Consider the following 72,089-nt stretch of genomic DNA (forward strand, 5'->3'; position numbering starts at 1 on the left):
CCACTGGTACTGTACCCCAGTGTTATACAGTGACAGACCCGTCCCCACCGGTACTGTACCCCTGTGTTATACAGTGACAGACCCGTCCCCACTGGTACTGTACCCCTGTGTTATACAGTGACAGACCCATCCCCATCGGTACTGTACCCCAGTGTTATACAGTGACAGACCCGTCCCCACCGGTACTGTACCCCTGTGTTATACAGTGACAGACCCATCCCCACTGGTACTGTACCCCAGTGACAGACCCATCCCCACCGGTACTGTACCCCAGTGTTATACAGTGACAGACCCGTCCCCGCCGGTACTGTACCCCAGTATTATAGAGAGAGAGACCTATCCTCACCGGTACTGTACCCCAGTGTTATACAGAGACAGACACGTCCCCACCAGTACTGTACCCCAGTGTTATACAGTGACAGACACGTCCCCACAGGTACTGTACCCCAGTGTTATACAGTGACAGACCTGTCCCCACCGGTACTGTACCCCAGTGTTATATAGAGACAGACCCGTCCCCACCGGTACTGTACCCCAGTGTTATACAGTGACGGACCCGTCCCCACCGGTACTGTACCCCAGTGTTATACAGTGACAGACCCGTCCCCACCGGTACTGTACCCCAGTGTTATATAGAGACAGACCCATCCCCACCGGTACTGTACCCCAGTGTTATACAGTGACAGACCCGTCCCCACCGGTACTGTACCCCAGTGTTATATAGAGACGGACCCGTCCCCACCGGTACTGTACCCCAGTGTTATACAGTGACGGACCCATCCCCACTGGTACTGTACCCCAGTGTTATACAGTGACGGACCCATCCCCACTGGTACTGTACCCCAGTGTTATACAGAGACAGACCCGTCCCCACCGGTACTGTACCCCAGTGTTATACAGTGACAGACCCGTCCCCACCGGTACTGTACCACAGTGTTATACAGAGACAGACCTGTCCCCACCGGTACTGTACCCCAGTGTTATACAGTGACAGACCCGTCCCCACCGGTACTGTACCTCAGTGTTATACAGAGACAGACCCGTCCCCACCGGTACTGTACCTCAGTGTTATACAGAGACAGACCCGTCCCCACTGGTACTGTACCCCAGTGTTATACAGAGACAGACCCGTCCCCACCGGTACTGTACACCTGTGTTATACAGTGACAGACATGTCCCCACCGGTACTGTACCCCGGTGTTATACAGTGACAGACCCGTCCCCATCGGTACTGTACCCCAGTGTTATACAGAGACAGACCTGTCCCCACCGGTACTGTACCCCTGTGTTATACAGTGACAGACACGTCCCCACCGGTACTGTACCCCGGTGTTATACAGTGACAGACACGTCCCCATCGGTACTGTACCCCAGTGTTATACAGTGACAGAATTGATCCTATCCAGTACTGTACCCCAGTGTTATACAGAGACAGACCCGTCCCCACCGGTACTGTACCCCTGTGTTATACAGTGACAGACACGTCCCCACCGGTACTGTACCCCGGTGTTATACAGTGACAGACCCGTCCCCATCGGTACTGTACCCCAGTGTTATACAGAGACAGACCCGTCCCCACCGGTACTGTACCCCAGTGTTATACAGTGACAGACCCGTCCCCACCGGTACTGTACCCCAGTGTTATATAGAGACAGACCCGTCCCCACCGGTACTGTACCCCAGTGTTATACAGTGACAGACCCGTCCCCACCGGTACTGTACCCCAGTGTTATATAGAGACAGACCCGTCCCCACACGTACTGTACCCCAGTGTTATACAGTGAAGGACCCATCCCCACCGGTACTGTACCCCAGTGTTATACAGTGACAGACCCATCCCCACCGATACTGTACCCCTGTGTTATACAGTGACAGACCCGTCCCCACCGGTACTGTACCCCGGTGTTATACAGTGACGGACCCATCCCCACTGGTACTGTACCCCAGTGTTATACAGTGACAGACCCGTCCCCACCGGTACTGTACCCCGGTGTTATACAGTGACGGACCCGTCCCCTCTGGTACTGTACCCCTGTGTTATACAGTGACAGACACGTCCCCACCGGTACTGTACCCCTGTGTTATACAGTGACAGACCTGTCCCCACCGGTACTGTACCCCAGTGTTATATAGAGACAGACCCGTCCCCACCAGTACTGTACCCCAGTGTTATACAGTGACAGACCCGTCCCCACCGGTACTGTACCCCAGTGTTATACAGTGACAGACCCGTCCCCACCGGTACTATACCCTAGTGTTATATAGAGACAGACCCGTCCCCACCGGTACTGTACCCCAGTGTTATACAGTGACGGACCCGTCCCCACCGGTACTGTACCCCAGTGTTATACAGTGACGGACCCATCCCCACCGGTACTGTACCCCAGTGTTATACAGTGACAGACCCGTCCCCACCGGTACTGTACCCCAGTGTTATACAGAGAGAGACCTATCCTCACCGGTACTGTACCCCAGTGTTATACAGAGACAGACCTGTCCCCACCGGTACTGTACCCCTGTGTTATACAGAGATAGACCCGTCCCCACCGGTACTGTACCCCAGTGTTATACAGTGACAGACCCGTCCCCACCGGTACTGTACCCCAGTGTTATACAGTGACAGACCCGTCCCCACCGGTACTGTACCCCAGTGTTATACAGTGACAGACCCGTCCCCACTGGTACTGTACCCCTGTGTTATACAGAGACAGACCCGTCCCCACCGGTACTGTACCCCAGTGTTATACAGTGACAGACCCGTCCCCACTGGTACTGTACCCCTGTGTTATACAGAGACAGACCCATCCCCACCGGTACTGTACCCCAGTGTTATATAGAGACAGACCCGTCCCCACTGGTACTGTACCCCTGTGTTATACAGAGACAGACCCATCCCCACCGGTACTGTACCCCAGTGTTATACAGTAACGGACCCGTCCCCACCGGTACTGTACCCCGGTGTTATACAGAGACAGACCCATCCCCACCGGTACTGTACCCCAGTGTTATACAGTGACAGACCCGTCCCCACCAGTACTGTACCCCGGTGTTATACAGTGACAGAATTGATCCTATTCAGTACTGTACCCCAGTGTTATACAGAGACAGACCCGTCCCCACCGGTACCGTACCCCAGTGTTATACAGAGACAGACCCGTCCCCACCGGTACTGTACCCCTGTGTTATACAGTGACAGACACGTCCCCACCGGTACTGTACCCCGGTGTTATACAGTGACAGACCCGTCCCCATCGGTACTGTACCCCAGTGTTATACAGAGACAGACCCGTCCCCACCGGTACTGTACCCCTGTGTTATACAGTGACAGACACGTCCCCACCGGTACTGTACCCCGGTGTTATACAGTGACAGACACGTCCCCATCGGTACTGTACCCCAGTGTTATACAGTGACGGACCCATCACCACTGGTACTGTACCCCAGTGTTATACAGTGACAGACCCGTCCCCACCGGTACTGTACCCCAGTGTTATATAGAGACAGACCCGTCCCCACCGGTACTGTACCCCAGTGTTATACAGTGACAGACCCGTCCCCACCGGTACTGTACCCCAGTGTTATATAGAGACGGACCCGTCCCCACCGGTACTGTACCCCAGTGTTATACAGTGACGGACCCATCCCCACTGGTACTGTACCCCAGTGTTATACAGTGACGGACCCATCCCCACCGGTACTGTACCCCAGTGTTATACAGAGACAGACCCGTCCCCACCGGTACTGTACCCCAGTGTTATACAGTGACAGACCCGTCCCCACCGGTACTGTACCTCAGTGTTATACAGAGACAGACCCGTCCCCACCGGTACTGTACCTCAGTGTTATACAGAGACAGACCCGTCCCCACTGGTACTGTACCCCAGTGTTATACAGAGACAGACCCGTCCCCACCGGTACTGTACACCTGTGTTATACAGTGACAGACATGTCCCCACCGGTACTGTACCCCGGTGTTATACAGTGACAGACCCGTCCCCATCGGTACTGTACCCCAGTGTTATACAGAGACAGACCTGTCCCCACCGGTACTGTACCCCTGTGTTATACAGTGACAGACACGTCCCCACCGGTACTGTACCCCGGTGTTATACAGTGACAGACACGTCCCCATCGGTACTGTACCCCAGTGTTATACAGTGACAGAATTGATCCTATCCAGTACTGTACCCCAGTGTTATACAGAGACAGACCCGTCCCCACCGGTACTGTACCCCTGTGTTATACAGTGACAGACACGTCCCCACCGGTACTGTACCCCGGTGTTATACAGTGACAGACCCGTCCCCATCGGTACTGTACCCCAGTGTTATACAGAGACAGACCCGTCCCCACCGGTACTGTACCCCAGTGTTATACAGTGACAGACCCGTCCCCACCGGTACTGTACCCCAGTGTTATATAGAGACAGACCCGTCCCCACCGGTACTGTACCCCAGTGTTATACAGTGACAGACCCGTCCCCACCGGTACTGTACCCCAGTGTTATATAGAGACAGACCCGTCCCCACACGTACTGTACCCCAGTGTTATACAGTGAAGGACCCATCCCCACCGGTACTGTACCCCAGTGTTATACAGTGACAGACCCATCCCCACCGATACTGTACCCCTGTGTTATACAGTGACAGACCCGTCCCCACCGGTACTGTACCCCGGTGTTATACAGTGACGGACCCATCCCCACTGGTACTGTACCCCAGTGTTATACAGTGACAGACCCGTCCCCACCGGTACTGTACCCCGGTGTTATACAGTGACGGACCCGTCCCCTCTGGTACTGTACCCCTGTGTTATACAGTGACAGACACGTCCCCACCGGTACTGTACCCCTGTGTTATACAGTGACAGACCTGTCCCCACCGGTACTGTACCCCAGTGTTATATAGAGACAGACCCGTCCCCACCAGTACTGTACCCCAGTGTTATACAGTGACAGACCCGTCCCCACCGGTACTGTACCCCAGTGTTATACAGTGACAGACCCGTCCCCACCGGTACTATACCCTAGTGTTATATAGAGACAGACCCGTCCCCACCGGTACTGTACCCCAGTGTTATACAGTGACGGACCCGTCCCCACCGGTACTGTACCCCAGTGTTATACAGTGACGGACCCATCCCCACCGGTACTGTACCCCAGTGTTATACAGTGACAGACCCGTCCCCACCGGTACTGTACCCCAGTGTTATACAGAGAGAGACCTATCCTCACCGGTACTGTACCCCAGTGTTATACAGAGACAGACCTGTCCCCACCGGTACTGTACCCCTGTGTTATACAGAGATAGACCCGTCCCCACCGGTACTGTACCCCAGTGTTATACAGTGACAGACCCGTCCCCACCGGTACTGTACCCCAGTGTTATACAGTGACAGACCCGTCCCCACCGGTACTGTACCCCAGTGTTATACAGTGACAGACCCGTCCCCACTGGTACTGTACCCCTGTGTTATACAGAGACAGACCCGTCCCCACCGGTACTGTACCCCAGTGTTATACAGTGACAGACCCGTCCCCACTGGTACTGTACCCCTGTGTTATACAGAGACAGACCCATCCCCACCGGTACTGTACCCCAGTGTTATATAGAGACAGACCCGTCCCCACTGGTACTGTACCCCTGTGTTATACAGAGACAGACCCATCCCCACCGGTACTGTACCCCAGTGTTATACAGTAACGGACCCGTCCCCACCGGTACTGTACCCCGGTGTTATACAGAGACAGACCCATCCCCACCGGTACTGTACCCCAGTGTTATACAGTGACAGACCCGTCCCCACCAGTACTGTACCCCGGTGTTATACAGTGACAGAATTGATCCTATTCAGTACTGTACCCCAGTGTTATACAGAGACAGACCCGTCCCCACCGGTACCGTACCCCAGTGTTATACAGAGACAGACCCGTCCCCACCGGTACTGTACCCCTGTGTTATACAGTGACAGACACGTCCCCACCGGTACTGTACCCCGGTGTTATACAGTGACAGACCCGTCCCCATCGGTACTGTACCCCAGTGTTATACAGAGACAGACCCGTCCCCACCGGTACTGTACCCCTGTGTTATACAGTGACAGACACGTCCCCACCGGTACTGTACCCCGGTGTTATACAGTGACAGACACGTCCCCATCGGTACTGTACCCCAGTGTTATACAGTGACGGACCCATCACCACTGGTACTGTACCCCAGTGTTATACAGTGACAGACCCGTCCCCACCGGTACTGTACCCCAGTGTTATATAGAGACAGACCCGTCCCCACCGGTACTGTACCCCAGTGTTATACAGTGACAGACCCGTCCCCACCGGTACTGTACCCCAGTGTTATATAGAGACGGACCCGTCCCCACCGGTACTGTACCCCAGTGTTATACAGTGACGGACCCATCCCCACTGGTACTGTACCCCAGTGTTATACAGTGACGGACCCATCCCCACCGGTACTGTACCCCAGTGTTATACAGAGACAGACCCGTCCCCACCGGTACTGTACCCCAGTGTTATACAGTGACAGACCCGTCCCCACCGGTACTGTACCACAGTGTTATACAGAGACAGACCTGTCCCCACCGGTACTGTACCCCAGTGTTATACAGTGACAGACCCGTCCCCACCGGTACTGTACCTCAGTGTTATACAGAGACAGACCTGTCCCCACCGGTACTGTACCTCAGTGTTATACAGAGACAGACCCGTCCCCACTGGTACTGTACCCCAGTGTTATACAGAGACAGACCCGTCCCCACCGGTACTGTACACCTGTGTTATACAGTGACAGACATGTCCCCACCGGTACTGTACCCCGGTGTTATACAGTGACAGACCCGTCCCCATCGGTACTGTACCCCAGTGTTATACAGAGACAGACCTGTCCCCACCGGTACTGTACCCCTGTGTTATACAGTGACAGACACGTCCCCACCGGTACTGTACCCCGGTGTTATACAGTGACAGACACGTCCCCATCGGTACTGTACCCCAGTGTTATACAGTGACAGAATTGATCCTATCCAGTACTGTACCCCAGTGTTATACAGAGACAGACCCGTCCCCACCGGTACTGTACCCCTGTGTTATACAGTGACAGACACGTCCCCACCGGTACTGTACCCCGGTGTTATACAGTGACAGACCCGTCCCCATCGGTACTGTACCCCAGTGTTATACAGAGACAGACCCGTCCCCACCGGTACTGTACCCCAGTGTTATACAGTGACAGACCCGTCCCCACCGGTACTGTACCCCAGTGTTATATAGAGACAGACCCGTCCCCACCGGTACTGTACCCCAGTGTTATACAGTGACAGACCCGTCCCCACCGGTACTGTACCCCAGTGTTATATAGAGACAGACCCGTCCCCACCGGTACTGTACCCCAGTGTTATACAGTGACAGACCCATCCCCACTGGTACTGTACCCCTGTGTTATATAGTGACAGACCCGTCCCCACCGGTACTGTACCCCTGTGTTATACAGTGACAGACACGTCCCCACCGGTACTGTACCCCGGTGTTATACAGTGAAGGACCCATCCCCACCGGTACTGTACCCCAGTGTTATACAGTGACAGACCCATCCCCACCGGTACTGTACCCCTGTGTTATACAGTGACAGACATGTCCCCACCGGTACTGTACCCCAGTGTTATACAGTGACAGACCTGTCCCCACCGGTACTGTACCCCAGTGTTATATAGAGACAGACCCGTCCCCACCAGTACTGTACCCCAGTGTTATACAGTGACAGACCCGTCCCCACCGGTACTGTACCCCAGTGTTATATAGAGACAGACCCGTCCCCACCGGTACTGTAACCCAGTGTTATACAGTGACAGACCCGTCCCCACCGGTACTATACCCTAGTGTTATATAGAGACAGACCCGTCCCCACCGGTACTGTACCCCAGTGTTATACAGTGACGGACCCGTCCCCACCGGTACTGTACCCCAGTGTTATACAGTGACGGACCCATCCTCACCGGTACTGTACCCCAGTGTTATACAGTGACAGACCCGTCCCCACCGGTACTGTACCCCAGTGTTATACAGAGAGAGACCTATCCTCACCGGTACTGTACCCCAGTGTTATACAGAGACAGACCTGTCCCCACCGGTACTGTACCCCTGTGTTATACAGAGATAGACCTGTCCCCACCGGTACTGTACCCCAGTGTTATACAGTGACAGACCCGTCCCCACCGGTACTGTACCCCAGTGTTATACAGTGACAGACCCGTCCCCACCGGTACTGTACCCCAGTGTTATACAGTGACAGACCCGTCCCCACTGGTACTGTACCCCTGTGTTATACAGAGACAGACCCGTCCCCACCGGTACTGTACCCCAGTGTTATACAGTGACAGACCCGTCCCCACTGGTACTGTACCCCTGTGTTATACAGAGACAGACCCATCCCCACCGGTACTGTACCCCAGTGTTATATAGAGACAGACCCGTCCCCACTGGTACTGTACCCCTGTGTTATACAGAGACAGACCCATCCCCACCGGTACTGTACCCCAGTGTTATACAGTAACGGACCCGTCCCCACCGGTACTGTACCCCGGTGTTATACAGAGACAGACCCATCCCCACCAGTACTGTACCCCAGTGTTATACAGTGACAGACCCGTCCCCACCAGTACTGTACCCCGGTGTTATACAGTGACAGAATTGATCCTATTCAGTACTGTACCCCAGTGTTATACAGTGACAGACCCGTCCCCACCGGTACTGTACCCCTGTGTTATACAGTGACAGACACGTCCCCACCGGTACTGTACCCCGGTGTTATACAGTGACAGACCCGTCCCCATCGGTACTGTATCCCAGTGTTATACAGAGACAGACCCGTCCCCACCGGTACTGTACCCCTGTGTTATACAGTGACAGACACGTCCCCACCGGTACTGTACCCCGGTGTTATACAGTGACAGACACGTCCCCATCGGTACTGTACCCCAGTGTTATACAGTGACAGAATTGATCCTATCCAGTACTGTACCCCAGTGTTATACAGAGACAGACCCGTCCCCACCGGTACTGTACCCCGGTGTTATACAGAGACAGACCCGTCCCCACCGGTACTGTACCCCGGTGTTATACAGTGACAGACCCATCCCCACCGGTACTGTACCCCTGTGTTATACAGTGACAGACCCATCCCCACCAGTACTGTACCCCGGTGTTATACAGTGACAGACCCGTCCCCACCGGTACTGTACCCCGGTGTTATACAGTGACAGACCCGTCCCCACCGGTACTGTACCCCAGTGTTATACAGTGACAGACCCGTCCCCACCGGTACTGTACCCCAGTGTTATATAGAGACAGACCCGTCCCCACCGGTACTGTACCCCAGTGTTATACAGTGACAGAATTGATCCTATCCGGTACTGTACCTCCTTAATCTCATTGATAGACCTCTGGGTATAAAGGTGGCCTTTTCAATAAATCTTTCAATTATTCTGTGTACATTTTACCGATCTATATATACACTGACCAACGTACTTTTCTACCGCACCCTTGTACATTCCTGCTTCTTCAGATGCATTCCCTTCTATCCTTTACTGGATCTGAGAGGATGCCTTAACAATTACTGACACTGAAACCTATTCATCATAGAACACAGAACAGGCCCTTCGGCCCACAATGTTGTGCCAACCTTTTGACCTACTCCAAGATCAACCTAACCCTTCCCTCCCACATAGCCCTCCATTTCTCTATCATCCACTTGCCTATCTAAAAGGCCTTTAAATGTGCCTAATGTATTTGCCTCTACCAGCACCCCTGGCATCACATTCCATGTACTCACCACTCTTTCTGTAAAAAACTTTCCTCTGACATCCCCCCTGTACTTTCCTCCAATCACCTTAAAGTTATGCCCCCTTGTATTAGCCATGTCTGCTCTGGAAGAATGTTCCTAGCTGTCCACCCTATCTATACATTATATTAACTTGTACACCTTTATGAAATCACCTCCAATGACATAAGCCCCAGCTCACTCAGCCTATCCTCATAAAACATGCTCTCTAATCCAGGCAGCATCCTGGTGAATCTCCTCTGCACCCTCTCTAATCCAGGCAGCATCCTGGTGAATCTCCTCTGCACCCTCTCTAATCCAGGCAGCATCCTGGTGAATCTCCTCTGCACCCTCTCTAATCCAGGCAGCATCCTGGTGAATCTCCTCTGCACCCTCTCTAATCCAGGCAGCATCCTGGTGAATCTCCTCTGCACCCTCTCTAATCCAGGCAGCATCCTGGTGAATCTCCTCTGCACCCTCTCTAATCCAGGCAGCATCCTGGTGAATCTCTTTTGCCCATTCACTCAATTGTCAGAAATCTCTTTGTAATTTAACGCTCCCATCTTCTTCTCTTCTTGCAATCACTTGAGTCGTGTAAGATCTTTTCCTGAGGGGTTCTCCTGGCGGGAACCTGCAGATGGCCACAGAGGCGTTTAAATTGACTCCCATCTAAAACTATTACACTGACACCTATCTTTGTGTAATCAGCAAATCTGGTGACATGGGTCAGTTCCACATTTAGGGAACTCTACGTGATGTAATGCAGTGAATGCGTCCTCAGTACCGACAGGAGAAGTATCTCACACACTTTTTCAGTTCCCTTTTCATTTTCACTCACATTTTTGTTGAGTGATTCAGACTTTTGTGCTGAATAATTGCTGAATTGCTTCTTTAGTCCTTAGTCAGCCTGTATTAATGCTGTTCAATGGCATTATGCGTGGTACCATTGTGTCATATCTATCTCACTGTGCTGACAGGAAACAAAGAGTAGTGATTAATGGGTCCCTTTCGGAATGGCAGGCTGTGACCAGTGGGGTACCGCAAAGTTCGGTGCTGGGACCGTAGCTGTTTACAATATACATTAATGATTTAGATGAAGGGATTAAAAGTAACATTAGCAAATTTGCCGATGACTGAAAGCTGGGTGGCAGTGTGAAATGTCAGGAGGATGTTATGAGAATGCAGGGTGACTTGGACAGGTTGGGTGAGTGGGAAAATGTATGGCAGATGCAGTTTAATGTGGATAAATGTGAGGTTATCCACTTTGGTGGCAAGAACAGGAAGGCAGATTACTATCTAAATGGAGTCAAGTTTGGAGAAGGGGAAGTACAACGAGATCTAGGTGTTCTTGTACATCAGTCAATGAAAGCAAGCATGCAGGTACAGCAGGCAGTGAAGAAAGCTAATGGCATGCTGGCCTTTATAACAAGAGGAATTGAGTATAGGAATAAAGAGGTCCTTCTGCAGCTGTACAGGGCCCTGGTGAGACCCCACCTGGAGTATTGTGTGCAGTTTTGGTCTCCAAATTTGAGGAAGGACATTCTTGCTATTGAGGGAGTACAGCGTGGGTTCACAAGGTTAATTCCCGGAATGGCGGGACTGGCATATGTTGAAAGATTGGAGCGACTGGGCTTGTATACACTGGAATTTAGAAAGATGAGAGGGGATCTGATTGAAACATATAAGATTATTAAGGGATTGGATATGCTGGAGGCAGGAAGCATGTTCCCGCTGATGGGTGAGTCCAGAACTAGAGGCCACAGTTTAAGAATAAGGGGTAGGCCATTTAGAACAGAGATGTGGAAAAACCTTTTCACCCAGAGAGTGGTGGATATGTAGAATGCTCTGCCCCAGAAGGCAGTGGAGGCCAAGTCTCTGGATGCATTCAAGAGAGAGTTAGATAGAGCTCTTATAGATAGCGGGGTCAAGGGATATGGGGAGTGGGAAGGAACGGGGTACTGATTGTGTATGATCAGCCATGATCACAGTGAATGGTGGTGCTGGCTAGAAGGGCCAAATGGTCTACTCCTGCACCTACTGTCTATTGTCTATTGTCTATTGATAAAATAAACTCTTGAAAAGGTAAAGATTTGTCACACGTATATTGAAACTTTAAAACGTACAATGAAATATATGTGGCAAGGATTGCACTGGAGGCCGCTCGCTAGTGTTGCCATGGTTCCAGCCTGCATAGCACGCCTACAATCCACTAACTCCAACCCGTACACCTTTGGAATTGGGAAGAGAACCCACACAGTCATGGAGAGAGTGCATTAACTTCTTACAGACAGCGGTGGGAATTGAACCCAGGTTGCTGGCGTTGGTGTTATGCAAGCCTTTACTCTCCCATGTTTTGACCTCAGAATCTACCCTGTCACGGTCTTGCACCATATTGCCGACACACTGAGCTCCTCCACCAGATCACTTCTTGCAGTAGATTCAATTGTTCAGGCTCAGCCGCTCTCTGCGGTTTAGATTACACAGTCTTCACAAACTCCCCACCCCCCCACCCCCAAAGTAAATTACCTCTGATCTCTGTCTTAAATGGGGCTCCTCTCGCTCATTGCCAGAGGAAACCTCACCTTGCCAGGTCTTCTCCAAGCCTTTAATAAGATTATTCTAAACTCAAATGAGTTGATGCGGTAGACTCTGATTCCTTCGGTTGGTGGGAGTCCAAAACAAAGTTCAATGTTCAGAGTAAATTTATTATCAAAGTAAGTACCATATATGTCACCAAATGCCACCTTGGGATTTATATTCTTACAGGAATTTACAGGAAAATAAAGAAATATGATAGAATTTATGAAAAAAGTTACAAATACCGAAGATGGACAAATAACCAATGTGCAAAAGACAAATTATGCAAATAATAAAAGAAGTAAATGAACAGCAGCCAATCAGAGAGATCAGAAGCCTGAGAAGTCGTAATTCACTCAGGTTCGTGAATCAAGTGATAAAGGCAGTGACTCGCGGCAGGTTTGGCGCTTTGAGCAGCGGCCAGTCAGGTTCGATTAGCAAGAACAGATTAAAGAAAGAAAGGGGCAGGCCATCATTGGAGTGGCAGAGTCAGAGTGGAGATTTTGAGCCGTTGAGGCCTCAGCCTGAGTGAGAGACGGCAAAATAAGCCGCAGGGTGGAGCTCCCCCCCCGTTTACACTTGCTCAGTTACAACAGTAGAGCTGACAGGCAGGACAGTGAAATGCTTCTCCTGCGGGATGTGGGAAGGCTGGGAGACCTCCAGTGTCCCTGACAACTGTGACTCGGAGAAGTGCATCCAGCTGCAGCTTCTAACAATCTGCGTTAAGGAGTTGGAGCTGAACCGGATGAACTCCGGATCATTCAGGTGGCTGAGGGGGAGATAGAAAAGGCATATTGAGAGGTAGTTACACCCGAAGTGCAGGACACAGGAAACAGGGTGACAGTCAGGAAGGGGAAAGGGGTTAAGGAGCCAGTGCAGAGTTCCCCTGTGGCCATCCCCCTCAACAATAGTTATACCACTTTGGATACCATTGGGGGGGCAGGGGATGAGTAGCAGAGGAAAGTCACAGCAGTCGGGCCTGATACATACGAGTCTGATTCTGCAATTCAGAAGGGAAGTGGGGTGAAGAGGTGAGCTGCAGTGATAGGGGATTCATTAGTTAGGGGAACAGAAAAGAGGTTCTGTGAGTGAGAATCAGATTCCCAGATGGTATCTTGTCTGCCTCCTGGGTGCCAGGGTCCAGACATCTCAGATCAAGTCCTCAGCATTGTTAAGTGGGTGGATGAACTGCCAGAGGTTGTGGTCCATATAGGTACCAATGAGATGGGGAGGATAAGTGACGAGGTTCTGCCTAGGGAGACCAGAGTGTTAGGTTTCTAAAAGAAAGGGCAGGACCTCCAGGGATGTGATCTCAGGTTTGCTATCTGTGCCACATGAGGCCAGAAATAGGAAGATTATACAGTTTAATATGTGGCTAAAGAATTGGTGTAGGAGGGAGGGCAGAAGAATTTCCTGAATCATTGGCCTCTCTTCCAGGGAAGGTGAGACCTGCACAGAAGAGACAGCTTGCACCTGAACTGGAAAGGGACTAAATTCCTAGCAGGAAAGTTTGCTAGTGCTTCACAGAGAGATTTAAACTAGAGTTCAGGGGGAGGGGAACCAGAACAGTTGGTGCAGAGGTTGTGGAGGAAGATGTTGGTAAGACCTCAGACAAAGTCAGGAATCAGAAGGTTGAGCATGGTGCAACTGACGTTCTGAACTGCGAATAGTTCAATGAAAGATTTCAATGTAGCTCAGGGATTGTAGATGGATGAGCTCTGGGCACGGATCAACACCTGGAATTGTAGCCATCAGTGAGACTTGGTTGCAGGAGGGGCAGGACTGGCAGCTCAGTATGCTGGGGTTCCATTGTGTTTGACACAACAGAGTGGGAGGGATTAAAGATGGAGGTCAGGGAAGATCTCACAGCAGCACTCCATCAGGACAGACTGGAGAACTTGTCTGGTGAGGCTTTATGGATGCAACTGAGAAATAAGAAAGATGTGACTATGTAAATGGGGCTATATTATAGACCACTCCAAGGTCCGAGGGATTTAGAGGAACAAATCTGTGGAGAGAATGTTCACAGACTGTTGCAAGAAACACAGGGTTGTTATAGCAGGTGATTTTGACTTCCCACATATTGATTGGGATTCCCGTACCGTAAAAGGACTAGATGGGATAGAGTTTGTCAGCTATGCTCAGGGAAGTTTCCTTCACCAGTACATAGAGTCCCAGCAAGAGAGTGTACGATATTGGATCTGCTACTAGGGAATGAGACAGAGCAGGTGACAGAAGGTGCATCTAGTGATCACAATGTCATTAGTTTCAAACTAAATATGCAAAAAGATAGTCTGGTCCACTGACTGAGAGCCTAAATTAGAGAAAGGCCCATCTTGATGGTGTCAGAAATGATCTGGCAAGTGTGGATTGGGTCAGGCTGTTGTCTGGCAAAGGTGTACTTGGTAAGCAGGAGGCTGTCAAAAGTGAAGTTTTAGAGTACAAAGCTTGTAAATGCCTTTCAGGGGAAAAAAGGTAAAGATAATAGGTGTAGGGAACTTTGGTTTTCAAGAGATATTGAGGCCCTGGTTAAGAAAAAGAGAGAGCTACGTAGCAGATATAGGCAGGTAGGAACGAATGAAGTGCTTATGGAGTATAAGAAATGCAAGAGAACACAATAAAGAAATCAGGAGGGCTAAAAGAAGGCACAAAGTTGCTCTAGCAGACAAGGTGAAGGAGAATCCTAAAGGATTCTACAGATATGTTAAGAGCAAAAGGATTGCAAGGGACAAAATTGGTCCTTTTGGATGATTAGAATGATAATCCATGTGAGGAGCCAAAAGAGATGGGGCAGGCAGGTCTTCTGCTGTTTAAGAAAGGCTCTACACATAAATCAGGAAATTATATGCCGGCGAGTCTGACATCAGTTGTGGGGAAGTTATTGGAAGGTATTCTAAGGGGCTGGATTTATAAGCATTTGGATAGACAGGGACTGATTAAAAATAGTCAGCATGGCTTTGTGTGTGGTAGGTCATGTCTAACTAATCTTAAAGAGTTTTTCAAAGAAGATACCAGGAAAATGAATGAAGGCAAGAAAGTGGATGTTGTCTACATGGACCTTAGTATGACATCAGACAAGGTCCCACATGGGTGGCTGGTCAAGAAGGTTCAGTCGCTTGGCATTCAGGATGAATTAGTAAATTAGATTAGACATTGGCTTTTTGGGAGTAGATGGTTACCTCTCTGACAGGAGGCCTGTGACTAGTGACTAGTGGTGTCAAAGGTGCTGGGTCCTTTGTTTGTCATCTATGTCAATGATCTGGATGACAATATGTTAACTGGATCAGCAAATATGTGGACGGCACCAATACTGAGGGTGTAGTGGATAACGAGGAAGGCTATTTTGGCTTGTGGAGGGATCTGCATCAGCTTCAAAAATGGGCTGAAAAATGGCAGACGGAATTTAATGCAGACAAGTGTGAGGTGTCACACTTTGGTAGGGCCAACCAGAGTCGGTCTCACACAGTGAATGGTAGGGCACTGAGGAGTGTGGTAGAACAAAGGGATCTGGAATACAGGTACATAATTCATCGAAAGTGACATCACAGGTAGAAAGGGTCATAAAGAGAGCTTTTGGCACATTGACCTTCATAAATCAATGTATTGAGCACAGATGAGATGCTACGTTGAAGTTGTATAAGGACTAACTATTTCTGTAGAAAAATTTGCCAGGAACAATCATGGTCATGATCACCGACGTTATATAGCACGGCAAATAGTGATATTGATGAATTGTACCTACCTCCACCACTTCCTCCGGCAGTTAATTTCACAAACCATCCGTGCGAAAAATTTTCCCCTTAGGTCCCTTTTAAATCTTTTCCCTTACGCATTAAACCTCTGCCTCCAGGTTTTAAACACCTCTACCCTGGGAAAAATACTGTGACTATCTACCCTACCCCTGCCCCTCATGATTTTATAAAGTCATCGCTTAACCTTCTTCATTCCAGAGAAAATACTTTTAGCCTATAAACTCTTCTTTAACATCTGCTGGACGATGCTGAGGATGTTCTATGAGTCTGTGGTGGCCAGTGCTATCATGTTTGCTGTTGTGTGCTGGGGCAGCAGGCTGAGGGTAGCAGACACCAACAGAATCAACAAACTCATTCGTAAGGCCAGTGATGTTGTGGGGGTGGAACTGGACTCTCTGACGGTGGTGTCTGAAAAGAGGATGCTGTCCAAGTTGCATGCCATCTTGGACAATGTCTCCCATCCACTCCATAATGTACTGGTTAGGCACAGGAGTACGTTCTGCCAGAGACTCATTCCACCGAGATGTAACACTGAGCGTCATAGGAAGTCATTCCTGCCTGTGGCCATCAAATTTTACAACTCCTCCCTCGGAGTGTCAGACACCCTGAGCCAATAGGCTGGTCCTGGACTTATTTCGAGTTGGAATAATTTACTTATTATTATTTAATTATTTATGGTTTTATATTGCTATATTTCTACACTATTCTTGGTTGGTGCAACTGTAACGAAACCTAATTTCCCTCAGGATCAATAAAGTATGTCTGTCTGTCTGTCTTCTCAGGCTTCCAGAGGGGCACAGTTATCATTAATAACCGGTGTTTCCATGACAAACTCTGTCCTCTTCATCAGGGATGATGCCTGGGCATGGGAGAGAGGAAAGCTGATTGGATGAGGATGAACCAATCAGGAGGATGGTCTGTGGGGTATAACGACAGCTGGACTAGGCATGCCCAGCATCATCCCTGATGAAGATGGTGGAGCTTGTCGTCGAAACCAATACCTGTAGCCCGCTGGGAACTTGAGAAGAGTTTACTCGTCACTTACGCTGGAAAGCACAGGATCCTTTTTTACTTCCAGCCTGTTCACCCTCTCCTTATGTCTCAGGCCCACTAATGCTGACAACATAGTTGTGAAGCTTTTCTGCACTCTCTCCAGCTTAGTCACAGCATGGTGACCAGAGCTATGCTCAAGACAGCAAGTACTCACAAACAACTACGATGTTTTATACATCTATGACATGTCTCGACACTTCAAAGTAAACTTATCATCATTTGTATATGTCACCATATACTACTCTGAGATTCATTTTCTTCAATGTTCGGAAGTTCTAACTACATTTATTACCAAAGTACGTATGCAGTATACAGCCCCGAGTTTCCTCAACAGCCACGAAACAAAGAAACACCACGGAACCTGTTCAAAGAAAATATCAATTCCCAACCCAGGCGCAAAAACAATTACAAAGGCAGATGTGAGAAAAGGGCCGGAAGGATCACTGGGGACCTGAGTCACCCCAACCACAAACTGTTCCAGCTGCTACTATCCGGGAAACGGTACCGCAGCATAAAAGCCAGGACCAATAGGCTCCAGGACAGCTTCTTCCACCAGGCCATCAGACTGATTAACTCACGCTTGATTTGAGTGTATTTCTATATTACATTGACTGTTCTACTTATTATAAATTAATATAAATTACTATGATTGCACGTTGCACATTTAGATGGAGACATAACGTAAAGCTTTTTACTCCTCATGTATGTGAAGGATGTAAGAAATAAAGTCAATTCAATTCAATTCCTAAATTTACTCTCCCAAATCTTGAGGCGATGGATGTCCCCTTGTTCTTGTCTCACCTACAGGTGGAGACAACTGTCCTGCCTCTATCTTATCTATCCCTTTCATAATTTTATATGTTTCCATAAGATCTCCTCTCATCCTTCTGAATTTCAGTGAGTACAGTCCCAGACGATAGTTTTGTTCTCGGGAAGAGATAAATGAAACTCAGTTGTGAGTAGCAGAGTGCATCTGAGGAGGTAAATGAGTATCCCCTCATTCCATGAGTGATGGTCAGGTACTCTTGTCCCATTGGTATTGACAAATAGGCTAATAAAACATTTGGGTGCTTATCCTAGGCTAATCAGAAAAATGGTGACCAAGGTCTGAGGAGTAGTGTTCGCAGTCTGCCATCACCAGGCCTGGAGCAGAGGCCTGGGTTTTGGGTCTCATCCAGGGCCCTCACTGGTGAGCCCTGGGTCAATGCCAAGGATCTAAGCCCAGGGGTTGATCATAGGTCTAAAAGTTGAAGGCCCAGTGTCTATGAACCCACAGGTCTACTGGAGGCCGGAGGCCAAAGACGGCATCTCCCGGAGTTAAAGGGCGGTGTATGTGTGTGAGTGCGAGGGAGGAGCAGGGCTTGTTTTGCTGCTGTTGCTTTGTCGCCTGTTGTGTTCTGTGTTAGGTAGGCTACGTTGGCGCCAGAGTGCGTGGCAACACTCATGGGCTGCCCCCAGTACATCACTGGCTGAGTTTGTTGCCAATGCAACCAATCAGTTATAGGGAAAGGTTGAATAGGTTAGAACTTTATTTCCTGGAGCATAGGAAAATGAGCGGAGACTTGATAGTGGTATACAAAATTATGAGGGGTGCAGATAGGGCAAATGCAAAAAGGCTTTGGCCTCTTAGGTAGGGTGAGACTAGAACTAGAGGTCATAGGTTACAGGTGAAAGGTGAAATAATTAAGGGAACAAGAGGGGAAACTTCTTCACTCAGAGGGTAGTGTGAGTGTGGAATGAACCTCCAGTGGAAGTGGTAGATGTAGGATTGATTGCTATGTTTAAGAGAAGTTTGGACAGAAGTAGGAGGGGTATGGAGGGCTATGGTCAAGGTGCAGGTCAATGGGACTCGGCAGAATATCAACTTGGCATGGACTAGATGGGCCAAAGGGCCTGTGTCTGAACTGTAGTGCTTTATCACTCTATGACTTCAGCTGTTGGAACATCAGTAAGGTTTGATCTCGCTCACTTGACATTTGTCCGTAACCCTGTAAGTTCCACTTGCCGAGATACGTCCCATTGACCAACAAGAGAGGACACAGGAGAAACTCACTGGGTCAGGCAAGCAAATGGACTGTTGACATTTTGTATTGAGATCCTTAAAGGGTCAAGGTATTGAAGGCAAGGCTGAAAAAAACAACTTCCCATTTACAACAGAGGAGGCTATGTAACCCACTGAGTCCATGCTAGCTCCCTGTAGATCAAAGCCAGTAGTCTCATTCCCTTCCTTATTTCCTGTGGCTCTATAACTTATGTTCTGTTACATACCTTTCTCTCTCTCTCTCTCTCTCTCTCTCTCTCTCTCTCTCTCTCTCTCTCTCTCTCTCTCTCTCTCTCTCTCTCTCTCTCTCTCTCTATACTTTTTCTCTCCCTCTCCCTCATCCTGTCTCTTTCTCTCTCACTCTCTTTCTTTCTCCCCCTCCTCTTTTCTCCCTCTCTCTCCCCTCTTCCTCTGCCTCTCTCTCCATCTCTCTCTCGCTTTCGGAGTGGGTGTGGTCTGAAAACATAGAATTTAGAACAAGCCTCTGGCTGTCCACTCTGCCTAAAAATAGTACACTGTAAAATCTCCTCCCATCCTCCTTTGCTCCATAGAGAAAAGCCCTAGCTCACTCAATCTATCCTCAAAAGCTGAGATGAGGGCCTCCTTTGGTCAGAGTTGACCATGGATGTTGCGTCCTAGCTGTTTAGATACCCAAGCCTGGGCAGTGTGATTTGGAGAGCAAGTTCTTCCCCGTCTCCATGCATCTGATGAGCCCAAAAGAACAGCAGAGACTACTAGAAGCATTGCAGGAGTTGTGCTCAGCATTGAACTCGATGTAGGACTGCCTTAGGGACTCCAGCTCCAGGTCTTTCCCTTGGGTTTACTCAAGTGACTGGTTTTAAGGTGCCAGTAACCTGCCTTTGCCCCATCTGTCAGTGGAAACAGTTCTGCTAGGCTTGGTAGCTAGGCCGCTTGTGAAGGCCAGGAGCTGGACTTGGTTGTCAGGGGCTATTTGAGGTGCATACCATTGGGAGCATTTAATAGATAGTGGGAGCTTGTCCCAATTACCACCCCGGCTATGACAACCTTAAGCGACCATCCTCATAATACACATTCTCCAATCCAGGCCGTATCCTGGTAAATCTCCTCTGCACCCTCTTTAAAACTTCCACATCCTCCCTGTGCTGTAATATTCAATATTTACAATATTTATTTATTTTGTAATTTATGGTAAATTTTATGTCTTTGTACTGCTACAAACAAATTTCCTGTCATTAAGTCAGTGACAATAAACTTGATTTTGATTCTTTCACTATTAAAACAGGAATACTATTTAAGATAGATTTGGACAACGTGTGGTGTAGTTGCTAAGGACCTAGATGGCTGTTCAGTTTGGTTAAGGTTCACTTTATCAGAGGAGGTTTAACTCACAAGTTGATCCTAATCAGGTGCCTTAATGCACTATGCACGCAAGACAGCTGTGGACCAGACCTTGCTCTAACTTTGGGTATTAGCTTCGGGAACTGGCTCTGCAAATTTCCGGAATGTTTTATGGAGCTTGCAAATTTAACCTTTGCAAAACCAGCATGCTTTCCAAGAAAGGGAAGTTATTTTCTTAAACGATTGTTTCAGGGTGTGTCAAAGTCTGCTGAGACCACCACGTGCCAGATTTTTAGAGATTCCTCTATAGAGTTCTTATCTAAAGAGGCACCATGAGGTCTTCAATAGACTGACTAATTGGCAGCTTGCATACCACCCCTGTGCTGGCTGGTCTCAGCGTATCTGGGGACTTGAAATTTCCACTCATCCTAATCTTGCACCTTCAGTTCTTTAAAGCAGGTCACAGAATTTGTAAATCACCCACACCAAATAGAGGAACAGAGGGATCTTGGGGTCCACATCCATGGATCTCTCAAAGTTGCCACACAGGTTGATAGGGTTGTTAAGAAGGTATATAATGTGTTGGTCTTCATTAATCACAGGATTTAAGATCAAGGGATACTAGGTAATGCTTGCTTGGTCATTTGTTATGTGCTGTGTTGTGTTTCCGTGACCATGGTCATTCTTGGCAAATATCTCTACAGAAGTGGTTTGCCATTGTCCCCTTCTGGGCAGTGTCTTTACAAGATGGGTGACCCCAGTCATTATCAATACTCTTCAGAGATCGTCTGCCTGACATCAGTGGTCACATAACCAGGACTTGTGATCTGCACCAGCTGCTCATAAAACCATCCACCACCTGCTCCCATGGCTTCACATGACCCTGATCAAGGGCTAAGCAGGTGCTACACCTTGCCCAAGGGTGACCTGCAGGTTAGCGGAGGGGAGGAGCGCTTTACACTTCCTTTGGTGGAGATGTTTCTCCACTCCGCTATCCATACAAGGTAATGTTACAACTCTATAAAACGCTGTGCAGGCCATGTTATGGGGTGAGTGGGATGGAGGGGGTGGGAGATCATTTTCCTCTTGTTGTTCTGTTGCTTGCTGTGTTTTGGGTTGTTCTCCTGAGCATTGTGGGAGTGCTATGTTGGTGCAAGAATATGTGACACTCTTCCCTACTGCCTCCAGGACATGTTGGTTGTTAATGCAAATGGCGCATTCCACTGTATGGCAACATGTACGTGATATAAATAAACCTGAATCAGAACTTGAATATTTACAGCGAAGGTCACAGGCTTTTCATTAGTCAGGGCATCAAATATTGTGGGGAGAAGGCAAAAGAATGGGGTTGAGAGGGAAAATAAATCAGCCGTGATTGAATAGTCAGGTAGGCTTGATGGGTAAATGGCCTAGACTCTACATGGAAATAGCAGATTTCTGTCCTGCTTCAGAACAGTGTGGGTGACAGGGGCCATTCTGATCTCCTCGAGCACAAGTAAAATAAAGTGTGGTTGAGTTGTAAGAGTGCATATCTTATGGGCCCAGTTTTTTAGTTATTTTATTATCAAAAATGACACTAGATTCTTGATTTGTCGGGGTGTCAAATGTTGCGGAGAGAAGGCTGGAGAATGGAGTTGAGAGAGATAATAAATCAGCCATGATTGAAAGGTGGAGTAGATTTGATGGGCTGAATGGCCTGGTTCTGTTTCTATGCCTTGAGGTGCAATAGAACTGGAAGGTGTACAGATTTCAGTTCACTCAATCAGCAGGTTACTCCCCGTTCAGGGTGAGCACTTCTTACCACCACATCAGAGATCTCAGACCCAAACGCGCCTGTGTGTGCCCTGCCGCTCTGGGAGTGTGTAGATGAGTGATGCCAAGTTTCTCAACAAGTCTGCAGAATGGCTCACGCTGACATTGACCTTTCAGACTCTTGCATCTGGATCAGATACAAGTGAAAATGTACGCAATCTTGAATGAATCATGCATTGTATGTGAAAAGGGAAGTAATGGTTTTTTTTTTGAAGATTTTGGGATAAAGATTAGATTTATTTATAGGCCGTAGTCAGCATGATTTCCTCAAGGGAAAATCTTGCCTGACAAATCTGTTGAAATTATTTGAAGAAATAACAAGCAGGATAGACAAAGGGGAATGGGTTGATGTTACGTACTTGGATTTTCAGAAAGCCTTTGTCAAGATGACACATATGAAGACACGAGCCCGTAGTATTACAGGAAAGATTCTAGCATGGATAAAGCTGTGGCTGATTGGCAGAAGAAAAAGAATAGGAATAAAGGAAGCCTTATCTAGCTGGCTGCCAGTGACTTGTGGTGTTCCACAGGGGTCTGTGTTGGGACTGTATGTCAATGATTTAGATGATGAAATTGATGACTTTGTTGCAAAGTTTTCAGATGATACGAAGATACTATAGGTGGAGGGGCAGGTAGTTTTGAGGAAGCAGAGAGGCTACAGAAGGACTTAGATTAGGGGAATGAGCAAAGAACTGGCAGATGTGTGGCCCTGTCGGGAAGTGTCTGGTCACGAACTTTGGTGGAAAAAGCCTTTTCTGGGGGACGGAAGACAAACCTATTCGAAAGTGACGGGTTGCACCCAAATCCGAGGGGGACCAATATTCTTGCAGGCAGATCCGTTTGAGCTGTTGGGGAGGGTTTTAACTAATTTGGCAGGGGGATGGAAACTGGAGTGAAGGGACTCAGGACAGGACAGATGGTAAAAAAGTAAAGATAGAGTGCAGTCAAACCGTCAAGAGGGGCAGGCAGGTGATGGGACTTAGTCGCAGCCAACAGGCTGAGTATCAAATCATTAGAGATGCAGAATCAAAAAGGATAGCAAATATGGTACTCAAAGTGTTGTATCTAAATGTGCTTAGTATAAGAAATAAGGCGGATGATCTTGTTGCAATATTACAGATTGCCGGTTTATGTTATGGTGGCTATCACTGAGTTGTAGCTGAAGGATGGTTGTAGTTGGGATATGAATGTCCAAGGTTACACATTGTATCGGGGGGATAGGGAGGTAGACAGAGGGGGTGGTGTGGCTCTGCTGGTAAAAAATAGCATCAAATCAGTCGAAAGATGTGACATAGGATCAGAAGATGTTGAATTCTTGTGGGTTGAGTTGAGAAACTGCAAGGGTAAAAGGACATTGATGGCAGTTATATACTGGCCTCCCAACAGTGGCTGGGAGGTGGACCACAGGTTACAACAGGAAATAGAAAAGGCCAGTCAAAAGGGCAATGTTATGGTGGTCATGGCACATTTTAACATGCAGGTCGATTGGGGAAATCAGGTTGGTAATGGATCTTAAGATAGTTTCTTTGACTTGAGTGCTCTTTAGAGCAGTTTGTCATTGAGCCTACTAGGGGATCAGCTATACTGGATTGGGTGTTATATAATGAACTGGAGGTGATTAGGGAGCTTAAGGTAAAAGAACCCTGAGGAACCAGTGATCACAGTGTGACTGAGTTCAACTTGAAATTTGATAGGGAGAAAGTAAAGTCTGATGCAGCGTTATTTCAGTGGAGTAAGGGAAATTACAGTGACGTGAGAGAGGAGCTGGCCAGAGTAAATTGGAAGGAGCTGTTGGCAGGGATGTCAGCAGAGCAGAAATGGCTTGCGTTTCTGGGAAAAATGAGGAAGGTGAAAAAATACTGAAATGGTAAAATAGTACAACCGTGGCTGACAAGGAAAGTCAAAGCTATTGTAAAAGCAAAAGAAAAGGCATACAACAAAGCAAAAATTAGTGGGAAGATAGAGGATTGGGAAGTTTTAAAAAACCTACAGAGAGCAAATAAAAAATTCATTGGAAGGGAAAAGACGAAATATGAAAGCAAGCTAGCAAATAATATCAAAGTGGATGGTAAAAGTTGAGATGGAACTGCACCCTAGGGTTCTGAAAGAGGCAGTGTTAGAGATTGTGGTGGCATTAGAAATGACCTTTCAAAAATCACTGGACTCTGGCATGATGCCAGAGGACTGGAAAATTGAAAATGTTATTCCACTCTTTAAGAAAGGAGGAAGACAGCAGAAAGGAAATTATAGACCAGTTAGCCTGACCTCAGTAGTTAGGAAAAAGTTAGAGTCAATTGTTAAGGATGAGGTGATGGAGTACTTGGTGACACAGATCAAGATAGTACAAAGTCAGCATGGTTTCCTTCAGGGAAAATCCTGTCTGACAAACCTGTTGGAATTATTTGAGGAGATTACAGGTAAGATAGATAAAGGGGATGTACAGTAGTAGATGTTGTATATTTGGACTTTCAGAAGGCCTTTGACAAGGTGCCACACATGAGGCTGCTTACCAAGTTAAGAGCCCATGGTATTACAGGAAAGTTACTAACATGGTTAGAGCATTGGCTGATTGGTAGGAGACAGCGAGAGGGAATAAAAAGATCCTTTTCTGGTTGGCTGCCAGTGACTAGTGGTGTTCCGCAGGGGTCAGTGTTGGGCCCAATTTTTTTATGCTGTATATAAATTATGTGTATATATAGATGATGTAATAGATGGCTTTGGTAGCAAGTTTTCAGATGATACAATGATTGGTACAGGGGCAGGTAGTGTTGAGGAAACAGGTAGGATGCAGCAGGACTTGGACAGATTAGGAGAATGGGCAAGAAAGTGGCAAATGAAATACAATGTTGGAAAATGCATGGTCATGCACTTTGGTCGTAGAAGTAAATGTGCAGACTATTTTCTGAACGGGGAGAAAATCTGGGAATCTGAGATGCAGAGTGACTTGGGAGTCCTTGTGCAGAACACCCTGAATGTTAACTTGCAGGTTGAGTCAGTGGTGAGGAAGGCAAATGCCATGTTAGCATTCATTTCAAGAGGTCGAGAATACATGAGCAGGGATGTGATGCTGAGGCTTTATAAGGCACTGGTGAGGCCTCACCTTGAGTATTGTGAACAGTTTTAAATTGACTTTATTTCTTACATCCTTCACATAAATGAGGGGTAAAAATCTTTATGTTACGTCTCCGTCTAAATGTGCAATGTGCAATCATAGTAATTTATAATAATTTATAATAAATAAAACAGTCAATGTAATATAGAGTATACTCAAATCAGCATGAATTAATCAGTCTGATGGCCTGGTGGAAGAAGCTGTCCTGGAGCCTGTTGGTCCTGGCTTTTATGCTGTGGTACCATTTCCCAGATGGTAGCAGCTGGAACAGTTTGTGGTTGGGGTGACTCAGGTCCCCAGTGATCCTTCAGGCCCTTTTTACACATCTGTTCTTGTAAATGTCCTGAATCATGGGAAGTTCACAACTACAGATGCGGAGTCAGATACAGATACACTCTCTGCAGAGTCCTGCGATTGAGGGAGGTACAGTTCTCAAACCAGGCAGTGAAGCAGCCAGTCAGAATACTCTCAATTGTGTCCTTGCAGAAAGTTCTTAGGATTCGGGGGCCCACACCAAACTTGCTCAACCGTCTGAGGTGAAATAGGTGCTGTTGTGCCTTTCTCACCACACAGCCGGTGCGTGCAGACCACGTGAAGTCCCTGGTGATGCGGATGCCAAGGAACTCTTTTACCTTCTCAACTACAGATTCATTGCTGTCAATAGAGGTCAGCCCGTCTCCATTCCTCCTGTAATCCACAACCGGCTCCTTTGTTTTTGCGACATTGAGGGAGAGGCTGTTTTCTTGACACCACTGTGTCAGAGAGATGACTACTTCCCTGTAGGCCACATCATTATTGTTTGAGGTCAGGCCAATCAACGTAGTGTTGCTGACAAATTTAATTAGCAGATTGGAGCTGTGAGTGGTGAGACAGTCATGTGTATAGAGGGAGTAAAGAAGAGGACTCAGTACACAGCCCTGAGGGGCTCCTGTATTGAGAGTCAGAGGGGCAGGGGTGAGGGAGCCCACTCTCACCACCTGCTGGTGATCTGACAGGAAGTCCAGGATCCAGCTGCACAGGCAGGGTCAAGGCCAAGGTCTCTGAGCTTCTTGTGGAGTCTGGAGGGAATTATAGTGTTGAATGCTGAACTGTAGTCCAAGAACAGCATTCTCACATAAGCATCCCCTCTTCTCCAGATGTGTAAGAACGGTGTGTAGAGCAGTGGCTACTGCGTTGTCTGTCGATCGGTTGTGTCGGTAGGCGAATTGTAGGGGTCCAGTGTGGATGGTAGCAAGCTGCAGATGAAGTCCTTGAACAGCCTGTCAAAGCATTTGCTTATTATTGAGGTGAGTGCAACAGGACACCAGTCGTTCAGGCATGTTACCCTGGTCGTTTTTGGTACAGGGGCAATGGTGGATAATTTGAAGCAGGAGGGCACTCTACACTGGGAGAGGGAGAGGTTAAAAATGTCTGTAAACACACCTGCCAGTTGTGCTGTGCACTTCCTGAGTACCCGCCCTGGGTTGCCATCCAGTCTCACAGCCTTGCCACTGTCCACTTGGGCCCCTCATCTCAAAAAAGATGTGCTGGCATTGGGGAGGGTCCAGAGGAGGTTCACAAGGATGATTCCAGGAATGAAAGGGTTATCATATGAGGAACATTTGATGGCTCTGGGTCTGTACTCACTGGAATTCAGAAGGAAGAAGGGGGGGGGGTGTGATCTCATTGAAACCTTTCAAATGTTGAAAGGCCTAGAAAGAATAGATATGGAAAAGATGTTTCCCATGGTGGGAGAGTCTAGGACAAGAGGGCACAACTCCAGGATAGAGGGGCACCCTTTCAAAACAGAGATGCAGAGAAATTTCTTTAGCCAAAGGGTGGTGAATTTATGGAATTTGTTACCACATGCAGCTGTGGAGGCCGGGTCATTGTGTGTATTTAAAGCCGAGATTGGTAGGTTCTTGGTTGGACATGGCATCAAAGGTTACGGGAAGAAGGCCAGGAACTGGGGTTGAGGAGACGAGAAAAAACAGGATCAGCCATGATGAAATGGTGGAGCAGACTCGATGGGCCAAATGGCCTAATTTAGCTCCTATATCATGTGGTATTATTGTCTAAAAACTGAAAGGGTTGACTATTTTCTGAATGCAGAGAAAATACAAAAAAATGAGATGGAAAGGGACTTGGTAACCCTTGGTCAGGATTCCCTAAAGGTTAATTTGTAGGTTGAGTCTATGGGGAGCATTTATTTCAAGAGGACTAGAATATAGAAGTGTGAATGTAATGTTGAGACTTTATAAAACACTGGTGAGGCTTCACTTGGAGTATTGTGAGAAGTTTTGGGCTCCTTGTCTTAGAAAGGATGTGCTGAAACTGGAGTGGGTTCAAAGAAGGTTCATGAAAATGATTCCAGGAATGAATGGCTTGTTATATGAGGAGTGTTTGATGGCTCTGGGCCTGTAATCACTGGAATTCAGAAGAATGAGGGGTGACCTCATTGAAACCTATTGAATGGTGAAAGGCCTTGATAGAGTGGATGTGGAGAAGATTTTTCCAATGGCGGGAGAGACTAAGAGCAGAGGACACAGCCTCAGAATAGAGGGGCGTCCTTTTAGAATGGAGATGAGGAGCAACTTCTTTGGCCAAAGGCTTCTGTGTGTATTTAAGGCAGAGCTTGATAAATTCTTGATTGGTCTGGGCATAAAGGGATACGGGGAGAAGGCAGGAGACTGGGGCTGAGAGGAAAAATGGATCAGCCATGATGAAATGGTGAAGCAGACTCGATGGGCCAAATGGCCTAATTCTGCTCCTATATCCTATGGTCTTTATCACTTGTACATCAAAACATGTGACAATAATAAGCCAACTTACCATTTTACCCACCAATCACAGCTTTACTTTCCTTAGTCTGAGACCATAAGACAGAGGAACGGAATTAGGCCATTCGGTCCATCAAAAAGGAGCCCCAAACTGCTCACAATGCAACAGATATGAGCTGGAACTGTGAGATTTCCTTCCAAACTCCAAGGCAAAGTAAAATTTATTACCAAAATATGTGTATGTTACCATACACTACCTCATATATGTCAAACTCAAGGCCCGCGGGCCAAATCCGGCCCGTGGTGGAATTATCTTTGGCCCGCGAGATAATATCTAATTACTATTAAAGCTGGCCCCAGTAATCGAAGCGCCTATGGCGTATGATATGGCTAATGCTGAGTTTATTCAGGTACCAGGTTTTCAGGGTTTTTAGTGTTTATTCGGCAGTCTTGCTCGGCAGTCTTCTTCATAAGAAACGGAATTTGTAAAGTGAAACACTTTGTAGTTATAGCAGAGACTGAGACACATGAGAGCAGGCTGAAAAAACGGAGGCAACAAAAGCTGCGTTCGCACGGGTCCGACTGATCCGGCCCGCATGAAGCTGCATTTTGCTCAATCCGGCCCGTAACCTAAAATGAGTTTGACACCCCTGCACTACCTTGAGAATCAGCTACTTGCAGGCATTTACTGGAAAATAAATACAATAGAATTTACATAAAACTGATTCATAAAGTAAGACTGACACCCAACCAACATGGAAAAGAAGACAAATTGTGTAAAAAAATAAAACAAGTAATATTAAGAAAGTGAGTTGTGGAGTTGCAGGTAGGTGATCGCGCGGAGGAGGCAAGGGGCTTTCCCTGGGTTCACCCTCCTGAAGGTGTCAGCCTCTGAAACTGTGATCATCAGGGGCTGTGGCAGTCTTACAGAACACTGAAAGTCCAACGTGAGCAACTGCGATTTCAGGCAATCAGAATCAGGTTTATTATCACGGACATAGGTCGTGAGATTTGTTGTTTTACTGCAGCAGTGGCGAGCAATACATATAAAATTGCGGTTATAATAAGAGATATATAAAAACAGTGAGAGAAATGGAGAGTTAGTGCTCATGAAATTAGTTGTCAGAAGGGATGAAGCTGTTCCTAAAACGTTGAGTGTATACCTTCAGGCCCCTGTACTTAACTCCCGATCGTAGCAGCAAGTTACTCAGGTCAAAGGTTGCGAGGGATGTGCAATAAATGCTGGCCTCTGGCACTGACACTCAGAACTTAGAAAGCGAAGTGAAAACAATAACTTTACGTGAGAGACATCGTGAAATGGAATTCACAACAGGATGAAGATGAAGGGTTCATCTCGACCCTGGCTTGCTGAGTTCCTCTAGAGTTTTGCTGAAGAGAAGAAAATCATGGCTTTTGTCCAAGTGACCCAGCATCAGCTCCTAACAGCCGTGTTTAGGAAACCTTTAGAATAAGGAAGAATCCAACCTCCATCATCTTCAATTCACAAAATAGAAATGGGAAATGGGACAGTAATTCCCAATGAGAATTACTTATTTTGATAAACTGGGAATAGGATCTGCAATTATTTCCCAGGATAATTATGCGTCTCAGGAACAGCCTTTGGAGAATTCTGAGCAGAGGCTCCAATTTGTGAATGTGGTCTTGAAACACATAGACACACACACACACATATGCTCGCAAATTCTGTATATGCGAACAGGTCACTGCAGACAAGTACACGCATGTTATACATGCAAATACATAGATGCACCCTGGCACACATCAACCCATGAAGAGGACATACATTTGTTTATAACCTGCAAGGACAGGGCACAGAGACAAGCATAGGCTGAGAAAGCAAAGGAGATGGACGAGGGGTGCTGGTACATCAGATGGCATAGTGGTGAATTGTTGGAACAGTTTCCAATGGCCTGGATTATGGTTTTCTTGGTGGACTGGGTTGTGTTCTCAGATCTCTACCATCTAACTTGCCACCTCAAGCTGTGATTCACCTGGATAGGATAAATCTGTAAATATTGGTAAAGTCATTGGGACGGATGCTATAACGAAGTATTTTCTTGGTCACAGCTGGACCAGGATGGTGCAACTTACACCTAGGAACTGGAACCACTCAGACATCTCCAGCTCAGCAGCCTTGACTACACACTGGTGTGTATACTGCATCCCATGTGTAGATTGAACAAAGGTTTACAGCGAAGAGTGACCCATCTTGTGTCTTGTTTCTCCTGGATGGTGGAGGCCATGTTGTGAATATCAAATATGATAGGTTAGATTGGAAGAAATGTAAAAATATTAGTTAAAATACAGATAACAATATTTAAAAGACATTTGGGCAGGTATGTAGATAAAAGTTATCCTGGGCTTCACAGACCCTTGCTTAATGGTATTGGTCCATGGCATAAAAGAGGTTGGGAACCCCTGGTTTAGGAGTTGAGCCAAACATGGGCAAATGATATCAGCTTAGATGGGAATCTTGGTCAGTTCAGTTCAGTTTCAGTTTATTATCATTTAGAAACCACAAATGCAATACAGTTAAAAATGATACAATGTTCCTCTAGAATGATATCACAAAAGCACATGACAAAACAGACTACACTAGAAAATCCACATAACGTTTGGCAATGCCCAATCCAGAGTCCGGAGAGGCTGCTGCGTATTAATATCGTGCTACCATTTTAGCGCGTTCCCCGGAAAGGAGCTCCAAATCCACCAGACAAAACAAGACCACCCAGACACACCAAGTCAGGAGACCAACTCTACCACCCAACAAACCAAAAACTAAAGCTACAAGACCTACACAAAACCACATAGTTACATATAGTTACAACAGTGCAAACAATACCATAACTGATAAAAAAAAACAGACCATGGGCACAGTAAAAATAGTCCAAAGCTGTTAAAAGACTATAAGTTCGAAAGAAATCACCACACAGTTTCCACAAGTTCTCAGGGTTCTGATAGACTCATCATCCCACGCCAGTGGCAGAAGGGGATACCCCCGCTATGGACTTCCACGGCGCTGCCCGACTCAGCCTCGCAGACGCAGCACACACCGAAAGCGCCCTGACCGCAGCAGACTCCGAGTCCGTCGAACCTCCGAGCCTCCGACCATCCCCTCTGGCACAGCCTCTCCGACCACCATCGTCCGCTGAGCGCAATAAGACGCCCTCGCCAACGGCCACCGGCAACGCGAACCCGAGGACTGGGGGCCTGTTCTTTCCAGCAGAGACCCGGACCTCACAACGGCAGCAGCAATGAAGAAGGCCTTCCTGGAGATTTCCAGATGTTCCTCCGTGCTCCCACATGGGTATGTTGGGTCAAAGGGCCTTTTTCTGTGCTGTATGTCTCTATGGCCAAGCGGAGGTGAATCACTGCTCCACCTGGAAGGCAGGTCTGTGTACAGTACTGTGCAAACATCTTAGGCACATGTATATAGTTAGGATGCACTGTATTTGACAACGTGAAGCAGAGAGTGAGCTTGTAAGCCTGGATGTTGGGAATGGTGAGGGAGGAGCACTGCGGGAGGGGTGTGGGACGGGTGGCACAGGAGGAGTGCCAGTGGTGAGAGGTAGCTCGGGTGCAGACACACCCAGCTCTGAGACTCAAGGCAAGGTCATTTGATTCCAAACAATTGGTTTATTGATCATTACTTCCTTCCTCTTTTCCTAACCATGACTCCCCTCTTCCTGATCCTTTCCCACTCTCAGTCCACAATAGAGACCCAGATCAGAACTGGGTTTATCGTCACTCACATATGTCATAAATTTTGTTTTTTTTTGTGGCATCAGTACAGTGCGATACATAAAATTACTACAGTACTGTGCGAAAGTCTTTGGCATCCGAGCTATATAAATGAGCCTAAGACCTTTGCAGAGTTCTGTATGACAACAAATATTCACAAAATCAATACCCCTAGCCCTGGATGTCCTTACATGTGTTTCAGAATCTAAATCAGAGTCAGGTTCGTTATCACTGATTTAAATGGTGTGAAATTTGTTGTGTACAGTGCGAAGACACAAATTGTAGAAATATTTCTGCACACAATGAGGGAATATAGAGAGATGAGGTGTGTGGGTGAGAAGTCAGTGGGTGTATATTGTCAAAAAGTGTGGAGAAGGCAGAATTTGGAGTAGGTTAAAGATAGGTACAATGTCATGGGCTGAAGGGCCTGTTCTGTGCTGTAATGTTCTATGTAGTTGCATATAATTGTGAGTTTTGTTACAATGAAAAACTTGCTTGCAGCAGCATCACAGGAATATGGCATCGGATAAGAAACATTCACAAGAACAACTCATAAATTGAAAATAAATGAGATGCAATTATACAAAGCTGAACACAAATAGAACAAAAAGTAATCATTGTAGTACAAAGTAGTCCTGGTGTTGCTATTCTGAGGTGGTGATTAGGATTTTGCCTGCTGATTCAAGAACTAAATGATTGAAGGGAAACAGCTGTTCTTGAAATCAATGGCAGTGGGTCTTCAGGCTTCTGTATGGACTGAAAATATAGATCTGCCATGGACACATGACATGTTCTAAAATAGACATACATGTCAAAGACCATGGTTGCCCACTTAATGATGATTGTATTAGCTATTTCTGCCCTGGGAAAACGTCTCTGGCTATCCACTCTCTCGGTGCCTTATATCATTTTGTATGTGTTGTTCAAGATTTGCAGCATCTTATTTATTTATTTGTTTGTTTGTCTGTCTATTTATTTATTATTTGGAAATACAGCGCAGAGCAGGGTCTTCCAGCCCAATGAGCCACACTGCCCAGCAAACCACTTATCTAACCTGAGCCTAATTGCTGGACAACTTACAATGACCAATGGACCGACACAGACTGTGGGAGGAAGCTGGAGCACCCGGAGGGAACCCACACGTTCACAGGAAGGACGTACAAACTCCTTCCAGGCGATGCCGGAAATGAACTCCAAACTCTGATGTCCCGAGCTGTAACAGCGTAGCACTAACCACTACGCTACCATGGCGGACAACCTCTTGTGCTTATTCAGAATTCTAGTCTGGAAGCTCCATACCACTAGTCCTCTTCCCTTAGTTCCACCTCCTTCTTGTCAGTCCCACCCCTTACCATTCACATCTCAAAACTTCTTCAGATTGATAACCTTAGTATGCTGATGACATCAGAATGCGATTGCGGCAGCACGGTAGTGTAGTTGTTAGCACTGTTTTTTTGCAGTACCAGCGACCCGGGTTCAATTCCCGAGGCTGCCTGTGAGGAGTTTGCACGTTCTAGGTTAATTGGTCATTGATTAGGCTACGATTAAGTCAGTGGTTGCCGGGTAGTGCAGGTCAAAGGGCCGGGAGGGCCTACTCTCCACTGTATCTCAATAAAAAAAACATAAAGCCACTTGTCTATAGGACAGCCAACAATCTACTGGGTGGAGCGGTACCTGTGGGAAGGGAGAGAATCGTTGTCACTTGGGTCAAATCCCCATATCAGAACTGAATTTCAAAGGGCTTGGCTCCCTGTCATTTTGCCTCTCTATCGAATATTGAAAGGTCGAGACAGAGTAGATGTGGAGAGGATGTTTCCTACAGTGGGGGGAGTCAAGGACTAGAGGGCACAGACTTGGTATGGTTCTATGCCAATGCCCCTTTAGAATGGGGTTTCTCCTTGTTTTACCTCAAAGCACTGTGTGATGATCTGATCTGTATGAAAGACAAGCTGTCCTTTGTACGTTAGTACGTGGGGCTCTCAGTTGGTTAATGTTGACCATGGGTGTTGTGTCCTAGCTGTCTCCAAGCCAGGACAGTACAATATGGAGAGCAAGCTGATGCCCATGTGGTAAGCTCCTCCTCTCCATGCATCTGATGAATCCAAAGGAACGGCAGAGATAGGTACCGTTTGGTACCTGCAGCGTTGCAGGGGTTGCCAGTCAGCGTTGAACTCAACATAGGACTGCCTTAAGGACTTTAACTTCGGATTTTTCCTCGGGAATTACTCCTGAAGCCTTCCCATTGAGTGTGTATAACAGCAAAGCATCGGAGGTTTGAGATCAGTTTTCCCTCTCTGAGATGAGCTGCCAACCATGGGTGACAAGCCCCATCTGCCCAAAGCAGCCGGGTTTAGGGCACCAGTAAGCCCCCTTTGCTCCTTCTCCTGTCAGTAGAAATGGTTCCACTGGGCTTAGTAGCTAAGCTACACGTGAAGGCCAGGAGCTGGACTTGGTTGTCAGAGGCTGTTTGAGATGCACACCATTGGGAGCATTTAGTAGGTAGTGGGAGCTTACCTCCCCCACCTTCCCCCGACTACGGCTGCCCTTGTACATTTGACAATAATAAACCCATACCAATACCAATATGCAGGGCCCTTGGAATGGGAGCCAAGAGGAAAGTGCTTCCAGCCAAATCACAGAGAAAAACAACAACAGCGACCAAAGAACATTATATTTGTCTGAACAAATCAGTCAGCAGCCCCATTACAGCAGGTGTGGCAGCAACCCAACTACCTGCAGCAACTTGTCGAGCACTATTGTTGTCAGACCAGGACCACTGGCATGGATGTTCAGAACACGTACACCTGACAGAACATGATGCCTCACTACAGATTAATATTGTTCAAACCTCACTGCAGAAAATCATTAGCACAAGAGATTCTACAGCTGCTGGAAACCCAGAGTAACACACCAAGGAGCCTGAAGACACACAGTCAATAGTTAAGGATCGGCTTCTTACCCTCTGACTTCAGATTTCTGAGCGGACTTGAACGACTGACTTTTTGCACTACATATTTATTATTTTATGTTTCTTACTGTAACTTATAGTACACTGTACTGCTGCTGCAAAACAGCAAATTTCATGACAAATGTCAGTGATTTGATTCTGATAATAAACCTGATTCAGATTACTAGAATATCCTGAAGGTCTGGTGTTTGGTGGTTGACGCATGGTGTGGTCGATGCCCAGGATCTAGGCCTGAGGGTCAGATCGGAAATTTGGAAGTCGAGGCATGTTGGCCCGAACCCCAGGTCTGTGAATTTCTAAGAGTCTGCTGTGGCCCGATGTCTGCATATTTGTATCCAAAACAAGTCCAAGTCCGGGTCTGCTGGAGACTGGAAGCTGATGAATATGGGCTGTCTTAAGGTTGTGGGACTGTGTATTTGCATGGGAGGGAGGGGGGAGGAATGGGGCTTGTTTTGCCGATGTCGATTTCTTGCTTGTTTTTTTTAATCTTCCGAGTTGTTCTACCGAGCATTGTGGACGTGTTGTGTTGGCACTGGAATACGTGGTGACACTTGCGAGCTGACTCACCTTTTGGGTGTGATGGCTGTTTACGCAAATGATGCACTTCACTGTATGCTTTGATGTGCACACGATAAGTAAACTTGAATTTTGAAAGTTTTTGTGCTCTGATGATCCCTGTCTATCGTTCTGTTGATCACACACACACGTGACAAAAAGGAGCAAGGACAAAGATTGGATCTGAGACAAGATGTCTTCACAACAACAGGGAGAGAAGGACCATTCAAAGGATACTGTTAGCTTCTGGAAGGCCGGGTCCGAGCCAACATCTTTACTTTCTTATGAAGTTGAGGAGGTTCAGTTTGTAACCAGGCACTCACACTTGTACAGATGAATAGCAAAGTCTTGAATAATCAATGCTGCCTTCTTGAGGTATTACCTTTGATGATGTTCTCAATGCTGGGGAGGCTAGTGCCCACGTTGGAGCTGGCTGAGCTCACAAACCTCTGTGGATTTTTCCAATCCTGTACCAAGGCCCTCCCCTATACCAGACAACGGTGCAGCCACTCAGACTGCTCTCCGTGCTATATCTGTAGAAACTTGCTAGAATCTTCGGTAACATATGGAATCTCCTCAAACTCCTAATGACATATAGCTGCTGTTATGCCTTCTTTGTAGTTGCATCAATAGCCATTTTCACCTTGGGATAAAGTCTCTGTCTGCCCACATGACAGTACTAACTTCTTCTTTTGGCCAACCCGTAGAAGTTGTAATATCCGTTGGTGTACTGTCATCTGCTACTTTCTCTTTCTCTAACAACTCTTTCGTCATACTGTGTTGAATTCAAAATGTTCCCATTTCCCAGCGTTACTGTTTTTTTCCAGGGCAGGATGTCTGTTTCATTGTAACATCTGCTGTGTCTGTGGGAACAGGATCTGTGAAGAAGTGAAACTCAAGGTCTCATGACATGACGTAGGCACTGCCCACTGCCCCACACTTCCTACTCCTGGCACTGATGCCTTCTTTCATCTTTTTTGTGAGTTCCTCTAACCCAGGGGATCCCAATCTTTTCAATGCCATGGACCAAGGCATCTGTGGATCCCAGGTTGGGAACCCCAGCTCTAAACCCATTCACCATTTTCTCTCTGGCTCCTAGAAATTTGATAGAGGTGAACAAGACGATAAGAGGAGTTGATAGCTTCCGCATAATTTGATTGGGTAGTTGAGAAGGTGTAATGTCTGTTGGCCTCATTAGTCATAGGACTGAGTCAAAGAGTCATGAGTTGCAGCTCTATAAAACCCTGGTTAGACCACACTGGAATATTGTGTTGAGTTCTGGTCCCCCGATTATAGGAAGGATGTGGAAGCTTTAGAGAGGGTGTAGAGGAGATTTACCAGGATGCGGCCTGGATTAGAGAGCATGTTTTATGAGGACAGGTTGAGTGAAGTAGGGATTTTGTCTTTGGAGTTAAGGAGGGTGTGAGGTATCTGGTACAAGATGATAGAAGGCATAGATCAAGTGACTTTTTCCCATGGCAGGAATAGTTAATACATGAGGGCATAACTTTAAGGAGATTGGAGGAAAATAAAGGTGGAAGGGAGGATATTGGAGACAGGTTTTTTACCCAGAGAGCGGTGAGTGTGTGGAATGCCCTGCTGGGGTTTTGGTAGAGTCAGGAGTCAGATAGATTAGGGGCATTTAAGAGAGTGTCAGGCACATGGATGATAGAGAAACTGAGAGTGATATAGGAGGGAAATGGTAGAATGACTTTAGAATAGGTTAATAGTTCAGCACAACATCGTAGGCTGAAAAGCCTGGACTGTGATTTAATGTTCTATGTTAAACCCAAATGGATCTTAGATAGTCCTTTCTTGGAAGATTTGGAGCATAGAACAGTACAGCACATGAACACAATTCAGAACTAAACTACCTATCTTCTACCACTATTCCTTGCAGATCCACGTGCCTATCTAACAGCCTTGTAAATGCCTTTATTGGGTCTGCTCCCACCACCACCCATGGTAGCCCGTTCTAGGCACCCACGTAGAAAACCTGCCCTGCACACCTCCTTTAAACCTCCACCCCCTCATCTTTAATACATGTCCTCTGCTCTGGCAAAATAGTTTCTGACTGCATACTCTATTGATGCCTCTTGCAGTTTTATAAAACTCTATCAGATCTCTCCTCAGCCTCTGACGCTCCTGCAAAAACATTGCAATGTTGTCCATTCTCGCATTAATGATCATACCCTCTATTCCTGGAGGCATCTGGGTAAACATCGTCTGCACTCTTTCCACTGCCTCCACATCCTACATCATTCCTATGGGGGGGGGGGGGCAGAATTACACACAATTTAGGAAAAGGCTGCAATGTTCACTGGTGCAGAAACATTAGTTCAAATTTGGAAGAAAATTTATCATCGAAGTACATATATGGCCATAAGGCATAGCAGCAGAATTAGGCCATTCAGCCCATCGAGCCTGCTCCACCATTCAATCATGGCTGAACCCGGATCCCACTCAACCCCATACACCTGCCCTCTCACCATATCATTTGATGCCCTGATCGATCAGGAAATGATCAACTTCCGCCTTAAATATACCCACGGACTTGACCTCCACCACAGTCTGTGGCAGAGGATTCCACAGATTCACTACTCTCTGGCTAAAAAAATTCCTCCTTACCTCTGTTCTAAAAGATCACCCTGCAATTTTGAGGCTGTGCCCTCTAGTTCTGGATACCCCCACCATCGGAAACATCCTCTCCACATCCACCCTTTCTAGTTCTTTCAACGTTCAGTAGGTTTCAATGAGATCCCCTGCATTCTCCTAAATTCCAGTGAGTACAGGCCCAAAGCTGTCAAACGCTCATCATAGGTTAACCCCTTCATTCCCAAAATCATTCTCGTGAACCTCCTCTGTACTCTCTCCAATGACAACACATCCTTTCTGAGATGTGGGGCCCAAAACTATTGACAATACTCCAAGTACAGCCTGACTGATGTCTTATAAAGGCTCAGCATTACCTCCTTGCATTTATATTCTATTCCCCTTGAAATAAATGCCAACATTGCATTTGCCTTCTTTACCACAGACTCAACCTGTAGATTAACCTTCTGGGACTCCCAAGTCCCTCTGCACCTCTGATGTTTGAACCTTCTCCTCATTTAGATAACAGTCTGCACCACTGTTCCTTTTACCAAAATGCATTATCATTCATTTTCCAACACTGTATTCCACCTGTCCCCATCACCATATACAACGCTGAGATTTATTTTCTTGCAGGCATACTCAGCAAATTCAGTAACCATAACAGAATCAATAGAAACATAGAAAACTTACGGTACAATACAGGCCCTTCGGCCCACAATGCTGTGCCGAACATGTACTTACTTTGGAAATTACCTAGAGTTACACATAGCCCTCTATTTTTCTAAGTTCCATGTACCTATCCAGGAGCCTCTTAAAAGACCCCATCGTATCCACCTCCACCACCGTTGCCAGCAGCCCATTCCACACACTCACCACTCTCTGTGTAAAAAACTTACCCCTGACATCCCCTCTGTACCTGCTTCCAAGCACCTTAAAACTGTGCCCTCTCGTGTTAGCCATTTCAGCCCTGGGATAAAGCCTCTGACTATCCACACGATCGATGCCCCTCGTCAGTGAAAGACCTCACCCAACAGGTCGGACAAACAGAATGCAAAGACAACAAAATGTGCAAATAGAAAATAAAACCAAGAAATAATAATGATAAACAAACAAGCAATAAATATTGAAAAAATGAGATGAACAGTCCTTGAAAGTGACTCCATAGTTTGTGGGAACAGTTCAGTGTTGGGATTAGGGAAGTTATCCCTTTTGGTTCAAGAGCCTGATAGTTGAAGGGTAATAACTTCCTGAACCTGGTGGTGTGAGTCAAGAGGCTCCTGTACCTCCTTCCTGATGGCAGCAGTGAAAAGAGAGCATGTCCTGGGTGGTAGGGGTCCTCGATAATTGGTGTTGCTTTCCTGTGACAACGCTTCACATAGATGTGCTCAGTGGTGGGGTGGGCTTTACCTGTGACAGACTGGGCTGTATCCACTGCTTTTGGTAGGATTTTCCATTCAAAGACATTGGTGTTTCCATACCAGGCTGTGATGCAGCCAGTCAGTATACCATCACACATCTATAAAAGTTTGTCGACGTTTCAAATGACATGCTGAATCTTTGCAAACTCCTCAGGAAGAGGAGGCGTTGCCATGCTTTCTTTGTAATTTCACTTATCTGCTGGCCTCAGGCCAGGCCTTCTGAAATGATAAGACCAAAATGATGACGTTGCTGACCTCCACTTTTGATATTGACAAAGACCAGAATCAGAATCAAGTTTATTATCACTGACATGTCACAAAATTTAGTGTTTTATGGCAGTAGTACCATGCAAGACAGAAAAATTACCCTGAGTACCAATATTTAAATAAATAATGCAAAAGGGTAATAACGAGGTGGTGTTTGTGAATTCATGGACTCTTCAGAAATCTGATAGTGGAGGGGAAGAAACTATTTTGAAAACATTGAGTTTTTGTCTTCAGACTCCTGTACCTCCCCCTGATGGTGGTATTGAGAAGAGGGCATGTCCTGGTGGGTGAGGTTTCTCAGTGAGAGACACCATCTTCTTGAGACCACACCCGTTGAAGATGTTTTCGATGGTGAGGAGGGTTTTAACTCTGATGGTGTTGGTTGAGCCTGCAGCCTCTTTTGACCCTGTGCATTGGAGTGGCAATGTAATCTTTAACAGAGAGGACGTGGTGTGCTTTCCAACATGACCTTGCATGCAATAAGTTCTCACATTCAGAAGGTCCTTGGCCTTCCATGATTACCACACATCAAAAAAAAGCTTCATTTGTTAGCACTGTCCATAATGGATTGATGTTTTGAAACAGTTTGGAGTTTAGACACAGCTGGCGTGAGGCATAAAATAGTTGTGTAATTTTCTTTTCTGAAATTCTACATACAGTATACATCATTGTATGAATTGGCCCATCATCTCTAACCTGGCTCACAAAACAATCTCACTAAACCCGATTTTGTTGGTTTTGGGTCTCAGTACAAGTCCCTTTTTAAAAAAAAATAAAGGCCAGAAATCTTTACATCCAAAGCTTTATCTTAATTGTCAATGTTTCGGGATAAAACTCTGTATCAGAACTGAGACTCTTAACTCAGACCTGATTCACGACTTCGACCTGAAATATTGAGAGTTCCTTTTTCCCGTTGAGATCCTCCAACAAATTGTTTATTGCTTCAGATTCCAGCATCTGTCGTTTCTTGTGTCTGCAAGAGGTATCGGAACCTTCTGAATCACAGCAAGCAGGCAGAGGAGTAAGTCGCCGGTTTTTCGGGGGAAAAGGTTCAGACTTCTTTTTCAAACTACTTGGGATAAAAGAGGCACGACTGCGCAGGCGCGTGACCTCAGAGCGCGGAAGAAAAAGAACAGCATCATATCCAGTGGGCAGCGGAGTGAACAGGTACAGAGTGATAGGGCTTTGGCTCAACGGGCTTAGCCGGAAACAGGAAGAGGCTTCCTGGGACGGTTGAGTCTTACAGTTAAGTGGTAGGTTACAGGTTTATTTATTTAGAGCTAACAGTAGCATTAGAGGTATGCATTTAGGATTAGTGTTGTGCCTGGAGTGCCAGATGTGGGGATCTTGGGAGACTCCCAGCCTCCCCCAGAAATACATCTGCTCCAGATAGATAGATAGATAGATAGATAGATAGATAGATAGATAGATAGATAGATAGATAGATAGATAGATAGATAGATAGATACTTTATTCATCCCCATGGGGAAATTCAACTTTTTTTTTCCAATGTCCCATACACTTGTTGTAGCAAAAACTCATTACATACAATACTTAACTCAGTAATAATATGATATGCATCTAAATCACTAACTCAAAAAGCATTAATAATAGCTTTAAAAAAGTTCTTAAGTCCTGGCAGTTGAATTGTAAAGCCTAATGGCATTGGGGAGTATTGACCTCTTCATCCTGTCTGAGGAGCATTGCATCGACAGTAACCTGTCGCTGAAACTGCTTCTCTGTCTCTGGATGGTGCTATGTAGAGGATGTTCAGGGTTTTCCATAATTGACTGTAGCCTACTCAGCGCCCTTCGCTCAGCTACCGATGTTAAACTCTCCAGTACTTTGCCCACGACAGAGCCCGCCTTCCTTACCAGCTTATTAAGACGTGAGGCGTCCTTCTTCTTAATGCTTCCTCCCCAACACGCCACCACAAAGAAGAGGGCGCTCTCAACAACTGACCTATAGAACATCTTCAGCATCTCACTGCAGACATTGAATGATGCCAACGCAATGTTTCCCTTCATACCTTGACCAATCAAAAACCTATCAACCTCTGCCTTAAATATAATAAAGGCTTGGCACAGCTGCCTATGGCAAAGATTTCCACAGATTCACCACCCTCTGGCTAAAGGAATTCCTCCTCATCAGTCTAAAATGGCACCCCTCTATTCTGAGGCTGTGCTCTCTGGTCTTTCACCATTCACTCATTCTTCTGAATTCCAGCAAATACTGGCCCAGAGCCATCAAATGCTCTTCATGTGACGAGCCATTCAATTCTGAAATCATTTTCGTGAACCTCGTTTGAACCTCCTCAAGTTTCAACACATCTTTCTAAGATAAGGGGTGAAATCTGCTCACAATATTCCAAGTGAGGCCTCACCAGGGCTTTATAAAGTCTCAACATTACATCCTTGCTTTTATATTCTAATCCTCTGGAAATGAAAGCTAACATTGCCTTCCTCACCACAGACTCAGCCTGCAAATTAACCTTTAGGGAATCCTACACAAGAACTCCCAAGTCCCTTTGCACCTCAGTTTTTTTCTGTTTTCTCTCTATTTAGACAACAGTCAACCCTTTCATTTTCTCTACCAAAATGCATGACCATACATTTCTTGACACTGCCATTTCTGAGGGTGTTGGCCTGAGGGCATTGGCCTGAGGGTATTGGTCTGAGGGTGTTGGCCTGAGGGTATTGGCCTGAGGGTATTGGCCTGAGGGCATTGGCCTGAGGGTGTTGGCCTGAGGGCGTTGGCCTGAGGGTATTGGCCTGAGGGTGTTGGCCTGAGGGCGTTGGCCTGAGGGTATTGGTCTGAGGGTATTGGCCTGAGGGTGTTGGCCTGAGGGCGTTGGCCTGAGGGTATTGGTCTGAGGGTATTGTTCTGGTGAAAAAATTAAATGGGACTCTGAGGGGCAACATCTTTGCAGAGGATGGTGGCTCCCTGGAATGAGCTGCTGGAGGAAGTGGTAAAGGGCATAAAATAACAATGGAAATGAGTAAACAGTCGATGTTACGGGCCAAGAGGGTCCTGATGAAGTTTCTTGGTCTAAAATGCCGACTGTTTATTCATTTCCATAGATGCTGCCTGACCTGCTGAGTTCCTCCAGCACTTTGTGTGCGTTGCTTTGGATTTCCAGCATCTGCAAAATCTCCTGTGTTTATAAAATAACATTATTTTAAAAACACTTGGACTACTGCTAATCTTACTACTACTAAGATTTGAAATTCAAAATTCAAAATTGTTTAATGTCATTTCCAGTACAGAAGTTTAAAGAAAAACAAAATAATCTAGAACCAATGCAGCCCAAAAAGCACAGTGAGTAAAAGAACATAATAATAAAATGCAATAAATATAATTACATAAGATAGCTTATGTACTTAGATTGATTGTATGTCCATAAAGTGATGCTGGGCACAGGAGTGTCTGTACATAAGGTGACTCTGACAGGAAGTGATAAAGTAGTGGTGGTGGGAGGTGTGGAGGGTGAAGGTATTGATCAGCCTTACTGCCTGGGGAAAGGAACTGTTATTAATTTCTTCTCTTATTTTTTGAGATACAGCTCGGAACAGGTTCTGCTGTCCCTTCGAGCCATACTGCCCAGCAACCCCCCGATTTAATCCTGGCCTAATTATGAGACAATTTACAACGACCAATTAACCTACCAACCAGTAGGTCTCTGGAAACCCATACGATCGCAGGAAGAACGTACAAACTCCTTACAGGCAGTGGTAGGAATTGAACCCAGGTCACAGGTACTTGTGCTAACTCCTCCACTACCATGCTGCCCTTTCTGAGTCTGGTGGTTCTGGTGTGGATGCTACATAGCCTCGTCCCTGAGGGGAGTGGGACACACAGTCTGTGAGCAGGGTGTTGTTTCTACGTGGTGTGTCCTGCACCTTTCTGTATTCTTATCATTGCCGATGAGTAGGCTGGTGCCAGTGATGCGTTGGGCAGTTTTGACTACCCGTTGCAGAGCCCCCACTGTGCAATTTCCCTACCCTACCATGCAGTGATGCTCCCTGCTGCATGTTAAGATATCATCTACCTGCAGGAAGGATGTAAATAAGGTTGAAGAGTACAGAGAAAATTTCAAATCACGTTGCTGGGTCTGGGGGATCTGAGTTATGAGGAAAGATTGAATAGGTTAGGACTTTATTCCCTGGCGCGTAGAAGATTGATGGGAGATTTGATGGAGGTATACAAAATTATGAGGGGTGTAGACAGGGTAACTGCAAGCAGGCTTTTTCCTGCTGAAGTTGGGTGGGAGTATAACTAAAGATCAGGGGGTAAGGGTGAAAGGTGACAAGTTTAAGGGGGACATGAGGGGAAACTTCATCACTCAGGGTCGTGAGAGTGTGGAATGAGCTGCCAACACAGGTGGGGCATGCAAGCTCGATTTCAATGTTTAAGAGGATCATCATGGATGGTAGGGGTATGGAGGACTATGATCCCGGTGCAGGTCGTTGGGGGTAGGTAATTTAAATGGTTCAGCATGGACTAGATGGGCCAAAGGGTCTGCTTCTGCGCTGTACTTTTCTGTGACTCTCTGACTCTATTTAGAGGGACATGGGCCAAAACAGATAAAAGGGGCTTGTAGGGATATCTTGGTCAGTATTGATCAGCTGGGCTGAAGGGCCTGTTCTGTGCCATGTTACTCTATGACTGTACGATTCAGCAGCAATCCCGTACAAAGGATGAGAGCTGGGAGCTCTGACCGAGCAGGATTTATCTGAATTCTTGACCGATCATTTCACTGTGTCTCACATTAATCTGTTGTGAGAAAGTGCAATCAGTTCCACTGCCCTGCCGAAGGGCCTCGGTATGAAACATCGACTGTACTTTGTCCATAGATGCTGCCCGGTCTGCTGAGTTCCTCCAGCATTTTGTGAGCGTTGCTCGGATTTCCAGCATCTGCAGACTTTCTCTTGTTTGCCTTTGTACACCTGCCCAGATGAGGGAAATGAGATCACCGACAGCGGGTGCTGAGACAATTGAAGCAACATGCCTGGAATGACGGGCAAGAACGAACCTGCCAGAACTCGAGCTGTTCGCCGCGGAAGCTATGGAACTCCACTCAGACCCACCTTCGTTCTGGGGTCATGCAGCCGAGTCATTTAACTAAATGCTTTGTTACTTTCTGTTTCAACTGCTCCTTTCCACACGTGTGTGTGTGTGTGTGTGTGTGTGTGTGTGTGTGTGTGTGTGTGTGTGTGTGTGTGTGTGTGTGTGTGTGTGTGTGTGTGTGTGTGTGTCTCTCTCTCTCTCTCTCTCTCTCCCTCCCTCCCCCCCTCACGAAAGGCTGATGGAATGACAAGCATGGTTACGGGTGCCATGGTAGCGCAGCAGTTAGCACGATGCCTTCACAGCTCAGGCCGTCAGAGTTCGGAGTTCAATTCCAGCGTCCTCTGCAAGGAGTTTGAACATTCCTCCCCATAAACATGTGAATTTTCTCTGGGTGTTCCAGTTTCCTCCCACTGTCCAAAGATGTCCTGGTTAGTAGGTTAATTGGTCATTGTAAATTGTCTTTCTTACTTACTGACTGCCCATTACGCCGCTGGCATTTAGGGACACAGTGAAGTTCCTCAATCTCTGTCCGTCCTTGGCCGCACTCAGATGTAGAAGGATTCTTCATTGCTGTTTCCGTAAAAGTTTTTTTTTGACTAGTCACGTTTGTTAACTCTGAGCTGAACCCCCGAACCTGGACCACTCTTAATCTGGTCTCTAACCTTTGACCTGCTTGGCATGGGTGACCATACCAAGAGCCAAAGCATAAAGCTGTGATTCTAGCCAGCATAGTTCTCCAGGTCAGTGAGGCATGCAAGCCTCCAAACCACGACAAAGTTGTGGTCCTCTAGGAGGGTCCTATGATTAGGCTATAGCTAAATAGGTGGGTTGCTGGGCGATGCTGCATGTTGGGCCAGAAGGGCCTGTTCCATCTCGTATCTCTAAATAAATAAATAAATAAGCCAGTAAATACATATGAAAGTAGAGATATTATGCTTTAATTATATAGAGAATTCGGGCATCCACACCTGGAGTTTTGTATTTACCAGGGTGTTGCCTTGATTGGGAAGAGATCAGATAGGCTGGACTTGCTTTCCCTGGAGCGAGGGAGGCCAAGACGTGACCAGATAGAGATGTATAAGATTTTGATCGGTATAGCTAGGGTAGATTGTTTCCTACAGTAAAGTAAGTAAAGTTAAATTAATTTATTTTATAAATTTATTCTCTCAGTATGCACTATATATTACCTTGAGATTCATATTCTTGCAGGTATTTACAGAAAAATAAAGAAATACAATAGAATTTATTTTAAAAAATACATAAATAAAGACTGATAAACAGTCAAAATGCAAAAGAAGAGAAATTGCACAAATAAAAACTAAAAATAATCCTGAGAACATGAGTTGTACAATGACCTTGAAAGTGAGTCCATAGGTTGTGGAATCAGTTCTGTGTGGAGGTGAGTGAAGTTATCCTCTCTGGTTCAGGAGCCTGATGGTTGATGGTAGGGTAATAACTGTTCCTGAATCTGCTGGTGTGTGACCTGAGGCTTCAGCACTCCTTCCTATAGGCAGTGGCGATGCTGGGTGGTGGGTGTCCTGGATGATGGATGCTGCTTTCTTGCGGCAGCACTCCTTGTAAGTGTGCTCAGTGGTGGGGAGAGGTTTGTCTGTGATGGACTGGGCTGTGTCCATTACTGTCTGTAGACTTTTCTGTGTCTGGGCAGTGGTGTTTCCATATGAGGCTGGATGCATTCAGTCAGGACGCTCTCCACTGTGAATCTTGTCAAAAAATGTAGTGACATGCCAACTCTACAACTTCTAAGAAAGTAGAGGCGCTGTCATGCGTTCTTTAAAATGGCACTTACATCCAGGACAGATCCTCTGATGTGATAGTGCCAAGGAATTTAAAGCTACTGACCCTCTCCATCTCTTATCCCCGATGAGGACTGGCTCACGGACCTCTGTTTTCCTCCTTAGCTTTTGGTTTGCTGATGTTGAATGAGAGACTGTTGTTGTAGCACCATTCAATCATATTTCTCAGCTCCCTCTTATGATGCTGATTTTTAACCAATCTGATATAGCAATAACAAGAAACATAAACTCAGTGGCAACTTCGTTAGGGTCATCTGCTCATTAATGCAAATATCTCATCAGCCAATCATGTGGGGCAACTCTGTACATATAACCATGGTCAAGAAGTTCAGTTGTTGTTTAGACCAAATGTCAAAATGGGGAAGAAATGTGATCTAAGTGAACGTCTCTGTCAAAGGAGGTGTAAGGCACTCCTTCCCTCTGCTAGCCTGCAGGTCACTCTTGTGCAAGGTGTAGCACCTGCTTAGCCCCCGATCAGGGTCACGTGAAACCATGGGAGCAGGTTGTATGAGCAGCCGGTGCAGATCACAAGTCCTGGTTAGGCGACCACTGACGCCAGGCAGACAATCTCTGAAGAGTATTGATAATGGCTGGGGTCACCCGTCTTGTAAAGACACAGCCCAGAAGAAGGCAATGGCAAACCATTCCTGTGGAAAAATTTGCCAAGAATATTCATGGTCGTGGGAAGACCATGGTCACCCACGTCATACGACTTGGCATGTAACGATGATGACATCATGGCACACAGTGAATTGCATCATTTGTGTTAACAACCTACACACCCAAGGGGGTGCTGGTGGCAGCCCGCAAGTGTAGTCACACATTCTGGTGCCAACATAGAATGCTCATGATGCTCAGTAGAAGAACACAGAACATAACTAGCAATAAAGAACATAACTAGCAATAAAGAACACAACTAGCAATAAAGAACACAACTAGCAATAAAGCAACAGCTTCAAAAACAAGTGTCATTCCATCAATAATACATCTACAAGTTCAATTCTTGCACTGCGTTGGATTTCTAAAATGAACCTGCGATTGTAATTTCTGCCGGAACACACTTGCATAGACGCGGTGTGTGGGGGAGTGGATTCTGAATGTGTTAACCTGGCGTCAGTAGAATGGAAAATGCTGGAATCTAAAATGAAAGATGTGATCTAGCGTCATGGTGTGTGCTGACAGATGACTGAATCCAAGCGTGGAGGGACAACAAACTCCCATATTCAGACAGAACCAAGAGTTCGTTCATCGCAACTCTAACTGAACCTCGGTGTCTTGACCAAGTGACACCGTGAGATGAATCATTCTCAAAACACACAGACAAGGACACGGTGGTGAGCACTAATCAGGAGTCTGCTTTAAATAATCACTCACAGTTAACTTGAGAAGATTAAGCAGAAAGCAGCGGGACGTAGCGACTCTGGTAAAGACAACAGTCAGTAGATACAGGTGCTTGAGAACGCTGGAAGTCCAATGCTCTGTGGCTCATCCAGAGGCCTGTAAGGCTTGTGATAGTACTGTGTTTTGTACCTCTGCCTCAGAGGAACGAGGTTTTGTTTAGCAGTATACATGTGTTTGGTTGAACGACAATAAAGCTGAACTTGACATTCTACCCTGCAAGAGGATAACAACTTCGTCGTAGGGTTTGGAGGCTCGGGTGCCTCAATGTCCCGCAGAGCTACGTTCACGGGAGTCAGGGCCTTGTGCTTTCACTTTTGGTAAGGTCACCCATGCCAAACAGGTCAAAGGGTAGAGGCCTGATAAAGAGTGGCCCACCATGAGCCAGATCACTCTCCACAAGGACTCTGCTAAAATGCTAACTGAGAGTCCACTTTAAATAATCACTGAATGTGGAAAACCTGTGCCAGTCACAATTAACTTGTCAAGGTTAAACAGACATCACCAGGGCTTAATGACTCGAGTTAAGACAGCAATTAGTAAATGCAGGTGCTTGAGAAATCTCCTGACATCTAATGACCCACAGAAAATAAATAATAATTGAATTTGATTTTGAGAAAGAGCGGGTTTATTTATTTATTTAGAGATCCAGATTGGAGCAGGCCAATCTGAACCTACGAGCCACCTATTTAACCCTACCCTAATACAGGATGATTTACAATGACCAATTAACCTACTAACTGGTACACCTTTCGACTGTGGGAGGAAAACAGAGCACCCGGAGGAAACCCACAGGACCACAGGGAGACCGTACTCACAGCGCCAGAACTGAACCCCGGCAGTTGCGTCTCGCTAACCGCTACGCCTCCATGGTGCCTGTATCAGGCAGAATCAGTACCGTGGTCCTGATTCAGATCTGATGCTGAGTGCCTGTGATGCTTCTGCAAGTATGTCTTTCATCGCACCTGTACATACATGTACTTGTGCTTGTGACGATAAACTTGACTTTGACTTTGGCTTTGATATCTGGAACATGGTATGCCCGAGGAATGATATCATCCAGGTTGGGGATTTCCACATGTTCCTTGCTGAGTTTTGGGGAAGGACAGACTTTGATTGGCCAACATTGGTTTAGGCTTGCCTGCTTCCTGGTCTGTGTAGAAAATAACTTTTTGATATTTATGTTTTATTATTATTATTATATTTTTTGTTTTGTATTTGCAAGTTGGTTGTTTGTCCATCTTGTTGTGTGTGGCTTTTCATTGACTTTATTGTGTTTCCTTGTATTTACTGTGAATGCCCATAAGAAAATGAATCTCAGGGTTCTATATGCTGACACAGATGTACTTGGATAATAAATTTGCTTTGAGATTTGAACTTTGAAGGCAAATGGTTCATCCTTCCGTGTCTGAGCTTTCAGCATACTTGTTCCATTTCGCACTCTATCCCCGACCCTGCGGCTGTTTCGTTGCTCCATCAGAGCAACCTGCTTATCGCTCTCATCTCTCTGATCTTTTTTTATAGATGAGCATGTGACTTATTTAATTCTGCCCATGGATCAATCAAGGCATCTGCGTGGGCCCAGCAGTGTGCAGGCAGGAAACAAGAGACTGAAACCAGAGAACACATACAACACAGAACTGTGCAACACAGTACAGGCCCTTCAGCCCACCATCTTGTGCTGTCAAGTTCAATCAAATCCTTTCATCCCCCATCGACCTCCATTTTCCTTTCATCACACGCCCATCAAAGAGTCTCTTAAATGTCCCTGAAGTGTCTGCCTCTGACAGGGCATTCCATGCACCCACCATTCTCAGTGTAAATATCCTACCTCGAACATCCCCCTATACTTCCCTCCAGTCACCTTAAAATTTATGTCCTCTCATATCAGCCATTACAATAAGTATATATAAATAATTAAATTAAATAAGTAGTGCAAAAAGAGAGGAAGGAAGTTAATGAATGGGTTCGTTTTCCATTCAGAGCACAATTACTCTACAGCGCAAGCGATTGTTGTTCGGCATTGAATTCCCGCCGCTGCCTGTATGTTCTCCCGGTGACTGTGTGGGTTTCCTCCGGGTGTTCTGGTCTTCCCCCATAGTTCAGAGACGTACAGTTTAGTTTGGTGAGCTGTGGGCATGCTACATCGGCACTGGAAGCACGGTGACTCTTGTGGTCTGGCCTCTGCATATCCTTGGGCGGTGTTGGCCATTGACACAAACGACACATTTTGTTGTATGCTTCAATACTTTGATGTGTTTATTTATTGAGACACATTGTGGAATAGGCCCTTCTGGAACTTCGAGCCACGCTGCCCAGCAATCTCCTGATTTAACCCTAGCCTAATCACGGGACAATTTACAATGACCAATTAACCTACCAACCTGTTCATCTTTGGACTGTGGGAGGAAACCGGAGCTCCCGGAGGAAACCCACGCGGTCACGGGGAGAAAAGTACAAACTCCTTACAGACAGCGTCTGGAATTGAACCCAGCATCGCTGGTACTGTAAGGCGTTCTGCTCACCATGCCACCCTGAATTAGTGGTGAGAATAGATTTTTTACATGTCAAAAAGCAAAATTGTTCTGTTATTTCTTTGTTATGAAAACCTAATACAACAGGTGTAACCACAAGATTTGCAACTTATTGTTGACTTTCAAAGGGCCATACAGTATCACCTCTAGATCCAACAGGTCCGACTCATTGTCTGCTGAATCACAATTATGTGCTTGACCTCTGATTGCAGATGTAAGAGAGGATATTAAAGGCTGCTTGAAACTAACCAATACTTCCGATAGACACTCCCCTCTGTCTCCCCACCTTTGCTTTGCTGCCCTCTCACCCCTTTTACCCCTCCATGATGTGCCCAACACCTCCCTCTGCTTTCCTCACCTCCTCCCCTTTCCCCATGGTCCACTCTCCTATCAGATTCATACTTCTTCAGCCTTTCACCTCTTCCACCTATCACCTCCCAATTTCTTACTTCATCCCTCCCTCTCCCACGCACCCACCTTCCCTCCTCGCCTGGTCTCACCTTTCACATGCCAGCTTGTACTCTTTTCCCACGTCACCATTTTATTCTGGCTTCAGCCTGCTTTTAAAATAATTATGTGTTGGCGTGTGGCCAAGTGGTTAAGGCATTGGTCTAGTGATCTGAAGGTCGCTAGTTCGAGCCTCAGCTAAGGCAGCGTGTTGTGTCCTTGAGCAAGGCACTTAACCACACATTGCTCTGTGACGACACCGGTGCCAAGCTGTATCGGCCCTTGCCCTTCCCTTGGACAACATTGGTGGCGTGGAGAGGGGAGACTTGTGGCGTGGGCAACTGCCGGCCTCCCATACAACCCTGCCCAGGCCTCAGCCAACATCAAAATCGATGGACAGCCCAAGAAGAAGAAGAAGAAGAAAATTATTATTGTTTTTATTTGCACAGATTGTCTTCTTTTGCACATTGGTTGTTTATCAGTCTTTGTCTGTGTATAGTTTTTCACTGATTCTATTGTATTCCTTCCTTATACAGTGAATGCCTGCAAGAAAATGAATCTCAGGGTAACATATCAAGTTCAAGTTTACCGTCATTCACCCATAAGTATGTATACTGCTAAACAAAACATCGTTCCTCTGGGGCCACAGTACTGTCATGAGCTGTGAACTGTTGTGCTTCTAGGCTTCTTGAGCACCTGCCAAAGGGTTTAGGCCCGAAACAATAACTATACTTTTTCCTATAGATGCTGCCTGACATGCTGAGTTCCTCCAGCATTTTGTGTCTGTTGCTCGGATTTCCAGCATCTGCAGATTTTCTCTTGTTTATATATACTAATTGTTGTATTTACTAAAGTCACTGGCCCTGGTACTTACTCTTTAATCCTGTCAAGTTAATTGTGACTGGCACGGGTTTTCCACATTCTGTGCTTATTTAAAGCAGTCTCTCGTTTAATGCTGTAGTGGAGTCCTTGTTTGTGGAGAATGATTTGTCTCACAGTGTCACTCGGTTGTGCATCCAATGCTCTGTTGGTATTCCAATGTATAACCTCTCGTTGCCTTCTTTAAATGGGGGTCTGCTGTTCCTCCGCACTGGGTTCAGTCCTGCCAGTGCTCACTGTGATAGAGTCTGCCGTTCCTCCACCCCTGGGCTCAGTCATTGCCAGTGCTCACTGTGATAGAGTCTGCCGTTCCTCCACCCCTGGGCTCAGTCATTGCCAGTGCTCACTGTGATAGAGTCTGCCGTTCCTCCGCACTGGGTTCAGTCATTGCCAGTGCTCACTGTGATAGAGTCTGCCGTTCCTCCGCACCTGGGCTCAGTCATTGCCAGTGCTCACTGTGATAGAGTCTGCCGTTCCTCCACCCCTGGGCTCAGTCATTGCCAGTGCTCACTGTGATAGAGTCTGCCGTTCCTCCGCACTGGGTTCAGTCGTTGCCAGTGCTCACTGTGATAGAGTCTGCCGTTCCTCCACCCCTGGGCTCAGTCATTGCCAGTGCTCACTGTGATAGAGTCTGCCGTTCCTCCACCCCTGGGCTCAGTCATTGCCAGTGCTCACTGTGATAGAGTCTGCCGTTCCTCCGCACTGGGTTCAGTCATTGCCAGTGCTCACTGTGATAGAGTCTGCCGTTCCTCCGCACCTGGGCTCAGTCATTGCCAGTGCTCACTGTGATAGAGTCTGCCGTTCCTCCACCCCTGGGCTCAGTCATTGCCAGTGCTCACTGTGATAGAGTCTGCCGTTCCTCCGCACTGGGTTCAGTCATTGCCAGTGCTCACTGTGATAGAGTCTGCCGTTCCTCCACCCCTGGGCTCAGTCATTGCCAGTGCTCACTGTGATAGAGTCTGCCGTTCCTCCGCACTGGGTTCAGTCCTGCCAGTGCTCACTGTGATAGAGTCTGCCGTTCCTCCACCCCTGGGCTCAGTCATTGCCAGTGCTCACTGTGATAGAGTCTGCCATTCCTCCGCACTGGGTTCAGTCATTGCCAGTGCTCACTGTGATAGAGTCTGCCGTTCCTCCACCCCTGGGCTCAGTCATTGCCAGTGCTCACTGTGACAGAGTCTGCCGTTCCTCCGCACTGGGTTCAGTCATTGCCAGTGCTCACTGTGATAGAGTCTGCCGTTCCTCCACCTCTGGGCTCAGTCATTGCCAGTGCTCACTGTGATAGAGTCTGCCATTCCTCCACCCCTGGGTTCAGTCCTGCCAGTGCTCACTGTGATAGAGTCTGCCGTTCCTCCACCCCTGGGCTCAGTCATTGCCAGTGCTCACTGTGATAGAGTCTGCCGTTCCTCCGCACTGGGTTCAGTCATTGCCAGTGCTCACTGTGATAGAGTCTGCCGTTCCTCCGCACTGGGTTCAGTCCTGCCAGTGCTCACTGTGATAGAGTCTGCCGTTCTTCCACCCCTGGGCTCAGTCATTGCCAGTGCTCACTGTGATAGAGTCTGCCGTTCCTCCACCCCTGGGCTCAGTCATTGCCAGTGCTCACTGTGATAGAGTCTGCCGTTCCTCCGCACTGGGTTCAGTCCTGCCAGTGCTCACTGTGATAGAGTCTGCCGTTCCTCCACCCCTGGGCTCAGTCGCTGCCAGTGCTCACTGTGATAGAGTCTGCCGTTCCTCCGCACTGGGCTCAGTCATTGCCAGTGCTCACTGTGATAGAGTCTGCCGTTCCTCCGCACTGGGTTCAGTCATTGCCAGTGCTCACTGTGATAGAGTCTGCCGTTCCTCCGCACTGGGTTCAGTCATTGCCAGTGCTCACTGTGATAGAGTCTGTGGTTCTTCCACCCCTGGGCTCAGTCATTGCCAGTGCTCACTGTGATAGAGTCTGCCGTTCCTCCACCCCTGGGCTCAGTCATTGCCAGTGCTCACTGTGATAGAGTCTGCCGTTCTTCCACCCCTGGGCTCAGTCATTGCCAGTGCTCACTGTGATAGAGTCTGCCGTTCCTCCGCACTGGGCTCAGTCATTGCCAGTGCTCACTGTGATAGAGTCTGCCGTTCCTCCGCACTGGGTTCAGTCATTGCCAGTGCTCACTGTGATAGAGTCTGCCATTCCTCCGCACTGGGTTCAGTCATTGCCAGTGCTCACTGTGACAGAGTCTGCCGTTCCTCCACCCCTGGGCTCAGTCATTGCCAGTGCTCACTGTGATAGAGTCTGCCGTTCCTCCACCCCTGGGCTCAGTCATTGCCAGTGCTCACTGTGATAGAGTCTGCCGTTCTTCCACCCCTGGGTTTAGTCCTGCCAGTAACCCCTGTGACAAGTACATACAGCCACATTGATACTAAATTTGCTTTGAACTTTGGACCCTGTTGAAGGATCTCAGTTTAAAAAGTCGACTGTTCATTTTCCCTCCGTAGATGCTGCCTGAACTGCTGAGTTCCTCCAGCACTTAGTGTGTGTTGCTGACAACAGTGATTGGGGGACCGCTGCAGACGCCATGGAGCCGATCCTACAATACAACAGAGTGACACTGTACCCTGTGCTCCGCGGAGAGCCCCGTCTGTTCAGTAGCACTGAAAGGCTTCCTTTGTTCAGCCGTGCTGCTCAGCTTGTTTACACCTGAGCTGTGTGATGTGAGTTCAGATCTTTCATAGCATCCTGTTCAACCCCTCTCCTGAATGAAACAGGATTACTATTGATTGTGCTTAATTCCTAACAAGCACTCCTTGTGATTTTACACGAGAAGTGATGATTTATGATAAGGGCCAACAAGAGACAATCTGCAGATGCTGGAAATTCAAGCAACGCAAACAAAATGCTGGAGAAACTCAGCAGGCCAGGCGGCATCTGTGGAAAATAGTACAGTCAACACTTCAGGTACCCGGTGATGGGTGAAACTGGGAGAGGGGGAGATTGGAGTGAAGTAAAGAGCTGGCAATTCGATTGGTGAAAGAGATGAAGGCTAGAGAAGGGCGAATCTGACAGGAGAGGACAGAAGGCCATGGACTAATGGGAAGGGGAGGAGCACCAGAGGGAGGTGATGGGCAGGTAAGGAGATAAGGTGAGAGAGGGAAATGGAAATGGGGCAATGGTGGAGGGGTCAATTGCCAGTAGTTTGAGAAATCGATTATGATAAGGGGCCTCTTTCAGTGGGAAACTTACCATCTCCGATATGTGTGCTACTGTGTGTAATTAACAGTACCAGCGACCCGGGTTCAATTCCTGCTGCTGCCTGTAAGGAGTTTGTACGTTCTTCCCGTGACCTTGTGGGTTTCCTCCAGGTGCTGTGGTTTCTTCCCACAGTCTAAAGACGTACCGGTTGGTAGGCTAATCAGTCATTGTAAATTGTCCGGTGATTAGGCCAGAATTAAATCAGGTGTTGCTGGGCAGCACAGCTTGAAGGGACGGAAAGGCCGATTCCATGCTGTGTCTAAAGAAATAAAATAAAATAACATTTTTCAGGGATCTGATTGTTCTGAGCAGTGTCCCGCACAGTCCTTGTGTGGGACAAGAGGCCCTGTCCTTCTCATCTTTGCAAGGCTCAAGATTCAAGTTTGTTTATCATCATTCTTCAGTACAGAAGTGTAAAGGAGAACAAAATTATTGTTACTCTGGACCTGAAGCAGCATAAAAAACACAATAAATATCAGTATAAAAGCAATCCTGTAAGACACAATGCAATGGCAGTGAATGGTGGGAGGGGCTGTGGAATGAAGGGTGCTGAGGAGATGTGGGGAGCAGTGGCTGATATGGATGTAGTAGTGGTGTGTGCTGTTTGCGATGGGTTAATGGATGGAGGTATTGAAGGCTTGGGGGAACTAACTTTTTTTTAGAGTCTAGTTGTCAGAACTTTCAAATTTGGCCCAAGTGTGGAGAGAGAGATTGTGTGGCCACAATCAATAGCATACTGACAACATCTCCTCGCATGGTGATGAAACGTTTGCAAGTAAATTGCCAAGATCGGAGACTAACTCAGCCCAAATATGGAACGTTATGGGGAAAGAGCATGGGATAATGAGAAAGGGAGAAAGGAATAATGAGAAAGTGTTCATGGTCCAATGTCCATTTATAAATCTGATGGCAGAGGAGAAGAAGCTGTCCCTAAAACATTGAGTATGAGTCTTCAGGCTCCTGTACCTCCTCCCTAATGGTGGTAATGACAGAGCATGCCCTGGATGGAGAGGGTCCTTAATGATGGATTTCCCGTTGAGGCACCACCTTTTGAGATGTTCAGCAGACACAAGAGACTGCAGATGCGGGAATCTGGAGCAGCAAACGATCTGCTGCAGGATCTCAACGGGTCAAACAGCATCTGTGGAAGTAAAGAAGTTGTCAATGCATTGGTTTGACACTCTGCATCAGGACCAGGTACTAGGTACAATTGGTAGAATGGATGTGATGGGCCATGGGGCCTTTTCTGTACTTTATGACAGGAAAAGTGTCATAAAGTACACTTTTTGAGGAAGTGACTAAACACATTGATGAAGGTAGCACAGTAGATGTAGTGTATATGGATTTCAGCAAGGCATTTGATAAGGTACCCCATGCAAGGCTTATTGAGAAAGTAAGGAGACATGGGATCCAAGGAGACCTTGCTTTGTGGATCCAGAACTGGCTTGCCCACAGAAGGCAAAGAGTGGCTGTAGGCGGGTCATATTCTGCATGGAGGTCAGTCACCAGTGGAGTGCCTCAGGGATCTGTTCTGGGACCCCTTCACTTCATGATTTTTATAAGTGAACTGGATGAGGAAGTGGAGGGATGGGTTAATAAAGTTGCTGATGACACAATGGTTGGAGGTGTTGTGGATACTGTGGAGGGCTGTCAGAGGTTACAGCGGGACATCAATAGGGTGCAAAACTGGGCTGAGAAGTGGCAGATAGAGTTCAGCCCAGATAAGTGTGAGGTGGCTCATTTGGGTAGATCAAATATGATGGCAGAATATAGTATAAATGGTAAGACTCTTGGCAGTGTGGAGGATCAGAGGGATCTTGGGGTCCGAGTCCATAGGACACTCAAAGCTGCTGCATAGGTTGACTCTGTGGTTAAGAAGGTATACAGTACATTGGCCTTTATCAATCATGGGATTGAGTTTGAGCCGAGAGGTAACTTTACAGCTGTATAGGACCCTGGTCAGACCACACAGAGTACTGTGCTCAGTTCTGGTCGCCTCACTATAGGAAGAATGTGGAAACCATAGAAAGGGTGCAGAGGAGATTTACAAAGATGTTGCCTGAACTGGGGAGCAGGCTTTATGAGAATAGGTTGAGTGAACTTGGTCTTTTCTCCTGGGATCGTGTGGATAGTCAGAGGCTTTTTCCCAGGGCTGAAATGGCTAACAAGAGAGGGCACAGTTTTAAGGTGCTTGGAAGTAGGTACAGAGGAGATGTCAGGGGTAAGTTTTTTATACAGAGAGTGGTGAGTGCGTGGAATGGGCGGCCGGTGACGGTGGTGGAGGCGGATACAATAGTTTCTTTTAAGAGACTCCTGGACAGGTACACGGAGCTTAGAAAAATAGAGGGCTATGGGTAACCCTAGGTAATTTCTAAAGTGAGTACATGTTCAACACAGCATTGTGGGCCGAAAGGCCTGTATTGTGCTGTAGGTTTTCTGTGTTTCAATGTTTCTAACTTTCCTTTCCAATTCTGACCTGTCAGTCCATGACTTCCTCTACTGCCATGACACGGGCAAACTCAGGCTGGAGGAGCAACACCTCATATTTTATTTGGGTAGTCTCCAGCCTGATGGCAAGAACATTGGTTTCTCTAACATCTGGAAACCTCCCACTCCCCCCTCCCCTTTGTTTTCTATTCCCCATTATGGTTTCCCTTGCATGCTTTTACTTCTCTACACCTGCCAATCACCCCCTTGTGTGTCCCATCCTCCTCCCCTGTCTCCCCTCTCCTCTCCTATCAGACTCCTTCTTCTTCAGCCCTTTAGCTCTTCCACCTATCCCCTCCCAGCTTCTGACTTCATCCCCCCCCTCCCCCACTTGTACTGCTCCCTTCCCCCCACCTCCTTATTCTGGCTTCTGCCCCCTTCCAGTCCTGATGAAATATCTTGGCCCGAAGCATCGACTATTTATTCCTCTCCATGGACGCTGCCTGACCTGCTGAGTTCCTCCAGCATTGTGTGTGTGTTACTCTGGATTTCCAGCGTCTGCCGAATCTTTCGTGTTTACGGGCATTCAACGCTGTGAAATTCTATGATGCTGGGTAATTATGACTTAAGCAATACAGAATGTACTACCCAACGGCCTTCTATTATTCCTTGAGTGAAAAGGAATGAGAATTATGTTACAGGAGCAATTAGGAATTGAGTGCCAGGTTAAAACCTTCCACTGTGAGGTGGAATTTGGCTTCTAAGAGAGGACTGTTTTGTATTAGGTTAATGTGGAATTCAAAGAGCAAGCAGACTTCATTGGCAGCTGAAACATTGTAGTTTACCATAAGACCATTAGCCAAATTAGGCCATTCAGCCCATCAAATCTGTTCTGCCATTCCTCATCCCATTCTGCATGACAAGTAGAATTCCAAAATAGTCCAAGGAAAAAAGAGCAGGGAGACAGGGTGCTAAAGTATGGAATTGAGGGAGGAACAAAGGGTTTATTATGTGCATAAACCCTTTAAAGAGCATGATCTACTGGCTTTTTGGGCTAGGCGGACGTTCAGTAGTTCACTTGGTTCGGCTGTGGTCTCTGAAGAGAGGGTGCGATCTCTAACAGGCAGCACACACAAAATTCTGGAGGATCTCAGCAAGTTAGGCAGCATCTATGGAGGGACATAAGTAGTCAATGGGCACTTTGTCAGGACAGAGATCCTCCATTTACTGCTGCCAACCTCATAGTTCCCAGACACTGCACCACTCGTTTCTACTCCTTACACAAGATCCAAGAACCTGACTGTCCCTGTAGGCCCACTGTTTCTGCTTGCTCCTGCACTACTGAATTCGTGTCCACATATCTCAACTCCATCGTGAGTGCGTGGAATGGGCTGCCAGTAATGGTGGCGGAGGCGGATACGATAGGGTCCTTTAAGAGACTTTTAGATAAGTACATGGAGCTTAGAAAAATAGAGGGCTATAGGTAAGCCTAGTCATTTCTAAGGTAGGGACATGTTCGGCACAACTTTGTGGGCCGAAGGGCCTGTATTGTGCTGTAGGTTTTCTGTGTTTCTATTTTGTGTTCTCTGGTTCCAGCCCTTCCTACCAGGTCCTTGAGAGGGTGCTCTCAATCACGTCAATTGCTTTTGAGTTTCCTGGCCCTGATTACCTCTTTTTTTAATGAGCCCCGATGAAGGGCCTCAGCACGAAATGTCAACTGATTACTTCCATCCGTAGATGCTGCCTCCCTTGCTGAGTTTCTCCAGCATTTTGTGGGTTTTGCTCAAGCTTTCCAGCATCTGTAGAATCTCTTGTGTTTTCGAGAAGCTGCACTGGTCTGTTTCAGGAGCGTTGTTAAGATCCCACCTGTCCCACAATCTTTTTCACCCACTACAAAAAGAGGGAGGTTCAGGAGCATCAGGGCTAGAATTGTCAGACTGGGTGACAGATTCTTCCCTCAGGCTGTGAGACTAGTGACTACCCTGCCACCACCGAGGTCTCGTCACCAGGATAGCGAGCTGTTTACTGTATACTGTACTGTTTACCTTTTCTGCGCACTGCATGCATTTTGAATGATACTTTACTAACTTATTTGCGGCAATAGTTTGTTTTACATTCTGTGTGATAAACGCTTTGTGGGTGCACTGTGGTCTGGAGGTACACTGTTTCATTGGGTTGTATATATGTACAGTCAGATAACCATAAACTTGAACTTGAAGTGGACTTTTCTGCAGAGGGTGGTGAACCTCTGGAATTCTCAGCCCCAGGCAGGTGTAGACACTGGATCACTGGAGATAAACTAAGAGGAGATGGGTGTATTTTTGAATGACTTGGGTATGGAGGTGTATAGGGAACAGAGGAGAATATAGGCAGTAAATGTAAGGGCATTAAGGAATGTTGACTTGAGTGTCTTTGGTGACAAACTAATTCTCCTCAAATTCCTAACGGAATGTAGCTGCTGTCATGCCTTCATTGTAATTGCATCAATTTGTGGGCCCAGCATAGATCCTCAGAGATGTTGACACCTAGGCACACCCTTTCCACTTCCCCAATGTGTGTTCCTTCGTCTTCCCCTTTCTCGAGTCCACAATCAATTTCTTGATCTTACTGATGTTAAGGGCAAGATTGTTGCTGCAAAACCACTCAACCAGCTGATCTACCTCACTCCTCTACGCCTCCTCATCTGCATCTGAAGTTCTGCCAATGATTGTTGTATCATCGACAGATTTATAAATAGCGTTTGAACTGTGCCTAGCCACACAATCGCGGATGCAGAGAGAGTAGAGCAGTGGGCTAAGCACGCATCCTTGAGGTGTGCCAGTGTTGATTTTCAGAGAGGAAAAGATGTTTGTTTCCAATCTGTACTGACTGTGATCTCCTGGTGTGGAAATCAAATATCTAGTCGCAGAGGGAGGACAGAGGTCCAGGTTTTGGAGCCTGTTGGATAGAACTGATGGTTGAATGCTAAGCTGTAGTCAATAAAAGCAGCCTGATGTAGGTATTACTATAGTCTAGGTGATCCAAGGCCAAGTGGAGAGTCAGTGAGATTGCATCCACTGTAGACCTGTTGTGGTGATAGGTAGGCAGACTGCAGTGGGTCCAAGTTCTTGCTTTGGCAGGAAATGATTCTAGTCATGACCAACCTCTCAAAGCATTTCATCTCAGTAGATGTGAGTGTCATGGGGTGATAGTCATTGAGACAGCTCACCCTGCTCTTTGTGGACACTGGTATGATTATCGCCTTTTTGAAGCCGGTGGAAATCTTCGGCTGCAGCAGTGGGAGTGCGAAGATGTCCTTGGACACGCACCCGGGTTGGTTGGCACAGGTTTTCTGTGGCACCAGGTACACCATCAGTGCCTTGCGAGGGTTAACCCTCTTGAAAGACATTCTGACGTTGGCCTCCATGACAGATGACAGGATCACCAGATGCTGCAGGAATTCGCACAGGGATAGTTTTATTCTCCCTTTCAAAGCTACATAAAAATGTTGAGCTGATCTGGGTTGCATTTTGTAGGAAGTAGTGGCCTGCAAATTCTGCCAGAGCTGATGTCCATCCTATTCCATCTCTAATGCCAATCAGAATTGTTTTTTTTCATCCTTAAAGCAGCCTTCCATAGGTTGTACTTGGACTTCTTGCATAGTTCTAGATCACCAGTCTTGAATCCCAAAGATCTAGCCCTCAGCAGACTATGAATCTCCTGGTTTCTCCACAGCTGTGGAAGGCACACACTCATAAGAGTGGGTTGAAAGGTCAACACAGCATCATGGGCCAAAGTGACTGTACTGAGGTGTGTTGTTCTATGTTCTATAACACGAAAGTATTCTGCAGATGCTGGAAATCCAGAGCAACCCACACAAAATGCTGGAGGAACTCAGCAAGTCATGCAGCATCTTTGGAGGGGAATAAGCAGTCAATGTTTTGGATCGAGCCCCTTCATCAGGACTGACTAAATGAGTCTATGAATTCCTGCAGTGGGTAAGATGGGAGTGTTTAGATGATCTGCTGGCAGCCTCACTCTAAAAAAAAACCTTAGAGAGACTATGCCGAAATCCTCATTCCTGAGCCATTTCCTGCCATACTCGGTTATTATAGAATCAAATTGACTGAACTCACATCCAGGGCCAAGACCAACACAGCACACCAAACATGCATCAATCTTAACCATTCTTGACAATAGCTGAAAGCAATATTTTTCTTTTTGAATTTAATAATTGGATGACTGCATAAAGATAGGAATTCTTTTCTATGAGGAGCCTCGCTTGAAAGGGCTGCTTACTTGAAAGTGAGAAGGGGACTTCCAAAAGCTTTCTATTCGAAGTCGGGTTGGATCTGGTAATCTTCCAGCAGTGAAAGCAGAGACACAAGAGCTTCTGCACATGCTGGAAATCCAGAGCAACACACACAAAATGCTGGAGGAACTCAGCAGGCCAGGAGGTATCTCTGGAGAGAAATAAACAGTCTGAGACCCTTCATCCAGACTGGAAAGGAAGGGTGAAAAGCCAGAATAATAAGGTGGGATGGGATGGGAGAGGAAGGAGTACGAGCTGGCAGGTGATAGGCAAGACCAGGGGAGGAGGAAGGTGGGTGAGTGGGGAAGGGGGGATGAAGCTGGGAGAGGATAGGTGGAAGAGGTAAAGAGCTGTAAAGAAGACCTTTAGTCAGGATTTCCAACAGAGAAACACTTCCGAACCTAGAGGAATCATGGGCTACAAGCTCATTGCTTCCTGAAATTTGCAATACAGGTGGATAGGGTGATAAAGGCATTGGTCAGGACATTCAGTTTCAACATTGGCAACTATACAAAACTTTTGTTCCTCCCACTGAACTTAGTACCTAACACAAACCCTATGTCCTAAGCAGAGCCTCTGTTGCTCCAAGTGGGAAGCCAGACTGTTCACAACCTGACCACAGATCATCTCTGGATCTTCACTTGCTGTCTTCGTGACCATATGGGCTTCCTCCCACATTCCAAAGACGAACGGTTCGGGTTAGTGAGTCGTGGACATGCTACATTGGTGCCGGAAGTGCGATGACACCTGTGGGCTTCCACCAGCACAATCCCCTCTGATTTGATTTGACACCAACGACGCATTTCACCGAATGTTTCAATGCGCATGGGACAATTAGAGCTAATCCTTACGGCACTGGAGCTGCCTGTCTCTGATCTCTGGTCAACACCAGGTTAACTGTTCCAACAAACTTCCCTTGTTCTGCGAAGATGAAGACATCCAAAACACAGCTGCTAGCACGCTAACCAGCATTACCTCTCGTTCACCCAGCGCCCCTGACATTGCTGACTGACACCAGATCTCGGGTAGGCAATAACGCAAGCTTTAAAATCCTTGCCTTAATTCTCTCTCTCTCTCTTTGATCTCCTCCAGCCCCACAACCCTCTTCAGTCTTCAGTCGAGAGCTTCCTTAAAGTGTCAAGGCAAATAGATAGGTGGTTTAGAAGGCATATGGCATGCCTGCCCTCATTGCCCAGGCATTGAATATAATAGTCATATTTTAAGTCCTCATTTAGAGTATTGTGCGCAGTAATGGTTATAGACTTGGATTTTCAGAAGACCTTTGACAGGGTACTGTGCACAAGGCTGCTAAACAAGATAACAGTCCATGGTGTTGCATGGGCAGAAGATCAGCTGACTGGCATGAGCCAAAGAGTGGGGGTAAAGGGGGCCTTGTCAGGGTGGCTGCCGTTGACTAGTGGAGTTCTGCATGGGTCAGTATGCAGACCACAACATTTTACATTTCACCTTACACGTGAGTAATCTGGATGGCTGATGGCATTGAGGCCAAGTTTGCAGATGATGCCAAGTTGTGGAATGCTTTGCTGGCACTCGTCCAGGCTGCCTCCCTCACCTCCTCGGACGGTGTTGGCCATTGGCGCATTTCACTGTATGCTTCGATGTTTCGCTGTACACGTGACACTTCTCCCAGGATTGCCATCTTACGCTAGCGAAGAGGCTTGTGAGATCCCGAGAGTGATGCCGTCTGGAGTTTAGCTCCTGGTAGGGTCAGGGAAGAGAAGCCAGACAGAGGGCGATCCAGCTGAGGCCTCACTGGAGGAGCTGGTGGAAGATGATGACAATGAAGTGGAGGAAGGCTGCAGCAGTGAAGGGCCCCCAGTCAACTTGTAATTTACGCCACTGGGCCCCGACCCCTATCTGTCAAGGACCATGTAATGGCTGCCTGTGCATCAGCCTCCCCATGTTAAACGAAGTTACGCACAGGCTTTCTCCTCTACAGAAATCCACCCTTATATCCTGAAATATGAGAATCCCAGATCGGCCTCTACGGCCACCCGAGGACCCACCAATAGACAACAACCCCTTAGGAGAACATCATACTCGACCCGAGTGATCGCACTGTGTACACACAACAAATGAAGCTAATCTTTATAATCTTCAATCTTTAAACTAATGTAAGGGACGTGCAGTCATTATTTAAGGTGCGGGATCCAGGAGTCCCAGACGCAGATTATTTATTCGTCCTCACCTGCACATCTCGAGATTTTATGTGGGTGAGATCAGTACAGGGTGTTTTCTTCCTCTGTACATAACCTGGGGTCTTGTCAAAACTGATTTCAATTGACTAATCTACCTGAAGAAATTGCTTAATGTATGATGGTTATCAAGCCACGCTAGGGCCTGCAGCTTTTAGCTTCAAAATTATCAAGTACAGAATGAATTAGATTCAGAATTAGGTTGATTATCACTGACGTATGACATCAAGTTAGTCGTTCTGCAGCAGCAGTCCAGTGCAATGGTTCCTTCAGGTTGTTACAGCCGGGGTGGGGTGGGGGGTAATGGGGACATGTCAGCTCCCACTACCTACTAAATGCTCCCAATGGTGGGCCTCTCAAATAGCCTCTGACAGCCAAGTCCAACTAAGTCCAGTGTGGCTTAGCTGCTTAGCCCATGGAACAGTTTCAGTCGACAGAAGGGGGCAAAGGCGGGTTACTGGCTCCATGAAACCAGTCGCTTCAGGCAGATGGGGCTCATCAGCCCTGGCTGGCAGCTCAACTGGGAGAAGGAAAACTCTGATCTCAAACCTCCGCTGCCTTGCGGCTGTACCCACTCATGGGGAGTGAACCCCGGGGGGAAATCCTGAGCTGGAGTCCCTGAGGCAGTCCTACGCCGAGCTCCATGCTGACCGGCAACTCTTTCAACGCTGCTGGTGCCGAGCAGCACTGGTCTCTGCTTTTGAATCCCTTTGGGTTTGCCCGCGGGGTGGAGAGGGGGAGCCTGCTACACGGGCAACAGCTCGCTCTCCCTATCGTATCGCCAGGCTTGCGTATCGCGTCGACAGCTGGGACACAGCTTCCATGGTCGACCCTGACCAACAGAGAGTCTCAGTGACAGTGCAAAACCTAAAAAAGTACAAATGTAAACAAAGAGTGCAAAGGGCAAAAGTGGGTCCATCTACACTGGAACTGGAGACAGGGATCCATTGTTAAACCCTGGACTTAAGCTGCTCTCTGGTCCAGTCATAGACCTGTGCATTGCCAAAACTCCAGGATTATTATTATAATAGATATAATAGAATAATACAGCACAGTACAGGCCCTTCGGCCCACAATGTTGTGCTGACCCTCAAACCCTGCCTCCCATATAACCCCACCTTAAATTCCTCCATTTACCTGTCTAGTAGTCTCTTAAACTTCACTAGTGTATCTGCCTCCACCACTGACTCAGGCAGTGCATTCCACGCACCAACCACTCTCTGAGTGAAAAACCTTCCTCTAATATCCCCCTTGAACTTCCCTCCCCTTAACTTAAAGCCATGTCCTCTTGTACTGAGCAGTGGTGCCCTGGGGAAGAGGCGCTGGCTGTCCACTCTGTCTATTCCTCTTAATATCTTGTGCATTCTTTTGCACAGTGCTGAAGAATTGATGTATAATTTATGTTTAGTTTACCTACATGCCTGTGATGTAACTACAAATGCGTTTTTCATTGTATCTGTAACTCACCGTACCTGTGCATACACCGATAAACTCATCTTGACTCAAAAACACGAGATTCTCCAGATGCTGGAAATCTTGAGCAACTTCCAGAGGCCTAGAGTACAGAGGCAAAGATGTAATGCTGAGGCCTTATTAGGGAATTCGTCAGACCACACTTAGAGTATTGTGAGCAATTTTGGGCCTCTTATCTAAGAAAGGATGTGCTGGCATTGTACAGAATGCAGAGGAGGTTCTCAAGGATTATCCCAGGAATGAAAGGGTTAATATACGAGGAATGTTTGATGGCTCTGAGCCTGTACTTACTGGAATTTAGAAGAATAAGGGGGGATCTTAATGAAACCTATTGAATTTTGAAAGGTCTGGATAGAGTGGATGTGGAGAGAAAGTTTCCTGTAGTAGGGGAGTCTAGGACCAGAGGGAACAGTCTTTGAATTGAGGCATGTCCATTTCGAACAGACATGAGGAAACATTTCTTTAGCCAGAGGGTAGTGAATCTGTGGAATTCTTTGTCACAGACAGCTGTGTGGTCCAAATCATTGGGTATATTTCAAGCAGAGGTTGATTGGTTCTTCATTAATCAGGGTTTCAAAGGTTATGGGGAGAAGGCAGGAGAATGGGGTTGAGAGTGGTAATAAATCAGCCATGATGGAATGGCAGAGCAGACTTGATGGGCCAAATGGCCTAATTCTGCTCCTAGGTCTTATCGTCTTATGGTCAACACACACAAAATGCTGAAAGAGCTCAGTAAGTCATGCAGCATCTATGGAGAGGAATAAACAGTCGACATTTTGGGCCGAGATGTGAGAGATGCATGAATATACGCCTAGGGTAGGATGCGTTCTTCAGTCCTAATGAAAGGTCTAAGCTTGAAGTGTCGGCTGATTATTCCCTTCCATAGATGCGGCTTCACCTGCTGAGTTCCTCGGGCATCTCGTGCATGTGACTTGACTCGAGACTGGCAGACTGAAGAATCTTGTTAATCATTCTTCACTGATGGCAAATCTAGGTGAAAAGTCATAGGAACTCCGATAATAATGATCCATTTCCTGTTGTTTTGAAACAATCTCCCTTATGATTAAGAAAATGGGGAACAAAGGGATGTTTGACAACAGCTGGATTGAACTTGGATGTGGGAAGTCTTGTGTGGTAAACGTTATAAATACCTCCAATTCCTGCCAGCCTTACACATCTGATTCAAAGAAGCTTGCTATGAATTGGTTGCAGGCCCTGGTACAAACTCTGGACTCCCTGTGTTCATTTTAATTGGAGTTCTTGGGAAAAGTCACAAGGAAGAATGGCATTGTGGTTACATTACCAGGGAATTTCAGAGACCTTGTCTGAAGATCTGGAGACACAAGTTCAAGCCCAGTCCCATCTTCCGCAAAATTTAAATTCAGATCCTTTAATGAGGATGTGATTGAAACTGTGTTCAGTTCTGATCACTTCACTGCAGGAAGCACATGGAAGCTTTAGAGAGGGTGCAGAGGACATTGACCAAGATGCTGCCTGGATTAGAGAACATGTCTTATGAGGAAAGGTTCGGTGAGCTAGGGTTTTTCTCTTTGGAGCGTTTGGAGTGAAGGATGAAAAGTGACTTGATAGAGGTGTGCAAAATGATAAGAGGCCCAGATACAGTGAACAGATGGAGACTTTTACCCAGGCAAGAAATGGCTAATACAAGGGGGCATAATTTTACGGTGTTCTTCATTGTCATCATGATTATTCCCATGTCGTATAATGTGGGCGATCATGGTCTTCCATCTATCTTCAATCTGAAAAGTTCTAATAAGCTCTTCAAAACTTTTGCTTGTCCATCCCTTGATGTAACCCATGAACACTATGAGCTAACGCAAGAGGACATCATTTTAAGGAGATTGGAGGAAAGTATAGGAGGGATCCAGAAGCAGAGTTTTTTTTTAAACAGCGAATGGTAAGTGTATGAAATGCCCTGCCAGGGGTAGTGGTGGAGGGAGATACTTTAGGGGCATTTCAGGGATGCAGCTAGGCACATGGATGACAGAAAAATGGAGAACTATGTAGGATGGAAGGGTTTGATTGATCTTGGAGTAGGTTAAAATTTCCACACAACATCATGATAAAGGCCTGTACTGTGCTGTAGTGTTCTTTGTTTGATGTCCTATAATCTTTTGATACTTAATATTCAAAGCACTTATCAGACTATCAAAGTCTGTTATGAAACAAGAAGCTCCTGGGGTCAATCATAAACACAAGAGACTCTGCAGATGCTGGAAATCCAGAGAAATACATACACAATGTTGGAGGAATTCAGCAGGTCAGGCAGCATCTATGGAAATGAATAAACAGTCAACTTTTCTGGCTGAGACCCTTCTTCAGGACTGGAAAGGAAGGGGGAAGATACCAGAATAACGACGTGGGAGGGGGGGAAAGGGGAAGGAGGATAGCTAGAAAGAGATATATGAAGGCAGGTGGGTGGGAAAGGTAAAAGATTGAAGAGGAAGGAATTTGATAGGAGAGGAGGGTGGACCGTAGGAGAAAGGCATGGAGGAGGGACATCAGGGGGAGGTGATAGGCAGGTGAGAAGAGGTAAGAGGCCAGAGTGGGGAATAGAAGAAGAAGGGATGGTGAGGGAATTTTTTTTACCGGAAGGAGAAATCGATGTTCATGCCATCAGGTTGGAGGCTACCCAGATGGAATATAAGGTGTTGCTCCTCCACCCTGAGGGTGGCCTCATCATGACACCAGAGGAGGCCACGGACCAACATGCCTGAATGGGAATGGGAATAACCTGGAGTTAATGTTTACATTTGGCCATTCTGTGTTACACATGATTATTTTCTATTTCCAATTCCCAAGCCATTTCGAAATCTTCAACAACTTATACTTACTCAAGGACATAAGGAAGGAGGCAAGAGTCGGCTAGCTATGGGGAGAACACAGGAGATTGAGGCTGAGAGGAAAATTGGATCAGCCGTGAAGAAATGGTGGAGCAGACTCAATGGGCCAAATGGCCCAGTTCTGTTCCTATATCTAATGGTTTTATGGTCTTTATGGGAAAGGAGTATGAGGATGTCACAGGAGGGTAACTGGTAAATTGGTTTATTATAGTTACATGTCCTGACGAACAGAGATGAACATTGTTTTCCATGACACATTATCTCATCACATCGATACATTGATGTATACATTGGTACATGGAAAATCTAACAGGGTGCAGAATACAAGAGATTCTGTAGATGCTGGAAATCTAGAGTAGCACACACAAAACGCTGAAGGAATTTCCCATCCCCTTGTCTCTCTCTCATGTTATCTCCTTGCCCACCCATCGACTCCCTCTCACACCCCCCACCCCGCCCACCACACCTTTCTTCTTTCTTCCATGGCCTTCTGTCTCTTTCACCAATGAACTTCCTAGCTCTTTGCTTCATCCCTCCCTCTCCAAGTTTCACCTATCGCCTGGCATTCCTCTCTCCCCTGCCCCCACCTTTCAAATCTACTCCTCAGCTTTTTTTTCTCCAGTCCTGCCGAAGGGTCTCAGCCCGAAACGTTGACTGTACTTTTTTCCATAGATGTTGCCCAGCCTGCTGAGTTCCTCTAGCATTTTCTGTGTGTTGTTCGGATTTCCAGCATCTGCAGACTTACTCTTGTTTGTGAGCTGAAGGAATCAGGACCTGATTAAGGATCTCAGCCCGAAATGTCGACTGGTTACTCCTCTCCAAAGATGCTGCCTGACCTACTGAGTACCTCCAACAGAATACAGAATAAAGTATTACAGATACAACAGTTCCAGAGAAAGTGCAGAGCAGGTGGACAATAAGGCACAAGGGCGTGATTAGGTAGATTGTGAGGTCATGAGTCCATCTCATAATACCAGGGGACTGTTCAATAGTCTTATGCAAAAATGGAGAAGATATCCTTGAGTCTGGTAGCATGTGCTTTCAGGCCCTTGATAGAGGTAGACAAAATTGTGAGGGTATAGAAAGGGTAAATGCAAGCAGGCTTTTTCCACTGAGGTTGGCTAAGACTAGAACTAAGGGTCATAGGTTACAGGTGAAAGGTGAAATCTTTCAGGGGGATCTGAGTGGGAACTTTTTCACTCAGAGTCTGGTGTGAGCGTGGAACAAGTGGAAGTGGAAGTGGTGGATGTGGGTTTGAGAGATTAAGAGATATTTGGGTAAGTACATGGATGGGAGGAATATGGAGGGCTGGGGTCCAGGTACGGTTGATGGGACTAGGTCAAATAACCATTTGTCGCAGACTAAATGGAACAAAGGGCCTGCTTGTGTGCAGTAGTGCTCCATGACTCCATGACTCTGTGACTCTGTATAGATGGCTTACAAAGCAAAGATTTTTATTGTACCTCTGGTAAATGATATCAAGGCATCAACACCCCTGAGCAAAAAGCAAACCACGCAAACTGCAACAAGAAATAAAGAGTGAAAATACGGAAAATAAAACTCAAAAGTAAAAGAGCCCATATTCAGTTCAGCTCTGTGATCATTATCTGCAGGCCGTCCCAATTCAAAGTCACTCAAAAAAGCAACAGAGAAAGAAGAGACCAGGAACTACAGTCCAATCGAGAATCTGCAGACACAGAGCTTCAATTCCACGTTCTATACTCTATGTTCTAGGTTTTCTGTCCTATGTTCTGTGCTTTAAATTATGTTCTATGTTCTATAAGAAAGCCATTAGGCCCACTAATCTGCAAAACATCACAGATTAATCCCACACTCTTGCTCGTCAGTCTGTTGTCCCTGAGATTGCAGTCTCCCAGGTTACCTCTGGGTATTGTTTAAATGTGCTGAGAGTGTCAGACCCCTCACATTCTTCCCTTCAATCATCCCCTAACAATTAAGCTTCAGGTCTCAAAGATACAACAGTTTCTTTTTCCTCTGTGTTTTATTTTATCTTGCTGTGCCAGTAGGGAAGGTAGTGCTGACATCATCACCACTATGAGCCGTGATGGCCCACACGGAGCTGAATGTCTCTGACATGATTTTGCAGTGATTGGCGTCTCTCTGCGAGGGGAGGGGGGAGGTTGGAGAGGAGAAGTGCTGGTGGGGGGGCGGGGGGGGCTGTGAGTCAGGGAGACAATTTCCAGCACATGCTTCTGCAGTGACGGAGTGCAGGATATTGCACAGCGAGTGATGAAACTGCTTTGGCGCACTCAGGAGGCTTCCTGACCTGAGCAACAAAGACTGTGACAGCTGAGAGTGAATCAGAGTTCCCGTCCGCAATGGAACGGCACTTCCCTCAAAGCTTCACGGATCACCTTTACCCTACAGTGGCCAGGGCAGCAGGAACAGAGGGTCCCAGTGTTCAGTATGACCCTGTGCAGGAGGTTGTTATCTCTGAACTGACTCTCATGTGCTGCATATAATCCCCAGGGCCGGAGCTGGGCCAACATTATAATTATGCTCTGTTCCTAGGTGTGGATATTACCATTTCAACCAGCAATTCAACAGAAACATGATTTTTACATGGGGTGGGGGGGGGGGGGGTTCTTGTCTGCCAGGGAACTAAACGTACATCGGCAGCAATTTGAAAGCTATTTACCATCCCCAGAAATTATTTCCCTGACTGCTTCTCCCCGGGGAGGAAATGGGCGGAGTTGGCTCTCAGCCATTAACTTCTCCCCACTTTGTAAAGTTAGGAGCATTTTGTTGAAAATACAACTGAAGTTTATTGGATCTTTTTTTACTTCACAAGCCATTGATTTGTTTCTTAATTTACATCAGTTCAAAGACAAAGTTCAAAATAAATTTAATATCAAAGTACCATATACCACCTTGAGATTAATTTTCTTCCTTTAATTTAAATTAATTTTCTTTGTTTATACATAAACAAAGACTGACAATACTCAAAATAAGACAGATTGTGCAAATTAAATACTACTGAGATCATGATTGTAGAGTTCTCGAAAGTGAGTCTGTAGGTTGTGGAATCAGATCAGTGTTGAGGTGACTGAAGTTATCCACAATGGTTCAGGATGGTTTGATAACTGAAGGGTAATAACTGTTCCTGAACCTAGTGGTGTGGGTCCTAAGGCTCCTGTATCTCCTGCCCAATGGGAGAAGTGAGAAGAGTGTATGCCCTGAATGGTGGGGGTCCTGATGAGTTATGAACTATGAACGGGCTCTGAGTTGAGGCACTATACGTGCTGTCAGCCTATAAATGGTTAAAGGTCTTGTCACATCTCTTTGAATTGTTGGGAAATTTCCTAATTACTCGCATTTCAAACCCATTCCACTACAAAGGATTCTCAGCATAGCGATGCCCCTTTTTATATTCCAGAGAACAGACCATCTGAATGTTATTACTGGCAAGATCTTTCCTTTTCAATGCCGTAGCCATCTCTTTAATAAATTATGCTACAACCTTCCATATCCAATTTCTCCTACTCTTTGAAAACTCCTTTAACCCATTCTGGTCTCTAGTGAAGCTGATTTATTTAAAGAACAAATCACAGTTTTTCACCACAATAAAACACAGCTTTATAAACCTCTTTACTGTGTTGCACTGACAAATGCATTGG

This window comes from Hemitrygon akajei, chromosome 11, assembly GCF_048418815.1.
Source record: "Hemitrygon akajei chromosome 11, sHemAka1.3, whole genome shotgun sequence".
Lineage (NCBI taxonomy): Eukaryota > Metazoa > Chordata > Chondrichthyes > Myliobatiformes > Dasyatidae > Hemitrygon > Hemitrygon akajei.